The sequence below is a fragment of the Trichosurus vulpecula genome, chromosome 3 (genome assembly GCF_011100635.1).
Source record: "Trichosurus vulpecula isolate mTriVul1 chromosome 3, mTriVul1.pri, whole genome shotgun sequence".
Taxonomy (NCBI): domain Eukaryota; kingdom Metazoa; phylum Chordata; class Mammalia; order Diprotodontia; family Phalangeridae; genus Trichosurus; species Trichosurus vulpecula.
This window is the reverse complement of record NC_050575.1, coordinates 436,017,961-436,089,504: the sequence shown is the minus strand read 5'-3', so window position 1 is coordinate 436,089,504 and position 71,544 is coordinate 436,017,961. Positions and strand designations below refer to the sequence as shown.

The 71,544-nt window shown below is 47.3% G+C and overlaps 1 protein-coding gene across 1 annotated transcript; it reads right to left on the bottom strand.

The window, feature by feature from the left end:
• Positions 1-30,574: 30,574 nt before the first annotated feature.
• CDC25B (cell division cycle 25B) lies at positions 30,575-47,423 on the bottom strand. Its single transcript, XM_036751765.1, has 16 exons — positions 46,702-47,423; positions 44,260-44,372; positions 42,976-43,027; positions 39,800-39,838; positions 39,393-39,429; positions 38,847-38,969; positions 38,629-38,748; positions 38,359-38,502; positions 37,717-37,794; positions 36,652-36,834; positions 35,940-36,035; positions 34,813-34,875; positions 34,600-34,698; positions 33,940-34,070; positions 33,164-33,275; positions 30,575-32,744 (listed from the first exon to the last, which is right to left on the bottom strand). The coding sequence occupies exons 1-16, from the start codon at positions 46,917-46,919 to the stop codon at positions 32,604-32,606; spliced, it is 1,749 nt and encodes a 582-aa protein (XP_036607660.1). The 5' UTR covers positions 46,920-47,423; the 3' UTR covers positions 30,575-32,603.
• Positions 47,424-71,544: the final 24,121 nt, after the last annotated feature.

The following is a 71,544-nucleotide window of genomic DNA, read 5'->3' as shown; positions in this document are numbered from 1 at the left end:
AGGAAGGAAGAAAGAAAGAAAGAAAGAAGAAAGAAAAAGAAAGAAAGAAAGAAAGAAAGAAAGAAAGAAAGAAAGAAAGAAAGAAAGAAAGAAAGAAAGAAAGAGAAAGAAAAGAAGGAAGGAAGAAAGAGAAAGAAAGAAAAAGGAGGGAGAGAGGAAGAAAGGAAACATTTATTAAGTGCCTGCTGTATACCGTTAGACACTTTGCAAACGTGATCTTGTTTGATCGTCACAACAATCTTAGGGGGCAGGCGCTATTATTACCCCATTTAACTGTTGAGAAAGAAGAATTTAAGTGGCTTATCCAGGGTCACACAGCTGGTATCTGGGGCTGTATCTGACTCCAGTGCACTACCCAGGTGCTAGGGCTGCTACTTGCTACCTGGATAACTTTGGGCAAGTCGCTTCAGCTTTCTCCCTGGGATCTCCCTGGGATTCTTCACTTGTGAAATAAAGCAGTTGTACTAGATGAATGCTGGGTGGCTCAGTGGATAGAGCACTGGGCTTGGAACCAGGAAGACTCATCTTTCTGAATTCAAATGTGACCTCAGACCCTTACTAGCTGTGTGACCCTGGATAAGTCACTTCCCCCGTTTGCCTCAGTTCATCTGTCAAATGAGCCGGAGAGGGAAATGGTCAACCACTCCAACATGATGAGGTCACAAAGAGTCGGACACTAGTTAGTTGTCCCTTCTAGCTCTAAATCTGTGCTCCCATGATCCCCTTCTTTCTAAATCTACAACAAAACCCTCTTCAGCCAATCTTCCCCGATTAACCCCATGCGATTTCATTTCCCCTTGACGTCTCCACTTTGCCGATGGACGCCATCCATGCTAAAATCGTTCACAGCCGTTGTGGTAGCACACACCTGTGATCCCTGCTACGGGGAGCTTTCAGCATCCCTGATGGATCGCTCAAGCTCAGGAGTTCTGAGCTGCAGTAGTGTTAATGCCAGTTGGGTGGCCAGACTAAGTTTGGTACCAGCGAGGTAAGGCCCTGGAAGGAGGAGGGAGGGGCCACCAGGCTGCCAAGGAGGGGTGAACCAGTCCAGATCAGACTAGGTCAAAACTCCTGGGCCCCTCGGCAGTGGGGCTGGGGCTGTGAGGGGTCACTGCACTTCCAACAGGGTAGGAAGACCCAGCCTTTAAAAAATAAAATCCTTTTAAATTGATGATTTTGTTCACATTTGATCAATGTTTGTAGGTCTGCATACACATCTATCATATATATGCACGTGTATACATATATGCTGCCTTGCATATATGTGCATATTATAAATGTGTGTGTATAATACATATATGATATGTACATGTACATATGTATATTGCAAATGTTTATGTGTGTATGTATTGTGCATGCGTGTTTATACACCCAAACATAAACACATATATATATATACACATATACAATGCACCACCCCCTTAGCTATTTCCACATTTGGTACCGTTTTGGGTTAATAACTATTCAACCCGTCACTTAAGCTCCCACCTGATACTCTTTTGCCAAAAACACATAAATCCAGGATTCTATAACCGATCAAAACAGCTCCCATCCTTTGGGGAAAAAAGTGGTCCTCATTGCTGTGGCAACTCTGCAGTGTCCGCTGTATTAAATAAAACCATTCCTGTTCCGTGATCTCCAAGGTCTCTCCCAGTTCCAAACTGGTAATCCTATCGTCAGTTCTATGGTGCCATGATCCCAGCCTTCTAAAGCTTCTGAGTAAAGAACGCTCCAAAGAGATCATCTCTGCTAAAACTTGCGTTGCAGACCTTAAAATACTATGTGAGTCGCACTTTCACAAAAATCTTACATGCTGCTGTTAAAGTTTTAGATATAACTGTTGAAAAATAGTAATTCTTTTCCCTTGAAGAATAAAATAAAATAAAGAATCCTGTCTTTTACCATCTTGTTAGCCTGAAAGCTTCTAGGGGAGATGTGCACTTTTTCCTTTTTTTGTGGACTTGGTTTCACATGTTCCCAAAGAATGACCGGGTGTGGAGGCGTGAACCACAAAGATTTGTGTGACAAGACTGAACCCTGCTGTGGGAGACAAGATCTAAAGTTCCAGGCCGTAACATATACCGGGAGACTAGAAGGGAAGGGTGGACACAGGCAGATGCCCTCTTAATTCTAGTGCCTTCCATCTGTTGATTCTTTCCAATTTCCCTTGTAATAGATCTTTGTTTGTGTGTCTTCCGATGAGATGATGAACAGCTCGAGAACAGGCTTCTGCCTTTTTTGTATCCTCAGGGACTGTCACAGGACCCAGCACATAGGTACTTAGTAAATATTTATCGAGGATGAGAGAATGGGCATAAGAGAGATACAAGATGCTTTGTTAGTGTGGAGTTGGGAACAATCAGAGAACCCTTCCTAAAGAAGATGGGATTTGAGCTGGACCTTGAAGGATGGGTAGGATTTTAAAAAGAGAAGATGGGGAAAGAAAGTTGGGTAAGTAGGAGGACCTGTGTGGCCAAAGGCATGGAAGGAGGAACCCTATCTAATTCAGTCGGAGAGTCAAGTATGTGAAGACTAGTTAGAGACACAGATGGAAAAGTAGGATCATAGATAAAACGAGAATTGGAACCCCGGGAGGTCAGCTAGTCCAAGCCCCTTCTTTTACAAGGAAGAAGCCTTGGCAAAGTAGATAGGCCGCTGGACTGGGAGAGAGGGAGACCTGGGTTCAAATTCTGCCTTAGATACTTCCTACCTATGTCACCCATCGTCTCTCTCAGTTTTCTCAACTCTGAAATGAGGGGTCTCAAAAATGGTCCCCCCTCAAAATCTATGATCTGTGATTCTAAGTGATTTCTGGGAGGTAGTAGTAGGTGAACTGGGATTTGAATTCAGATCCCCTGTGTTTATATTTGATCACACTGACTGCTGATATTTGAAAAGAAAACCAAAGAGCATCTGAATGGAAGTGAAAATTGGAGTGGATGGAATTTTCCCTAGGTGGGAAGGGTACCCATGGCAGGAGCCTGAATCTCCAGGCTGTTAGCTCCTGGTGTGGAGCCCGAGGGATTGACCAGAGCCAGAGACCAGGGCTCAGGTCTTGTGTGTGCTACTGACATGAGTCACTTCAACTCCCTTGTCTGAGTTCCTTATTTGTAAATGTAGGGGCAGGGTGGGGGGGGGGGGGGGTTGGTGATCAAAATTGTAGGCACGGAGGCTCATGGATTTAGAGGCGGTCAAGTCGAACCTCCTCATTTTACAGGTGAGGCCCTGAGCACAGAGGCATGAAGCAATTTGCCCAGAGTCACACAGCTAGTAAGTGTAGGAGGCAGAATTTGGATTCAGAGTCTTGCTGAATCCAAGCCCAGCCCTATGGATCTGTAACTTTTGCTTCAGTCTTAAATATACGCTCCTAGGATTCCAAGACAACTCCCCAAATTCCTTTCTGATGAGTCCTAAATCCTGAAGGAAAAAAAAAGCACCTCTGGATGAAATGGGGCAAAAAAGCAAAATAATAACATGATTTGGTTTTGTAAGTGTGATCGTGAAAAAAGGAGGGAAACAGAAACCAAAAATAAATAAATAAAAATAAAAAGTTCTATTAGTGTAAAGCAGTTTGGTGAATTTTCAGACAGTCCCTGCCATCTCCCTGGGCTTGGTCCATGCTCTCACTGCCTTCTTCTCTGTAGCTGGGTGGCAGACAGTCCCGACTCTCTCTCTAGGTCTCGTCTGTGTCCTCACTGCTCTCCTCTCTGTGGCTGGGTGGCAAACAACATGTGTGTGTGGCCAAAGGCCACTCCGAGCGAGGCCAGCCAGTTGGCTTTCTAAACCTTCTCCTTTCTACTGCACTTCAGGGAGCTGGTCATGGGAAAATCCAGGGGCCGAGGGGCTGGGGATGGAGGTTGGGCACAACAACATTCCGTCCCCAAATAAGAGAGGGAAGACCCTCCCTTTCCCCAGCAGATGGAGGAGAGCTGGATTGAAGCATCAAAGAGGGTCGGGACTGAGATCCCGCCTTAGGCCCCTCGCAGATGTGTGACTCTAGACAAGTCATTCCCCTATGTGTGGAAGAATATGTACAGCAGCACATTTTGCTGTGGCAAAGAAAGTGGGTGTCCATCAATTAAGGAACACCTTAAAATGCTGCAGTATTTGAAGGCAAAGGAATTTTGTTGGGCCATAAGAAATGAGCGACAGGATAGATTCAGAGAAGCATGAAAAACATGTGTGAACTGAGGCAGAGTAAAGCTGGAAGAACCAGCAGAAGAATAACAGGAGGAACCATGATAAAGAGGGAAAATCAGAGTGACAAACAATAATAATTAGAAGAAATGACTAAAACCTTCCAACCAAAGCAATCGTCAGTCCTGCTTCCAAAGATCGAGGCTGAAGAGCATCTCCCATGGCTTGGGAGAGAGGTGACGGACCACTGGTGCAGAACCAGGCATACATTCTTAGACCTAGCCAGTCGCTGTATTTATCTTGTGTGACTATACATTTTTGTTATTATCAGGAGAGTTTCTATTTGGGGGGAAGGAAAAAAAGGGGGTTGGTAAGCATCAGTAGATACGGAAAAAAAGAGCATCGGTACTTTAATATTAAGGACTAAAAAAGAATGAATCTCAGTCTCCTGGAGGGTGGGGAAACCAGACACTGGAGTGGATCAAACACCGGATCTAGAGTCAGAAAGACCTGAATTCAAATCCAACCTCAGATACTCACTAACTGCGTGACCCTGGGCAAGTCACTTAACTTCTGTCTACCTCAGTTTCCTCAGTTGTAAAGCAGATATAACAAAAGCACTTACCTCCCTGGGTTATTGTGAGGATCAAATAAGAAGACATTTGTAAAGTGCTTCATAAACCTTCAAGTGCCAGGTAAATTTTAACTTTTTTTTTTAACTGTCTGAGGCTGGATTTGATTTTATTTTTTTCCACTTAATAGCATTTTATTTTTTCCAATTATATGCAAAGATAATTTTCAGCATTCACTTTTACAAGATTTTGAGTTCCAAATACTTTTCTCCTTCCCTCCCCTTTCATTTTTTCATCTGGAAACTGCCTGTTCATATCCTTTGACTATTTATCAGTTGGAGAATGACTTAATGTTGACTATTATTATGCACAGTTCCTTGTGCTAACAGTAGGGTCTTAATAAATGCATGTTGAGTTGAGTAAAGGGAAGTAGCTATCTCACTTTTCTCTGTGTATCCAGGAGTGCGCTGGTAAGTATTTAACAATCAGCTGTCAGGGAGTGTGTGTGTCAGGGGTTGGGCATGGGGAGGGGGAGGGGAATGTAAGCAAGACACACTTTAACGTTTAATATGTATTATTAACATTTTCTCCGCCATTTTCTTTTCTATGTCTAGACAATCAACAAAACAATAAATCAAACCCTGGTTTGTAGCGTTTGCAATTTCCGAGGTGTAAATGCTTATACCCAATATAACAACTGGCTCTCTCTAGCCAGCACAATACCGTGTATGTCCATGGAGCTTGTCACATACTCCAGTGCTTTGAATGGCTCTGTGATCTTAGGGATTAGGAAATCCTGTCCAGGAACATCGATGGACGACCATCCCTGCCTATCTATTCTGTGGGACTCTTGTCCTCATCTTCCCCTAAATTCCAACACAGAGTCTCTGCCCTGTAAGCCTTTGCCCATTTCTCCTGATGCCAGCCTGAGGATGCCTATAGAACCCTCTGACTGTCCGGCTGTCGGTCCCCAGGCTTGCCACAAGTGACCAGCCCATCTTTTCCTGCGATCGCACATTCTTTAACTATATCTTTCATTCTTGTTCTTTGGTGTTCTTCCTCGGGTCTTTGCTACAACCTGCCCACATCTACCATGGGGCTCTTCCTTGACCTCTGGCGAGACTTGTTTTCAGCTTTTTGTCATATGCTGCATTCCTTATCTTGTACTAGCGGTTGTAAGGATGTTGAGGGACCAATGAACAAGGTGTCTGAAGGACGGACAAATACCAAAGATGCAGACGTAGTGTTCCATTGAATATTTTTGTTATCGTTGAGTTCTTTTTTCAGTTATGTCTGACCCTTTGTGATCCCTTTTGGCATTTTCTTGGCAAAGATACTAGAGTAGTTTGCTGTTTCCTTCTCCAGCTCATTTGACAGATGAGGAAACTGAGGTATACAGGATTAAATGACTTGCCCAGGGTGACACAACTAGTACATGTCTGAGGCCAAATTTGAACTCAGAAATGTGAGTCTTCCTGACTCCAGGCCCAGCACTCTATTCACTGTGCCACCTAGCTGCCCTTTTAAATATCCTACCCCCACTTGAAAGTAATTAACCCTTGTTTAATGAGAACATTTCTTAATTCAGTTAATCCATTAGCATTGAATGTATATAGGGTCCAAACCAATCAGAATTGATTGGAGAAAGGATTGCAAAGTTAATATAGTGAGGGAGAGGAAGCATTTGAATGTAAGTCATTACCCTTTCCCCTTCCACACCCCCAACCCATACCTCTTTAAGTCAAGAAGTCATAGTGAGTCATTTTTCCAGCCTAGGGTTACATAAGGAGACAGACAGAGAGGTCTTCAGGAGGATACTGAGTATGGAGGCAGGCCAGGAGTGCAGAAGTACATGTGAGGACAGGGAGCAGTCTAGTACCCAGGGACGGAAAGAAGCAGAGACGGGGTGCCAGGGCAGAAAGAGAGCCTACAGGATCCCTGAATAAGAGCTCGATGCAATTTGCCCCCTTACAAATCTAGATAGATCTAAGTAAAAAAATAAGCAAGAAAGAAGGTAAAGACTTAAATAGAATTTTATAAAAGTTAGATATGATAGACCTCTGGAAAATATTGAATGGGAATAGAAAGGAGTATACCTATTTTTCAATCATACATGGCACCTTCACAAAAATTTACCATGTATTAAGGGAAAAACAAATGCAGGGAAGCAGAAATATTAAATGCATTTTTACCAACCACAATCCACAAAAAAAATCGCACAAAAATTACATTAAATAAAGGGCCTTTGAAGAACAGTTTAAAAATTAATTGGCAATGAAAAAACTTAATCCTAAAGAATGGGTGGGTCAAAGAAAAAATTACAAATGATATGATGGCTTACCAAGAATTCTAGAGAGTAAACTAAAAAACTAATCAAAATAATCATCAACTTGAGCAAAGTTATAATATGTGTATGTATCACATAAAATAAATATATAATACAAATACATATATTTAATATATTATAAATTAAAGTATGTAGGATATAAAATAAACCCACATAAATTATCGACATTCTATTACCAACAAACCCAGTTGAAAGCAATAGAAAGAAAAATTTCATTTAAAATAACTGTAAACAGTATAAAATATCTATCTACCAAGACAAACACAACATAAGACCATAAGAATACAATTGCAAAATATTTTTCACACAAATAATGGCATCTGAACAATTGGAGAAATATTAATTGCTCATGAGTAGGCCAAGTCAGTCTCATAAAAATGACCATACTACCTAAATTAATTTACTTATTCAGTACCATACCAACTGAATAAAGGATTACTTTAGAGAGCCAGAAAAAATGAAAACAAAATTCATCCGAAGGAACTAAAGCTCAAAGATACCAAGGGAATCAACGGGGGAAAAATAAGAAGGAAGGGAGCCTTAGCAGTGCCAGATTTCAAACTGTACTGCAAAGCTGTAATCATCAAAACAGTTTGGTACTGGGTAAGAAATAGAGAGTTTGGTCAGAGGAATAGATTAGGTACGCAGTATACAGAACCAAACAAGCATAGTAACTTAGTTTTTGTTTTGTTTTGTCTTTGTTTTTATTGACCCAAAGATTCCAGATTTTGGGGCAAAAACTTACCATTCAACCAAAACTTTTGGGAAAATCAGAAAGTAGTTTGGCAGAAACTAGGTATAGATTAACATCTCACATCAAGTAAGACAAGTTCAAAATGGGTACATGATTTAGACATAAAGGATGACATCATAAGTAAATTAATGGAGCATGGAAGAAATTACTTGCCAGATTTATGCACAGGGGAAGAGTTGATAACCAAACAAGAGACAGAGATAGGAGGTAAAATTGACAATTTTGATTAAATAAAATTAAAAAGATTTTGCACAGACAAAGCCAATGCATCTAAAATTAGAAGAAAAGCAAGAACCTGTGAAAAATCTTTGCAATAAGTTTCTCTGATAAAGGTATCATTTCAAAGATATATAGGGTACTGGGTCAAATTTATAAGATTAAGAGTAATTCTTCAATAGATAGTCAAAAGATATTAATAGGTTTTAGAGGAAGAAATCCAAGCTACTGATAGCTATAAGGAAAAAGAATTTCTAAGCCACTAGTAATTAGAGAAATACAGATTAAAGCAATTCTGAGGTACCACTTCACATCCAACAGATTGGCTAAGATGACAAAAAAAAAAAGGAAGAAGACAATCGCTGGAGGGACTGTGGGGAAACGAGTACGTACCCTGTCGGTGAAGCTGTGAACTGGTCCAGAAACTATTCCCAAAAAGCTATTATATTGTGCTAACCTTTGACCCAGCAATACTGCTACTAGAGCTATACCCCATAGATCAAATAAAGAAGAAAAGGACCCACACGTACAAAACATTAGCTCTTTTTATAGTGGCAAAGAATTGGAAGCTGAGGGGATGCCCATCCACTGGGGAATGGCTACATAAGTCATGGTACATGGATGTGATTGAATGCTACTGTGCTGTAAAAAATAATAAAGGGGTGACTTTAGACAAAACTGGGGAGACTCGTATGAAGCAATGCAAACTGGAGTAAACAGGATCAGAACAATTTATAAAATGATAGCAGTGTTGTAAAGACGATCAACTTTGAAAGACTTCGGAACTGATCATCGCCACAATGCCTGACCACGACTCTGAAGGACTCATCTTGAAGCATACTAACCACTTCCAGTTAGAGAAGCAGTGTCTCAGAGTGCACACTGAATCATACGTTCTTCCCTTTCTTACTTTTCTTTTTCCTTTTTGGACAGAGCTGATGAAGAAATTTGTTTTACACGACTATACATATTTGTAATGGGCTTTGTTTTTCTTGCCTTCTCAATGGGTAGAGGAGGCGGAGGAGAGAGAAAATTCAGAACTGGAAATAAAATAAAATTGAATTTTTTAAAAAAAATTGAGTATGAATAGGGCCTTTGTGCAATTCCTAGAAGCAATCAAAGCCATTGCTTGGGAGACTTAATCATACCCTGAGGAATTTATATAAAAAGGAGGAGCTTATCTAGGAACTAGAGATTTCTCAGGGTCTGAAAGGGCAGAAAAAGACTCTCGCAGAGCTGAGCCAAGAACCAGCAGCCCATGGGCAACCAGCAAAAGGAGAAAGAGAAAGTAGACTTGAGCCATAGTGGAGAAGGGGCATGTGAAGGAGGCCCATCATCTCTACCGGCATCTTGGAGCAGAAGACCCAGACTGACACCACCAGAGTACCCCTCTCCTCGAAGACTAAGGGAAGTTACAGGAAGAGTTCTGCTCTTCTTGCCCCAACTTCCTTTCCCTGTTCCTGTCTATCCACAGACATTACATTATAATCTGTTGTTTCATTACTCAAATGTTTCCAGTAACCTGAAATTTGCCTCAACCACAAAAGGCCAGAGATTAACTAGAGACAGATATAAATATAAATTTAGGCTGAGCGTTCAACCCCTAAATGTCAGAGATTTTCCTAAATGGGGATTCGGGGCAATTATGATTGAACTTTTCATCCAAAATAATCTCCCTGAAGTCTCAGAGGGGGAACTATGGGATAAGAGCTGGCATTTCAGTTAGGTTCTAAGGCTATTTCATTGTCCTTAGTCTTAAAAATTATAACAGGCTGTTACTCCTGGAAAAAAATCTTGGACATTGTTAATACTAAAAAAAAAGGGTGACCAAGAGAGCATTAATAACTACTTACCTCTATGTCTGCTCTCCCATCTATATACAATCTTCTCAAAAGCCATCTAAACATGAGTCCTTGGTAAAGATATTAGTAGAGAGCAAATAGGTTTTCACAATCAATAACCAACATCCTTACCATTTCCCAATTGACCAAGAATGAGGAGAATATGAGATTCCATTGTACCTGATGTTTACTGAGTATAAAAAAGCATTAGATTAGGTAGAACGAGCGAGTCATCACCTTGTGGCTAGGCGGTGCAGTGGATAGAACGCTGGACCTGGGGTCAGGAAGACCTGAGTTCAAATGCGAGCTCAGATGCTTCCTAGCAGTACAACTCCGGCAAGTTAATTATCTACAGTGTGCCTCAGCTTCCTCACCTGTTCAATGGCTTTCTGATCCTGAACGTTAGTCGAGGCATAAAACAGGGTGATGCATGTTGGCCAGTGGTGTTCACTATCATGATGGAGGAGCTCCAAGACAGAGTCTTAGCTGAAGATGTGGTGAGTGTGAATGGTAAGGTCCTCCTGTTTGGGGGTGACATACTGATGGAAGAAAGCCTCTGGAATTTGAAAGCCACCAGGAAAGGTCTTTGTTGTTCAGTCGTGTCCGACTTCATGACCCCATTTGGGGTTTTCTTGGCAAAGATACTGGAGTGGTTTGCCTTTTCCTTCCCTGGCTCATTTCACAGATGAGGAAACTGAGGCAGAGTTAACCAGCTTGCCCGGGGTCACACAGCTAGGAAGTGTCTGAGGCCAGATTTGATTTCAGGAAGACGAGTCTTCCTGACTCCAGGCTGGCCATTCTATCCTGCATCACCCAGCTCTGTCATCGCTGAAAAAAGCCAGACTATGAATCAGGAAGCCTGGATGTGAATTCCCAGCTTTGCCATGTCATGGGACCTCAGCAAGTCCTCTCTCTGGCTCTGAAGTGAGGAGATTGGGTGAGATGGTCTCTGCTGCCCTTTCTGCCCTCTGAATCACGAATAGCAACCCCTCCTCTTTGCTCAGACAAGGGTTGGTGCTAGATAGCCTCCAAGGACCCTGCCAGCTCCAAGATTCTGAGCAGGACTGAGGACTTTGGGTTGTAGGGAAATGGTAAAAGCTTCAGGGCTGGGCTCTGAGGCCAAGGAGGGAAGGATGCAGCCCTGGGCCTGTCAATGGTTGTATGCCTTAGAGGGGATGGGAAAGTGAAGAGGCTGGGAGAACTCTGCCTCTGGCCTGGGAGGCCCAGCAGCCTCGGCCTCTGCTCACTCTGCTTTGTACTGGCTTCTTGTCTTGAAAGAGCATTAAACTCTGCACTGAGCCATCTACTACCAATGGCCTGATTCTCCTGGGCCCAAGACCAGGGAACATGGCAGGGAATGTTAGATACTTGAGGGCAGGCGTTGTTTTAAATTTTGTCTTTGCATCCTTCAACACAGCCCAGTACATAGTAGGCGCTTAAACAGGTCTGAGTTCAAATGTGACTGTGCGACCCTGGGCAAGTCAGCCTCTATTTGCCTCGGTTTTCCTCACCTGTGAAAGGGGGTGAATAATAGTGTTTCCCTCCCAGGGTTACAGTGAGGATTAAATGAGATAATAACTGTGGAGGGCTTAGCACCCGGCACATAGTAGGTGCCATATGAATGCTAGCCCTGATCATCATTATTGTGAACTAATGTTTGTGGGATTGGACTAGATTGCTCGAGCAATCCATTCAATTAAATAGATTTAATCGATAGGTGACGCACCTTCCTTGTGTGGAACCCTGGCCTGGGGGAGACACAAAGTTTGGATGAGATAGATCGCCTGCCCTTACGGAGCTTACACTCGCGTAGAAGCACGAAACACTGAAACACAATAGTCTAAAATAATGCATAAGAGATATTCACTTAATGTACTTTGTGAGATTGAAGGGGGAAAGCTCTCACCCACTGGGGGTCAGGGAGGGCCTCTGAGGATGAACTTTGAAGGATGGGTGGGAATTCAATGGAAGCAGAGAGGGCGGGAGCACATTTTAGGGACAAGTAATGGAGTGAATGAAAGCAAGCTCTCTGAAAAATCCTTTAACCACCATTAAGATGGCTTTGGCTGTTGTTGGAAGTCAGCAGCCAGCCCTCTCTCAGTTCTGTTTAATTAATTAATTAATTAAAGGGAAACACTAGAGCTTTTTTTCTTATCAGCTTTGGATTTGGGGATCAGAAAACAATTCAGTGTAACAGGAAAGTAAAGTGTCTAGAGGGGGGCTACTGGGAGCTAAGAAAGAAAACACATGGAGAGCCTTGAATGCCGACCACAGGAGTTTGAACTTTATTCAGCAGGAAATAGAGAGTGAGTGAAGCTTTGGACCAAGAGGAGCGACGTGGCTGGATTTCTCTCACCCATCTTTGGATCCATCTTGCCATTTACTCATCTCCTCCATCTTTGGTTATTAGCTCATCCTTTGGAGGCCCAGATCAAACAGTACCTCCCCTAGAACACCTTCTCTCCGACTGATTTCTCTTTTGTTCTGAACGTTTGCCACCGTCTTATTGACCTCAATATTCTATTTCAAAGAGGAAATGTGGTAGGAATAGTCCTTATCCCACGAGACTTGTCTGCGCCATTCCATAAAGGATTGACCCCATGCTCTAGTCTTCTGATATCTCTTGGATACTTGAACGACACGCATACACCCAGCAGTCATCCCGCACTCTTGCTACGTGAGCAGCCCAGCAGCACCTTGACGTCTCTCCTCATGGGAGAGGCGTCGTGGAGAGCGCGTGGCAACAGGCGCACACCTGCCGATTACTCCTGCTCTCTTCCTCCAGCGAGAGGGCAGCCCTGAATGCCGAGGCCAACTCACTGCTAAGCGGAGCTTCTAGACCGCCACAAGTCTTTGTGTGTTGTCTGTATCTGTCTAGGAGAACCTGCGAGTTCCCTGTGCCTTCCTCATTTCCTGTGTCCATTAAGCATTTGTTACCTGCGTGGGAAAGAGGGACTTCATGATTCACCTCGTGAACACCCAGGCATGATCTATACATGAGCGTATGTAAGTTATATTATTATATTATGTGATATATGTATAGTTATATGTGTAATATATTATGTTATGTTATATTATGCGTGGAATACATGATTATATTATTATGCTGTGCAATGTAACACAACATATTATTGTCACGTATAACTGTACACAAGCTGCGTCTGTTTCCCGCCTCCTCTCCATCCTGGCACTTTCCCGTCGCTGATCACTCCCACTTTACGCAGGTTATCGATAGCCTCTTTGCTTGTGGTCTTCCCCACGAGGTTATGATCCCCTCAAGGGCAGAGGCCGTCTTTCGCCTTTCTTTCTATCCCCAGCACTTAGCACGGTACCTGGCGCACAGTAGGAGCTTAATAAATGTTTATTAACTGACTGAATCTATCCCTGAAGGTTTCCCAGAGTGTGTGGAGGCACCAGGGACCAAAGAGTAAGGACCCTTTGGGGGTTAAAGCCCTAGATCCAGCCCGGTCCTGGTGAGTTCAGAGAACAAGTGGTTACATTTCTATTCTATATTCTAGGGGTTTGTCCCCCACTAATCTGCTTCACAAGGCCAAGGATTTTGTCTTACTTATCTTTGAATAATATTTATCTGTATCTAAGATGAAACGTCTGTGTCTTAGTGGAAGGGCAGCCTTGAGAGAGACGTTGCACTCAGAATCAGAGCACCTGTGGGCACTGAGGTGGCCCAGTGGAGCACCCTGGAGTCAGGAGGATCTGAGTTCAAATCTAGCCTCAGACACACACTAGCGGTGTGACCCCGGACAAGTCACGTCACCCTGATTGTCTCGAAAAGGAATCAGGGCACCTGGAAGCGAATTCTGGCTCTGTCTGAGACCTTGGAGAAGCATCCCTTTACCAACTTGAGCCTCAGTTTCTCTGTCTACAAAGCGGAGCTAAAGATAATGCGGTCTGTACTGCCTATCTGATCGAATGAGATACTTGTGAAGCATTTTGTGAGCCTTCATGGGATACAGACGTATATGCATACACGTGGCTGTGTTTATATATGCCTGTGCGCTCCCTAAGGGGCTGATAGTAACCTTCCCCTCGGACCTAGAAGACAGCGGTCTTTCTGCGTACAATCCCTCTGAATGAGTGACTACCTAACGTTGGGTTCATCTGTAGGAGGCTCTGGTCACCGAATTATCAGGTGTTGTACCCTGTTGCCTTATGGGAAAGCACGTAACTTTGAGGACCTTGGGAGGGACCTCGGAGACCAAAAGGGCCCTTTTATTATGGAAAAAAATGTCTAAGAACACCAGATTCCTCTGAACTCTGGCATCCTGAGACAGATAAGTAACAAATGGGAAATAGGAATGGGGGACACACCCCGCAGGCAAAACAGGGAGAAACATGGGAAGCAGCAAGCTGATCCCTGGGTGTCTGGAAGGCAATGAGGGTTAAGGAATGGAGCCCTGCTTTGTAGACTGGGACCTACCCCGATGGGTGGTCTTGGCTGAGTCCTCTGGGTTTTTTTTAGGGATACAGGGGGAAGTGGGGAAATTCTGAGTCATTCTCCCCTGGACGGATGCTGGTTCTCTGTGTACCCCTGGTGGCAGGGGTGGGGGGCGGGAGGTGCCTGGAACAAGACAGGGGGTGGGATGGGGGGTGGCTTTCACAAAAGCTTTCTGGTTTGCCCCTTCTCTCTGACTTAACTCCGCTTTCCTAGCCCTGCCCAAATCACAGCCTTCCAGACTCTATGAGTTGGGGCTAGGAGGGCCTTAGAGGTCAACTCAGTCAGAAGTTCTTCGAATTTTTTGTCCTGGGACCCTCTGGTAGTCTGATGAATCTTAGGAATGAACTCCTTCTCAGAATTATGTTTTTAAATGCAAAAAATAAAATACGTAGGCTTGCAAAGGAAGACAATTATACTGAAAAAAGATGTAAATATTTTCTCCCCCAAATCCAAGTTTATGCCCCCTGCCCCTGAAATCTATGCCCAGACCAGTGGTTAAGAACTTCAGATACTAGCCCCCCCACCCCCCACCCCCACACACAGAGCAGGAACTCATTCCTGCATTCCTCCACCCCCTTGGTGTCCCCTTTCCCTGCTCCCCAGCCCCCACCCCACCCCCAAGCATCCTTCCCTCCGTGGGAAGCAGCTGGGGACAAGCACGTGTTGGGGAGAGGAGGCAGGGGGCGGAGAGGGAGGCAGCCGCATGCCATTCGCCCTTTTAAAAGGCAAACATTCCTCTCAGCCAAGGGGGGAAGTCCAAACGGGGAAGCGAGGCCGGGCAGGAAGCCAGGGCACAGGGACCCGACACGTGAAGGCCCTCCCCCGCCCCCCCCATCCAAGTGGAACAGCCAAGTGGGCCAGGCCCTCCCTCCACACATCTGCAGCAGCAGTTGGGGGGAAGAGGGAGGGGACGTGGATCCACGTGGGACTAACCCATGCCTGGGTCATGGTGCCCCTGGGCAGTTGGATGGGGCTGACCTCCGACCCCTCCCCCAGGATTAGAAAGCCCACCATGCGTTCTATTGCCCCATCCACTCTGCCTTCTGTTGGAGCCAAACAGCTCCTTAAAATCAGCTATTTCCAATCTTCTGGGTGAGGGAGCCGAGGCTCAGAGGCAAAGGCCTGCCTCTGATGCATGCTAGCTGTGTAGGTGACTTGCCTAAGGTCATGGGACACAGTCTGATCTCTTCATTTTACAGATAGGAAAACAGAGTCTGAGAAAGAGTAAGGGGCTTGTCTAGCTCACACAGCTAATCAATGTCTCAGGCAGGATCTAAACACACACACATGCACACACACACAGACACACACACAGACACACACAGACACACACACACACAGAGACAGACAGACAGACAGACACACAGACACACAGACAGACAGACAGACAGACAGACACACACACACACACACACACACACACACACACACACACACCCTAGATCACAGAGGGAAAGTGACTGGTCCGAGATCACACAGCCAGCAAAGCAGAGATGAGGCTCCAGGCCAGGCCCTCTGCTGCCGCCCCTCCTGCTTGGTGCCCCAGCTCCTCTGTGGAATGTGAGATGTCTATCTCCGAATCACCCCCTGTGTGCTTAGTCTTGAGTCGGCTTCAGGAGGAGAAGACAGAAAAGGCATTGAAGTGTCTGCCCTCGGGGCAGCTGCTCAACCAGAGAGCGTATAACAATTGGGGAAACACGGTGGTACAATTCTAATAAAGATTAATTGGTGGCCTTTCTCCAGGCAGCTGGGTGGCTCAGTAGGTACGATGGAATCAGGAAGACTTCCTGAGTTCAAATCCGGCCTTAGACGCTTAAATAACTGTGTGACCCTAAGCAAACCGCTTCACCCCGTTTGCCTCAGTTTCCTCACCTGTAAAATGAGCCGGAGAAGGAAACGGCAAACCACTCCAGTAACTCTTCCAAAGGGGGTCGCAGAGAGTCAGACGTGACCGAACAAAAAAGGCCTTTCTCTGGCAAAGAGCCTGTGGGTCGCCAAAGAGAGCAGAGGGAGGGGTGGGAAGCCTACGTGATGAGCCATGTCCAGAAGACCTTGTACCCAAAGTGGGTGTGCAGAGAAAACTCCTCCACGTCCCTCATGGGCCTGGGCGGCCTGGCTGTGACCCGAGCCTCTTGCCCCTCCCTCCCCTCCTCAGCACGGCCATTGGAGGCCAGCTGGCTGTTATAATAACTGTGATCTGTGATTGTTGTCCCCATACCTGGAAGCCCCTCCTCCTCCTCTTCCCCTTCTCAGTTTCTGCTCATCCCTCACAAACCGTCCCAAACGGCCCCCCCTCTGGGAGCTTTCCCTGACCCCCATCCCTGCTCAGCGACCATTCATACCCCTCGGGCCTCCTACAGGGAAGCTGTAGAGGCTACAGAGGGGACTGTAGAGTCAGCTGAGGAATGGGGGCCTGGGATAAAGATTGGGGACAGGAGAGGGCCACCCCGGAAACATGCTCGGGAATCAGAGCCAAGGATGCGGCTTTTCCGGGTTCAGTGGATCAGTGGCCGACGGCGGGAAGTCAGACAGGGAGGGAGAGGGCCAACCCCAGGACCCTTTGGGGGGCGGGGGGAGGGAGACTGCAGCATCTTGAGTTCCTGGGAGGATGGGTGTGTCTCCCCAACCCGACTTTCTGTGGTCTCTGAGGGAGAAGAAAGCCCACTATTGTCAAATAACAGAAACACAGGCCGACAACACAACCTTTCCTGTTGTTAGTTTGAAAAGCAGCAAGGACCTGAGCTAGTGACGAGAATACTGGCTCCCAAGTCAGAGGAACTGGGTTCTAGTTCCTCTTGAGTAGCTGGTGTATGAAGCTGGGCACGGCCCTTGCCTCCTGTGTGCCTCAGTTTCCTCTTCTGTAAATCAGAAGTTGGACTCTAAGGTCCCTTCTAGCTCTGAATCTATGATCCTATGGCCTGGGTTCAAATGCCAGCTCAGATACTCATTACCTATAGGGCCTTGGTTAAATGATTTGCCCAGGGTCACTCAGCTAATGAGCGTCTGAGACAGGATTTGAACCCACATCTTGCCCACTCCATACACGGTGGGCTGTCTCTCCTGGGAGGGGCTGCTTGGGCAGTCAGAAGGGCAAGCCATGCAGCCTCAGTTTCTCCATCTGTAAACTCAGGGATGTGGACTTGGAGGCCATTAAGGATCCTTCCAGCCCTAAGCCTGGGACTCTGTGAACTCTGGCCTGGTTCCCTACTCTGGAAATGTGGAGATGGAGAGCTGGGAATGAGGTCACGTGAGGACCAGGGCCTGTTTTGAAAAAAGCAGAAACTCCTGCCCACTCAGCTGGGCCTAACGTGTCTCTTTAAAGGCGTGCTTGGCGCTGAGATGCCGCACACGAGCCCTGGCCACACGTGGCCCGAGTACTGCCAGGGATCCCCACCCCACCCGCTTCCCAGACGCTGGAGCCACCACTGTGCCAGGCCCCGCCCTCTTGGCCGGGCTCTGCTCTCCCCACGAAGGGTGCCTCCCTTCCCTCCCCGCCTCACCTCCTCAACCACTTCCTCCCTGCCTTGGAAAAACATCATTTCAAACTGGGCAGGCGGGAACTTTAAACTGCGTGCAGCCCCACAGGGCCTTGACTAAGACCTTCCTGGGAAGGGTTCCAGTTTGGCATTGGGGAACATGTGGCCTTTCTGGGGGAGGCTGGGGGAGTTGGGCAGTGATGTGTGCTGGGGAGTGGGGAAACTGGAGGACATCCCTCTTCCTCGGGCTCTAAGCCTTTCTGATTCCTTATCTCCTTTACCTCTGCCCTGGCCACCCCTCCCACGGCAGGCAGAGCACTGTATATGGAGAGAGTGAGATGTGGGTTCAAATTCCCATCTCAGACACCATTGTGTGACCCTGGGCAAGTCACTTAACCTATGCCTGTCTCAAGAAAGAGACCGCCTGATGGTGTCCAGAGTCTCTTCTGCATCCCAGTCTAGGGACCAGGGTCACAGGACCATGGATCTGAGCCTAAAGGGAAGGCAGAGGCTAGTTAACTCAGTCCCCTCGTTAACATATGTAGAAACTGAGGCCCAGGAAGTTAAATGACTGTCCTGAGATCACCCAAGGAGGCTCCAGGACTCCAAAGCCAGACTGCAGGAGGAGCCTGGAGCCCCACTGGTCACTCTCCAGCCATGTAGGGCAGCCCTGGGCTTCTCTGACTCCTCATCTCTAAAAGGAGAGGGTTGAGCTCAACAGTGCTCTTAGAATTACTGAGCTTTAAGGCTAGAAGGAAGTTTAGAAATCATTTAGTCCAAACAGCTCCCTGCAAGGTCAAAGGGAAGGTCGAAGAGCGAGTTAGCAGCAGAGCCCAGCCCAGACCTTCTGGCTTTTCTACTTCCAAGATCCTTAAGAACTCTGACACTCTGTGACTCTTGGGTGCCCCCAGAACTTTCTGCTCTTTGCCCAGCAAATTCTTTTTTTTTTTTAAATTAGTTAATTAATTTCCCCAACAAATTCTGCTGCAAAGGAACCATTATCAGTCATTATCCCATTCACAGGAATGAAAGTCACCCAGGAGTATTGGAAATTCAAGCATGAGATTGGGGTGGGAGGAGGAAAATGGGAGAGAGACCTGTATCTGACTCTACCTGGATGTCTCGTCTAGCTTCCTGCCCTTCTGAGGGTACACTGGCCACTTCTGCGGCAGCTCACCGGCAGCCAAACTGTGCATACCCAGCAATGCCACTACCAGGTGTATATCCCAAAGAGATTATAAAAACAGGGAAAAGGACCCACATGTGCAAAAATATTTGTAGCAGCTTTTTTTGTGGCGGCAAAGAATTGGAAATTGAGGGGATGCCCATCAATTGAGGAATGACTGAACGAGTTGTGGTATGTAATTGTGATGGAATATTACTGTGCTGTTAGAAGTGATGAGCAGGCAGGATTCAGAAAAACCTGGAAAGACTTACATGAACTGACGCTGAGTGAAGTGAGCAGAAACAAGAGAACACTGTATACAGTAACAGCAACATTGTGTGATGACCAACTTTGATAGTCTTAGCTCTTCTCAGCAATACAATGATCCAAGACAATTCCAAGAGACTCATGATGGAAAATGCCATCCACAGCCAGAGAAAGAATTATGGAGTTGGAATGCAGATCAAAGCAGGCTATTTTTTCTTTTTTTTTTTCTTTCTCATGGTTTTACCTTTTATTCAGATTCTTCTTGCACAACATGACTAATATAGAAATCTGTTTAACATGATTATCCATGTATAACCTATATCAGATTGCTTGCTATCTTGGAGAGGGGGGAGAGGAAGAAGGGAGGGAGAAAAATTTGGAACTCGAAATTTCCTTAAAATGAATGTTGAAAACTATCTTTATATGTAATTGGAAAAAATAAAATACTATTAAGGAAAAAAAGAAAGGAGAAGCTCATTGGGTGACCCATTCATCAGTTCTTGTATTACTGTTGGTAGCTGTTATAGAGACAATACTTAGATTACAGATTTATATGTTATATATTTATATATTATATATTATTTGTATAGACATTTTAACGTATGTGCACAATCTATAGACAGAGTCTAGATTTAGTGCCTTGGGAGCTGACCTTGAAACCACAAAGGCCAGGGTCGCCCAGCCAGCATGGGTAAGAGGTACCCCTGAATGAGAGGCCACTTCTCTGTTCATGAGGCCGGGCTGCTTTTGACAACCATGTTACAGAATTATAAAATGAAGTGTTATGTGCCCCGTGAGAGGAGGGTGTGGTTTTTGCCTTTCTTTGGATCCTCAGCACTAAGACCAGCACGTAGTAGGTGCCAGTTGAAGGAACAGCTAGGTGGCACAGTGGTTAGAGCACTGGCCCGGGAGCCAGGAAGACCTGAGTTCAAATCTAGCCTCAGAAACTTACTAGCTGCGTGACCCCAGGCAAGTCACAACCCCCATTGCCTCCAGAAAAACAATACTAGTTGACTATTGCCTAGTCTGAGGGAGAAAGCCAGGGATCAGTGAATGCCCCTTCCACTGTCCAGTTGGGTGGGAGGAGGAAAAGAAGGGAAGGAGGTGGAGGAGAAAGAGAAGGAGGCTAACACAAGGGCAAGGAGTGTGGGAGTTTTGGTTAGGGTGCTGAAGGAGGGGAGAAGATGAAAGGGAGTGAGGGCCTAGGTGGCAACAGCAGCAGAGCCTTTCTCAGGGCAAAAAGCCTGGGGGAGAGCAGGGAGAATGCCCCCTCCTCTCCAGAGTGAGTGCTTCTGAGAGGAGGAGCATTCGAATTGGTTTATAAGGGCTGGGTAAGAGTCGTGGGCTTCCCTCACTTCTTCATCAGTCTTAGAGGCTCTGATCTCTCCTGAGAATTCCCAGCCACCTTCTCTGCCCTGCTCTGAGAGTGAGCCGAATTAGCACAATGCCTGTGGTTGAGATGTGGGCTTGGGGAAGTTTGGGTCTCCCTTTCCTCATTTGTAAAAGGGCCTTTTTTTACCTTACAGCATCCAAGGGAGATCAAAGTATTGGGGGAAAGTATTGAGCGCTGATTGAGATACTCTGGTAGGGAATGGTCCCAGAGCCAGGAAACCTGGGTTCCAGTCTTGCCTGTGACAGGCACCCCATGAGACATCACTTAACCTGTTGGTGGTCCGGGCAACTTCTAAAAGGGTGAATTGCAGAGAAGACACCAAGGCACTCCACTCCATATTGGAAGAAGGCATTTCCTCACCAATGGGACCTATACCAAAGCAATCCCTATTCTTGTCTCTCTCTTTACTCTCCCCTTTTCTCCTCTTTCTCTTTCTCTTCCCCCTCTCCTGCTCTTTCTCCCTCTTCTCCTCCCCTCCCTAACTCCCTTCTCCCTCTCCCGGTCTCTCTCTCCTCCCCTACCCCACCCACTCCCCTCCTTCTTTTTCTGTGTTCTCCTCTCCCTTTCCCCCCTCCCTCTCCACTCTTCAGACTTTGCAGAGTTGGAAGCTCCAGGCGGAGGTCCTCGAACCCTAGGCCAGATGGTCTTCTGGTTCTCAGACCTTCCTGGCTCACCATCCCACCCCAATCCTTATGGATGATCGTCCCCTCTCCCTGCTCCCCCCACCAAGTTATCTTTCTACTGGGCCTCCTTCCCAAGAATGCTGACAAACTTTTCCCACATCCCAGACAAGTCTCAACAGACTAACTGAGGTCAATAGCGTTCTGGATCTCCACCCATTCCATCCAAACCTGGGGCCGTGAGGGGGTGAGAGAAGAACAAATACTTAATTCAGTATACAATAGAAACTGTTGGCCACACCCAGAGAACCATGAGAGAGAGAGCAGCCATGGTGTCGTAGGAACAGGGCTGGACGGGGGACATCTGGGTCCCAGCCCTGCCTTTCTACTAGTTGTGGCAACCAGGAGCCACTTCTCTGAGCCTCAGTTTCCTCATTTGTAAAATGGGCTCCATATAGCACCTGCCTCCTAAGGTTGTCGTGAGGATCATAGCACAGGTGAAGCACATAGCAAACCTCAGAGTGCTATGTAACACTGTTGTTATTATCCAGTTATCTCGCATTTACCTGTACTTACGGCTTTACCCCCATAGCACAGATAGGTAAATGGAGGGGGCAGACTTCTTGAATTTAGAAGAACAAGTTTTTGGATCCCTGACACACCCATTGATTCCCATGGATATCATTCCTCTTCATTCCTGTTGGTTCCCCTTTTCCTTCCCAATATGAACATGATTGCCTCAGATTTTCCTCTTTACATAAATGTGAATTACTCCCTGTCCATTCATGCCTTGGTGTCATGTTTCCTATTGAGATTTGAAGGCTCGCTGAAAATGGGGGGATTGTTTCTGTTCTACTCACCCAGAAAATTAGAAAGAACTTGGGGATGGGGAGGAGCAAGATTGGTTCTAAACGCATTACCTCAAATCTACAAGAGTCCTCGATTAATTAGCCCCAGCCCTTCCCTATGGCTTCTCCCAATCACCAGATCTAACCCCCCCATCCTCACCCTTGACCTTTCTTCAGCCGATAGGTCACTGTCTTTTTCTGGATACTCTCTCTACTCTGGGTTTTCAGGGCACCCTTCCCAGCCCCTCCTGGTTTTCCTCAGACCTCTCTGATGATTCCTTCTCAATCTCCTTTGTTGAATCTTCATCCAGATCCCACTCACTGGCCACGGGTATCCCTGAAGGCTTTCCCCTGTCTCCTTCTCTCTTTCACCTCTATACTATCTTGGTTAGTGATCTGTGCACAGCTCCAAAGGGGGCCATCATCTCAATACAGATGATTCCCAGATGTATATATCCAGCCCTAATCTCTCTCCCAAGTTCCAGACTAACATCTTAACTAGCACCTTTCAGGTATCTTAAATCGAATGTCCTGTAGACATTTTGAACTCATCATGTCCAAAACAGAACTACCTTTCCCCCCAAACTCTCCCCTCTTCCTAACTTCTCTATGACTACTGATGAGGAAACTTCCGTCCTCCCAGTCACCCAGGCTCACAACCCCAGGACTGCCATTGACTCTTTTCTCAAACCCACTCCACTGTGTTCAAGTCCGGATCCTTCTACCTTCACAACATCTTTCCTACACATTGCTTTCTACAGCCTCTGTGCAGACCCTCATCTTCTCCTGTCTGGACTATCATCCAGGCTGCTGGTCTCCCTGCCCCGAGTCTCTCCCCACTCCAATCCAGGCTCCACACAGCTATCAAAGTGATCTTCCTTAATCTAAGTTCTGACCATATCACTGCCCTATTCAACCATCTCCAGCGGCTTCCCTATCCCCTCCAGGATAAGATATTAAATCATCCATTTGGCTTCAAAGTTCCTCACTAGCTGGCCACTTTCTACCTTTCTGGTCTTACCTTTCACTCCATCTGCACTCATTTTCTTGCTCTGTCTCACACACAACATTCCATCTCAAACCCTGGGCCTTTTCACTAGCTGCCCCAATGCCCAGAAGGCTTGTCCCATCACCTCTACCTCCCTTCAGGCCTCAGCTCAAGTCTTACTTTTGACTAAGGCATCTCCCCCGATTAGTGCCTTCCTTCGGCTTGACTTTTGTCCTGCCACTGGACTTCAATGACCCTGGAAGAGAGAGTGACACTGAGGACTCCACCCAGCTCTACCTCACTTAAATCCAACTCACGCACGAGTCAAGACAACAGCCTCGTGAGAAAGGACTAAGGACAGCAACAAAACCTTCCCCATGTACACACATATGGACGCTCTATGTTCTCTGTGTATTTCATTTGGCATATATTATATCCCCCATTAGAATGTGCATTTTATGAGGACAGGACTCTTGATTTTGCCTCTCTTTGAATCCCCAGATTTAGCAGTTCCTGGACATAGTAAACAATAAATACTTATTCATAGAGTGACTGAAATTCCACGAGTAACAAGAACAGGGGAATGATGTTAACAGAGTGGTATACACTGAGGCAGGGGTCTGGATCTAAGTCTCAGCTCCACCAAGGGCTTCTCATGTATTGCCAGGCAAGTCACAGATGGGCTCTGGGCCTAGATTCTTCCCCCCCATCTGTGAAATGGGGGGACATCATCACCATTCTCTCTTGTGTATCCTGGGCTTGAGAAACAGTTTGTGAAACCTTTTACCCCAGGAATCTTTAATTCGTAAAGAGAGACTTTGGGGTTTGAATTTATCCAAATGGAAATTCCAGGAAATGGTAGACGTGGGGGAAGGACTGGGAGGGACAGGTTATAGGCATAACCTGTCGGCTGCTTCTTTCCTTGAGAGAGTCAGGGATAGAATGATGGAATGGAAGTTCCTCGAGGGCATGCACTGTCTCCCTTTTGTCTTGGTAGCCACTAGTATGGATGGGGGGCTTAATAAATGCGGCTTTATGAACGAAGACACCCTGCCTAGCTTTGTAAGGAGCGTGGATCCTGACTAACCTCATTCTATTGGGCCCTAATAGAAAGGGCCCCAGATTGCTCATTAGAATAATGATATATTGATAATGTAATAATTATAACGAATAAAGGTTTTCAGAAGCCAATACATCTATTATCATACTCATTCTCCCAACAACCTGATTTGCTAGGTTCTCCAGGCATGTTATCTCTTATTTAATAAGCAGAGGGATCTGAGGCTAAGACAGGGAGCAGATAACACAGCCAGGCCAGGCTGCCCTCCCAGGCCAGGCTTCCTTGACTCTAAAGTCAGCGCTGACAGCAAAGTACAGTCAGGCTGCCTCGGTTTACAGGTGGGCCTGGGAACCAGGCTGCCTGGCTCCTCTCACCACATAGGCTTTTCCTGCTGAATGCCTAGACTCCGGAGCGCCCTGCCCAGCAGCCTGAGTTGGCTCTCACAAGAATTGTGCCAGTGGAACAGGGGCAAGATGCCAAGAGGCGGAACCTCTGTTGGCCTGCTTGGCGGGTTATTTAAAACTCCATCTATTTCTTGCCTGTTCTAATTCTGGGTTTGACTCTGCCCTTGGGGCCCCAGCCCTGACTGGAGCCCTGTTTGCTGAGGGCGGGTGAAAGAATCAAAGGACTTTCTCCACCCCAGGAGATGATTCAGGCACCCGGAACTTTGTAAAGGCCCCACTGAGATCTGGATGGAGGTGGAGTCATCCTTGGCTCCTTCAGAACCTCTGTAGCCAGTATCCACGCAGGCTTGAGGTTCTAGGGACTGGGGTTTCCGAATGTCTTCCCAATTGTCCACTCCTCTCTAGGCCCATCGCCAGCACCCTAGCTGGATCTTCATGAGCCCACTCTGGTGCCGTGGGCTGGCTTCACCAAATCCTGGAAGCTCAGATCTGGAAAGGGATCCTGGAGTCCATCCCACCCACAGCTGACCAGGAATCCCCACCATGCCCCCAACAAGGGGTGGGCAGCCTCTGCCTCAAGAGGCCTGGGGAGATGAAGAGAAGGAACCTCATGACCTCTGGAGGCAGCCCAGCATATGCAGAAAGAACTCCAAGTCTTGGGCCGCTTTCCCTTAAACTCAGTTGAATCATCTCTCTCCATAGCTGCCATCCAGTAATCTTAGTTATCACTCTGGCTTGTCTTTAAAAAAAAAAAGACAGTTTTATTGAGGCTTCAGGTGGGGGGTGGGGTGCGACGATTAGATAAATCACTGCTGCTTCCCAAAATGAGCCCTCCCTTGTAAGAAGAAACAAACAGGCAACCAACCTTGTGTGCCAAAGTGTATATGATACTCTAACCTGGGAGTCAGGAAGTTATGAGTTCAAAACCTGCCTTAAACACTGACATCCCTGTGTGAGCCAGGGCAGTCATTCACCCTTTCTCGATCTCAGCTTCCTCCTCTGTAAAAGGAGACATTAGTAGTACCTGCCCCACAGAGTGATCGTGAGGACCAAATGAGGTAACGTACAAAGCTCTCTGCAAACCTTATAATAAATGCTAGCCGTGACGATGTGATGATGTGTGACAACGTATGCAGCATCCTGCACACCTAGTCCACCACCTGTCTATAGAGAATAAGGGGAACAAGTATTATTAAGCACCTACTGTGTGCCAGGCATTGTGCAAAGTGCTTTGCAGACAGGATCTCATTTGATCCTCATAACTACCCCATATGTTTCCAGCTGCCCCCAGCAGTCCTTCTAATGGGCAATAAACCTAATCCTCCCCCACCCCAAACACCTCAGCCCTTCAGGATCTAGAAGACGCCCATCATGCAGCTCTCCCCTTAACCTTCTCTCTTCTAGACAAAGCCCCTCCCTTTCCTTTTCCCCATAGCATGCCTTGGACTTCTTCACTATCAAGGCCACCTTCTCCTGGAACCTCAGCTTTCTCATATGGAAAATGGGGTTAATACCTAAAGTCCTGGCCTGCAAGGGATGTTGTTTATCATGGATGGGTTGTGTAATGCATATAGTTCTTTGCGAACCTTACAGCAAAATATAAAAGTCCCCTAGAATTTATTATACCACTTCCTCTCCTATAATCTCCACACACTCCCAATTGCCTATAGGCTAAAGTCTAGATTCTTAATCCCAGATACTGTATTTAAGGGCCTCCAAAAGGTAAGAGCCGTCACCCACCATTACAATCTCATGTCCCAGTCCTCTTCTATAGGACCCTTCATCTCCAACCCTAATGCCCCCCTCACGCCTCCAACATTTTCATTTCCCCACCCCCCTCAGCAGGAATCTAGTTGTCCTCCTCTCCTATGCAAATTCTACCCATCCTTCAAGGCCTACTTCAAAACCACTTCCTTTACAAAGTATTCCTATTAGACGCTGAGATCGGAGGGATGCTTTCGCTAGTTCGCCTAGATTTTAGCAATGTGATTGAGCTAATCTTCTCTCATGTAGAAATGTGGGCTAGGAGAATTTAAGCTAACTGAATGACCAGACTCACAGAGTAGTCACTAAAGGTTTGATGCCAGCTGGGCTAGATCGAGGTCTCCCAGGGAGTGCCACAGAGATCAGAGCTGGGCCCTGTCCTGTTTCATGCTTTTAATGGTGCCTGGGATAAAGGTACAGATGGTATGTTCACAACCACACAGATGATATAAAGCTAGGAGGGAGACCTGACACACTGAATGGCAAAGTCAGGATCCAGAAACATCTTGCCAGTCCAGAACATTGGACTAAATTGAATAAGATAAATTAATAGGGATATAGGTTCCATCTTATATGTAGGGTTTTATTGTTTTAAATTTTTTTCCTATAGAAAATGGGATTTTATTTTTTTCCACATTAGCCATGTTGGGGAAAAAAACAGAAAAATAAAGAAAGTGGGGAAAATATGCTTTAATCTGCATTCATATATATGAGTTTTCTTTCTAGAGGTAAATAGCATTCTTCTTCACGAGTCCTTTGGAATTGCTGTGGATCACTGACTGGCTCGGTTACTAAATGTTTCACAATTGATCATTGTCACAATGTTGCTGTTACTCTGTACCATGTTTTCCTGGTTCTGCTCACTTCACTTAGCATCAGTTCATATAAGTCTTCCCAGGTTTTTCTGAAACGATCCCCCTTGTCATTTCTTATAGCACAATAGTATTCCATCACAATCGTATGCTACAACTTCTTCAGTCATGCGCTGAGAGATGGGCATCCCCTAAATTTCCAATTCTTTGCTACCACAAAAAGAGCTGCTATAAATATTTTTGTACAAATAAGCCCTTGTCCTTTTTCTTATATCTCTTGGGAGTACAGACCTAGTAGTGATATTGCTGGGTCAAAGGGTTTGCCTTTGACAGTTTTATAGCTCTTTAGGCATAGTTCCAAATTGGTTGAACCAGTTCATAGACACATTTTTTAAACTCAATTTCATAAGAACAAGATGGAAGAGGTGTGACTGGAGGGCAGTTCATCTGAAAAAGATCTGAAAAGTGCCCCCCCTCCATCACTGTGGATTTACCCAAGAACTCTATAGCGGGCCATTTTTTTCCTCTTCTATACCTCTCACAGTGACCTTATCATTTCCGTGTCGCCTCTAGTCATGACTCCCAGATCTGTATATCCAGTCCTGAATCACCAGCAACCTCTTGGACATTTCAAAATGGACATCTCTTAGGCATATCGTCTCATTACATCCAAGCCAGAATTCATCATCTTTGCTTCCAAACACTCCCGTCTCCTAAGCTTCACCATTTCTGTCAGGATACCACCGTTCTTGCAGTCATCAAAGTTTACCACCTCAAAGTTTCCTTTGCCTTCCCTCTTCCTCAGCTCCCTGCCTCCCTTATCCAGCTAATTACTGAGTCTTGTTGGGCCCCATCTCTCAGATGTGTTCTCTTTTCTCCACTCCCTCGGCTACCGCACTAGAACAGGCCCTCATTACATCTCGCCTGATTAGCAAACTACCCTTCTAAGCGGTCTCCACTCCGGGTCTCTCCCCACTCTAATCCATCCTCCACACAGCTGCCCAAGTGATTTTCCTAAAGCACAGGTCTGAACCAGGATTCTGTTCGCTTATTGCCTTTAAAAATCAAATACAGACACCTGCGTGGCATTGGAAGTCCATCACAATCTGACTCTAGCCTACCACTATCTCAGGGTGTTTGGATATTATCCCCCATCACACACTTTTGCTTTTCAGCCAAACCAACTTTATTGCTGTCACCTGGACACAGTATTCCATCTCCTATCTCTGGGCCTTTTCACCCATGGTGTCCATTCTCATACTTGAAATTCATTCCTTCTTCACACGTGCCTCTTAGATTGTCGGAGCTCACATTTAGAAAGTATTTCACAGTTTCCCAAACCCTTTACATATATTGTTTCACTAGATTCTCACAGCATGCTCGTAAAGTCATACTATTATCATCCCTTTTTTAGATGGTGGAAACTGAGGCTGATACAGGTTAAGGGACTTGCCCAGGGCCACACAGCTAGCGTCAAAGGCAGCATTTGTACTCAGGCCTTCTTGACGCCAAGCCAGTTACTCTGTCCACCATGGTGACTGCCTTCTTCATTCAAAACTCAGCTCCACTCAGTGCCACTTCCTAAAGGAGCTCTTTCCTGATCTCCCCAGGTGCTAGCGCCTCCTCCCATCCCCCAAATAACCTTGTATATATTTTGCGTTTGTTTGTGTAAGGGAAGGAGGGTGGAGATCCCTGCTCTTACCCCCACCTCAGTTGGTCTAGTCACAGGATGTTGATTTACTCACAAGGTGTTAATGAAGTGTTAAACGAAGCACAGAAAGTGTTGCAGGTGCTTCTACACCCTAAGCTCTCTTTGAGGAGAGTCAAGAAGGAAAGGGCTGAGCAAACAAATTAGCCAGCCCCTGTGGTTGGAGGCAGCTGTGGAGAAGACCCCTAGAGCGCCTACACCACAGGGCAGGGCTGTGAGGATGGGATTTTCTTTTCTTCCCCTGCCCTTCATCAGTTATATCACTTTGAATTGGAGTTACTTGGCCAGAAGGGAGGCATGGCATCTAGCGGGGAACAGAGGGCACTGATGCAGAGTCATTGGAAGAGCAAGCAGTTTCAATATGCATGAACCCTGGCAGCAGAGAAGAGAGCCAGCTATGACTCAGAGGAGCAGACTCTGGCTACGCAGAAGGAACCTGCCTAGTAGAGACACTCCATCGAAGAGGAAGCTTTGAAAGGACGACACAAGAAAAGGTTTTTAGGTCCTGCAGTATCAGAAGCCATGACTTTGCCACGTGTGTATCCTGCATTTGTCCTCACTACCCTTCTACTTCAGGTTTGTGTCAGTAAACATCTTATTAAGCGTTTACAAACATTATCCTGTTTTGCAGATACAAAGAAAGGCAAAAAACAGTCCCTGAAAATAGGGAGTGAGACAGGGAGAGAAGATACCCTGCAAGGAGGCATGATGAAGTCTTCAGGGGCATAGCCAGGTAGGAAATGTCCACTCTTCCTACAGGCAGTTTTTGGGAGAATGCACTTCAGGTTTATTGGGGAGGGGGGATATATTGCAAACAAAATAACATGCAAAGTGCTTCGCAAAAGGGCTAAATCAGTGATAACCAACATTACTGCAGCTCCTTCTTAATATATATGCTTAGTAAATACCCTTGTTAAGAGCTAATTTTGTCTATTGGCAAGACTATTTATGGGAAGAAAGACCAGGGGATCGTGGATTTTTAAGTGTTAGAGGAACAAACTTAGTGTTAATTCTAGAACCGAAGTAGTAACCTCCCTGGGTTCCCCAAATGTGTGTGCAAATGCAAGTCTGTGAAGTAGCTCCAATTAGGAGCTGTGTGTGTGTGAGCTCTACGAAGATGGGGATTGTTTTATGTTCATCACTCTATTCACAGCTCTTAGCAGGGTGCCTGTCGCATAGTAGGCACTTAACAACAAATGTTTGAAGTTGTAAAAAAAAGAAAAGGCACCATTGGACTCGATAGCAAGAAACATTTTCTAACCCAAGTGATCCAAATGAAAGTACAGAGCTGGCTCACAAAGGACTAGGGGGTTCTCCCATTCCCATCAAAGGAGATTCTTATTCAGATACAGGTTGCCTGCTCCTTCTCCGCCTCTGAATTCCAACAGTCTAAATACCTTTTAATGTTAGATGGTAACCTCCCTGACATACCCCTGTACTCTACAGATTCTAGAACATATCAGGTGCTTTTATTTCTCAGCTTTTCATCTCCCACCTCCATGACATTGTACGGGCAGGCCCATGCCTGGAATGTACTCTCATATCATCTTCAGCCCGGTTTCCTTCAACATCCAGTTCAAATCTTGTATTTCCTTGTTTTCACCCAACAAATGTTGTTCCCTGGCTCAATCTTGTCTCCCCAATTACCTGAGGCCAAGGGCCCGTTTCCACCTCCCCCTAGGGCTTTTTATGCACCACCACCCCCATTTTCTGGTATGGAAGGTGAACACACCAGACACCAGTGACTAAATTCCAGGGCTTTATTGAACAAGAGGAGGTTAACAAATCGGAAGGTGGAAGGCCATGCAGGTCACAGGCCCTCACCCCCTTTAACTTCTCTGACACTGAGCTGGAGAAGCCTTCTGCAAAGGTATTGTAACTGTCTTCAGGTGAGGGAATGGATCTCTCCCAGCCCTACTCACTTTTAAATAAAATGGAAATCCACTTCACACTCATGGATGGGGTCACACAAACACAGATACACACACAAACTCACACTGGGCAGGGGTCCTGTGACAGGTACAGATTAAGTGCTTTTCATGAGAGAGCCTTCAACGTGGATGTGGATATACACACAGAGGTCACACCTGAGGAGGAGGGCAGCTCAGAACAAGACATGGGACAGGGGGAAGGCTATTGGTCACGGCTCCTCCAGCACACACAGATAACCCGGGAACCATAGATGGGGAGTTCACAGTAGTGCACACTGGGCAGCCTGGTGCCCAGAAGCATTGCCCTATCCTCAGGCCCTCCCAGGGCACATTGTCTGGTTTTTGAGAAGTTTTCCACAATGCCTGACTCTTGTCTGCCCCCTCCCACAGTGCCTAGTTCTCCTATCTCTACCCAATCATCCTTGGGGTCTGATTCGAGGGAAAAAAACCCCTATGAGTCTCAGGCCTGAGGGCTACCTCCACCTTGCCTACGATACCACACTGCACCCCGGTTGGGTTTAGAGACCCTGAACCTTAATCTTCACCCTGGCCCTAAGCCCTCCCCAGTGGCAGGCCCAGCAGGCTACTCACCAAATGGGCGGAAAAAGAAAACAACCTGATACTGTGCAAGCTCCTCAAGTGCTTTTTAAACAAACAAACAAAAAAAGACATTTCCCATCCCCCTTATACCTTTAAATGTTTTTTTTTTTTTTTTTTTTAAAGACAGGAGTGCACAGAGTGCCCTTTCTGGACACGGTGGAAGAAGGTATCCTGGGCTTGTGGATGGCCCACTCGGTCCTTTTCTCTGGGATGGACAATTTCATAGTCAAACAGCAGCGACGGCTCAAAGGTGGCTGGGGTGGGGGTGAGGGGGATGGGGTAGTGAAACTCCCTTCGAGAGGCTTTGTTTTTAGAAAATAAATGAAAAGTGGGCAGTCAAGAATGGTTGCCGGAGAGGGAGGACTCCTCAATTCTCTCCCTCATTCACATGGGGATGGCCTCCCCACCCACCTAAGCACAATCTTATACAATTTGCATAACCAACCTGTTTGGATTCAGGATAGCACAAACACCAAATCCAAGAAAATAAATGCATAGAGGAGGAAAAGAGATCCAAACTCCATTCCCAAATGTTCCTTTGAGCGAATGAGACCCTTCTTCTCCCCAGGAGACCCCACCTGGGCCTGAGCTGATGACAGACCAGGCTCCTCTTGCCTTTCAAACCCAAAACAACAAAAAACAGGCCAAGGCCAAAGATGAAAAAAAAAATACAAAAAACACACAAAACCCTGTCATGGGTAGGAGGAGCAAGGGGTCAGCTGGGCAGGATGGGAGTGAAATCCTAAGGGATCCCATGTCATAAAACCTTTCACAGGGGAGGAGCAGCCAACTGAGCACCTTCTAAGATCTGGGATGGTCCCAGCATCCATGATCCAGACACAAAGAGTAGGCCGCCGGACATCAGAGTGGGTGTGAAGCCCCTGGGACAGGCACGTGGGCAGCTGCCACCTACCACCAAGGTGGCACAGCCTTGGTTGGACCCCTCGGTTCAAGTCCAACAAATAATTAAATAACTGGGTAAGAAGGAAGCAAAGGGGAGTTTTCCCCAGGAAAAGCTGGAATTCCAGAAAAGGAAAAAGCCACATCCAGGAACTTCCAGGTGGAAGCCTCTTCAGGAACTAGGTCACCCATTCGGGTTGGAAGCCTCTTCAGGATGGTCCCTAGGAGGGTCATGTGTGGCTGATCTCCCAGCAGCTGGGGGAAGACAGGGAGCGGAAGGAGGAGGTGAGGAGACACGAGGGGAAGGGGTGAGCAAAGTGGTCAAGTCTGGTTTCCTGAGCCCCTCAGAACTCCTTCAGGCGGCTGTACATCTCTCGCTTACTCCGTTCTCCCGACCAGGTGCGGCTCTTCAGGCGAAACCTCTTAAAGTCTTCCTTGAAGTCTTCGTGATTCATGGGCCGGTAATCCTGGGGCTCACAGAACGTCTGATAGGCGGGAGGAAGGAGGCAGTCAGCACCCAGACACTCATGTCTCCCCCTCTCCTCTGAGTTTGCCTTCCTGTGTCTCCCCTTCCCCACTTTTAGAAGGGAAGCTCTTTGGGCACGGACCATTTTCACATTTTCTTTGCGACTGGCATACAGTAAGTGCTTAACAAATGCTTGTTAATTGACTGATTCTTTCCTCTCTTCCTCCTCAGAGTTAAGATCAGATTTGCCCTAGGATAGATCTACGTTAACTGATTATGTTCTGGGTTTGTTTTTTGAAGGAGAAGCTTGGGAGACTAACAACCTGACACTCATTCTTCCCTCTGGCATGCTTGTTCCCCACTGGCTACCAGCCCAACTGATCCCTATGGTTACCTGGACCAAACGTATGAGGACAAGTCCCCACGAGCCACCCTTACCGGGTACTGTGGGAAGAAGTCCTTGTAACCCCCCTTGAGGATGTACATTTCGGGGTAGTACAGATTTGGGTAGTCATTGGCGGCTCTGTCTCTCTCTCGGATGAAGCGGCACCTGGGAACACAAGTCAGAATGGAAGGGTCAGGCATCAGACCAAAGAGAACGCCAGAATCAAACGTTGAACCTGGTCGACGCGTGTAGCACCACAATCTTACGGAGGTTATCACAGCAACTTCAGGTTGAATCCAGTCTATGGCACTCTAGAAAGCAGTGGCATGGCATAGAGAGTGCCTCGGGGGTGCAGCACGGAACACAGCGCACTGAAAGCTGGCCTTGGGGGTCAGGAAGATGTGGGTTTGAATCTTTTATCAGATACTTTGGAGCTGTAAGATGCTGGCCAAGTCACTTCACTGTTCTGAGCCTTATGTCCTCATCTGAAAAATCAAGGGGGCTGCCCTCCATGGCCTCTCAGGCCCCTTTCAAACTCGCAGTCTTTGAGGTGTGACCTGATTATTCCAAGTGAGCCTCTGCTCGGTTTACAGAAGGAGAGGCTGAGGCTCAGAGAAGCAAAGCCTGCAGGGATCATCTGTCAGCACTTAGCACAGTGCCTGGCACATAGGAGGTGTTTGCGGATCGATCTGTATCATCGTGTGGGTCGGAGTCCAAAAGCAGGCGAGATGAACCCAAGGGACAGACTACATCCTCCATCCCCCTTCTTTTCTTTCCTCCCCATCCACGCCCCACAGTCAGGCGAGAACGCCACTTGGTTGACACTTACATTCTAGGCCCTCGCTCAGAGGAGAATTCACAGTGGAAAATGAGGATGATTCTCTTGTCCTCACTGGGGAGAATGGGATCCAGCAGCAGAAAATTCTCTGCGTCTTGTTCCAAGGGGAGGTTGACCGCACCCTGGATAAAGGACAATTCCAATGCTTAGATGGGGGGTGGGCTTGGGCAAGGCCTCTGGGCTAGATAACCCTCCCCTTATGCTGGTGACTTGTCCCTTCTTCAGTCCCTTGTTTCTGTGCTGGGGTTGTCATCACAGGATCACAGGTTCAGAGCTGAAAGGGGCCTTAGAGGCCATTCGCAGATGAGGGCACTGAGGCCCAGCAAAGTTAAGGCCTCAGGAGTGTCTGAGGCAAGATTCAAACCCACATGTTCCCAACTCTGCCTGGGCGAGGGACAGGAAGGACGACCTGCCTGCCCCGTGCCGAGCAGGCTTCCAGCAAGCCTTGGCTTCCCCGCTTCCCCCAGGCACCACTCTGGCTGGCTGTGACGACACCCTCCCCTTCCCCTCCACACAAGTCCTGCCTCCTCCCAGTCTGGCCATCTGGTCACCTAGCTCCGGTTTACCTCATTCACCTTATCTCACAGCGGGAACCCGCTGCCCCTTGTCTCAGAGGCCACAACATCATGTCGGGCCAGCAAGCCGACTCACCTTGATGTGGCCACCCTCAAATTCGTAGGGATATCTGCAGTCCAGGATGACACATTTCTCGACAATATTGCTAAACTTGCCTGTTAACACGGCCACCATCTGTAGAGAAGGAAGGCCGGGTTTGAGACGGGAGGCACTTGGAGGCTGAGGACTGTTTCTCCTGGTCCCCACCCCCAACCCTGCAAATCCCAGGCCCTGCCTTCCACTCCTCACCGTCTCGGGTGATATGTACTTAAGGTCTTGGTGGCGCCCATCTATCGTCTGCAGGAGAAACGCCTGAAAAGACAGAGAGAGAAAGGAGGAGACGTGAGGCCCGATTGCTGCCGCTAAACCATTATCTGTATCCACCAAGATGGGCCGGGGAAGGCCAGTCCTCATTCCCAAAGAGATCGTCTCTTTTGAGCCTTCTCCGTGCGAACGCCGCCGACGCTCACCCCTCTTGTCTCCACAGCCACCATCCCCACCTCTTATCAGTGGGCTAGCTATGTTTGGGGCTAATCCGGAAGGGAAGGGGGGGGAAGATCCCTAGCCAGCCAACACAAGGCCAGCCTCCTGATCCAGAGGCTAACTTCTAAAAGGATCGACCTTGTGGAAAGAAGGCTGATCTGTGCTCCTTGGTGCCAAGGCTGGGCAAGGCGGGGGGGAAAGGAGGCAGAGTGGACTGAGGAAGAAGAAAGAGGGACCTGTAGGAGAAGGGGAGAAAGACCACTTCCCAGTGGACTCCAAATACCTTTGTAGTACAACAAGGGGCAGCTGGGTGGTCACGATAGGGCAGTGGATAGGGTGCCAGGCCCGGCACTAAAACACTTCCTAGCTGTGTGACCCTGAGCAAGTCTTTTTACCCTGTTTACCTCAGTTTCCTTATCTGTGAAATGAGATGTAGAAGGAAATGGCAAACCCCTCCAGGAAAACCCCAAAAGGTGTCACAAAGTCAGACGTGACTGAACAACAAGGAAAGAGCTTTGGACTCGGGAGTCAGGACTGCAACTTAGCCTCCAGCCCCCCACTTTGTGACCTAGAGTCACTTCATCTTTCCAGGCCTGCTTCCTCATCTGTAAAACCAGGGGGTTGGATTAGATCGCCTCCGAGGTCCTTTCCAGCCCCACGCCTCAGACCACTTCATCCTTTGTAGTTCTAGCACAGCAAGGCCTGGTCCGTAGCAGGGTGCACAGCGAACGTTTGCCGACTGATCCTATCACCAACCAGGGCTTATGGGTTTCCATCCCAACTCAAAGTTTTAAGCTCAGTTTCCCAAGGCGTGCCGATGATTAGTGATGTCCCAGCCAGAAGGAGGCCCTCCACTCTACACCCTTGGAAGCCACCCTTTCTCCCGCCAGTACCTTAGAGTAGTCCCCAATCAGCTCTCTGGGATCATTGTCCAAGATGGTCTCAATTTCGTCGTGACATAAAGACTTGGAACGGAGGAGTCGGGGTTTCTGTGGAGCAAAGGGAAGACAGCGGTTGAGGCCAGGCGCGTGGGTGGTGGGAGGATGGGGGGAGACGATGGCCAGTTTCTCCGCCTGCCGCAAACATCCGCTTCCTTCCCGCCGGGCACCCCAGGAGGAAGGCTGGCACTGGTTGCTCCGGGATGCCGCTGGGCTTTGCTGATGTGCGTGGACCTCGCTTCCAGCAGCAAGGAGATCCCCTGGAAGTGGGGGTGCTGGTCGTGGTGGGAGAAAAAAATACCAAATCCTAGGGGAGAAGAACCAGCTGCTTAAAAAAAAACCCAAAAGATCTTGTAGAAGACAAGATGAGCAAAACCAAATGAATCCTATCATTCTATGGTTTAGCTCCAAGCCTGCCTCAGTTCTGCGATCTGTAAAAAGGGAACGCTCTGTTAAACCCTCAAGCTGTCTTCCCTATTTTATGCTTCCCAGTGCCAGCAGGGAGCGACGAACCTCATGCCGTCACCGGCCCACGCCAGCTCCTAATTGGACTGTCTTTTGCCTTTCTTTGTATCCCCATCACTTTTCCCAGTGCCTGGCACACAGTAGGTGCTTAATTCATGTTGCCTGACTGACTGATCCCCTCCCAGCCTTGGCAGCCACTCACTGGCTCTTCTTCCTTCTCCTCCAGGGCAGTGGTGGGGATGGTCACGCTCTTCCTGCGCTTGTTCTTGACCGGCGTGTCCTTGTCCCGGGGCCTCTCCAGCCGCTTCAGGACTGGCCGGATAGAGCTGCTGGGCATGGAGGGAGAGCGGAAGAGTCTGCGACACTTGGTGTGCATAACTAAAGACTTGAGGGGGGTGGGGGTGGGGAGGAGAGATACAAGACAAAGCCACAGTGACCTTTAGAGAGTGAAGTACACAGACACAGACGCAGGCCTGCACAGGGATGGAGGGACTCCAGGTCTTATCCCCATTTTACAGAGTGGGAAACTGAGGCAGAAAGACACTAAATCGTTTAATAACAGCTAAACATGGCCAGCACCTATAGAGACACTTATAGGTTTGTAAAGCACTTTACATGTTTATCTTATTTCATCTCAACAACCCCGTGAAATAGGTGTCATTATTATCCGCATTTTTCACAAAGAGGAAACCAAAAAGGGTGCATGACTTGACCAGTCAAATAACTAATAATTCTCTGAAGCAGGATTCAAACTCAGCTCTCTGATTCCATACCTAATGTATTCTCTGAGCCAACTAGTCATGTCTTTTCCCTATAGTTACATAGTTTGAGACAGGACTCCTGACCCCAAATCCAGGACGCTATGCATTATACCACACATTATTTCAAGGACAAGACAGTTAGTTTCAAGTGTGTGTTAACTAAAAGGTTAGGACAGAGTCTCTAGAGGTTGGCCAATTCATACTGAAGTAAGTGTTTTGGGGCCACACATCAACCCCTTTCTCCCACCCCGAAAGTGTACGTGTTGTTGGTCACAAGGAGCGAGAAAGCTAAGTGTAGCCTATGATGGCTCTTAGGGGAGATGTGTGGCAGACTAGATTTGGACTCAGGAAGCCCGAGTTCAAATCTGCTTCAGACGCTTACTAGCTGTGTGACCCTGGTAAGTCACTTAACCCTGCCTGCCTCACTGTCCTCATCCATAAGATGAGATTTGGACTCGTGGCCCCTAAGGCGATGACCCCTCCCTCCTCCCTGATGAAAACCACACCTGTTCACTTTCCTCTTCTTTCTTGACCAAGGGAGCACTGATGAGGCTTTCCATCCCTGGGGGGACCTCCTCCTCATTCTGCAAGAAATTTAAAAAGAAAAGAAAAGGTTTGGACAGGTCGAAGACAGAATGAAATAAATGAAACGAGGAAAAAAAACCCAAACCTTGATCAGCCAATAATCCTGGGACAAAGTGTCCCTCACCCAGACCTTCAAAAACTTTTGACTTTCACATCTTGCACTTTACAGAATCTCACACACAGGGCATTTACTGGGATGAAATGCACCAAGTGCAGCCATGAAGTGGTTGGTTTGGCCTGGATTTGAACCGCTTCTCCAGGAAGGCTCGCGAGTGCGTGTGTGTGTGTGTGTGTGTGTATCTGTGTGTGTGTTTGGGGGAGGAAGAAGATAGCACTGGGACAGGACGAAAGGTCAAGTCCATGAAGTTCATGGTCATCCTCGTCGGCTTTTCCTGTTCATCTGTCTTTACTCAGCCTTCCATCCTGGGCCTCATGGAAGCGGCATTCTAGCTCCTTTGCCTCTAACTCTGCGGCCATCAGCACGAGCTCACAGCCTTCTTCCCCAGACTTCCTCCCCCGGGGTTCCCTAGCAGGAGGGCCTAGGAGTCTTGCAGGGCCTTTACCTTCAGGTCATCTTCTAGGATGTCCATAAATCCATCATCCCCATCATCACCGACGTCCTCTCCGCTGGCAGAGGCAGAGGTCACGGAGAAGCGGTGTAGGGGCAGGAGACGCAGGTCCTCTGCCTTGCCTCCTGGAGAGAAACACTGGATAGAAGTGAAGAAAGGTCAGTGGTGATCCACGTAAACAGGGTGAGCCCAGCTCAATACCAGCTACCCCCACTGGAATATCTATGCCTCTATTTTTAGGACACCCCTAAACCTCTTACATACCATCAGATCAGGGGCCGAGTTTGGCCTCTGGGCAAAGGCCTCCCTCCGGCTGGCCCACTCAGCAGCAGCGGACCGGCTGTGCCCCGCTGGTCTGGAGGGCATTTTGAAGACAAATCCCTCCTGCAGGAGATGTATCAGGTCAAACCTCCATCCGATGGCACCGCATGCCTGCTCCCCCTGCCCCGCCCCCAACCAAGTCTTCCAAGCCCCCAGCTCACATTTTCCTTGTCTTCTCCGCCGCCGATGTCCGTCTGGATGTCACCCATGCTCTTTCGGGGCATGTTCAGGGTCTTGGAGTTGGTGATATTTCTCAAGGCTGGGCTGGATCCCAGGAGTCTCATCTGACAATAGAGAAAAGCAGGAAGAAGGTTTAGGGTCATTTCTTAAGCCACCTTTGCACTGATTCTGATGCCCAGGGGTCACCCACCCTCAGCATTCTTGAGGTCCTATGACCCCTGGCCCTTCTGAAGCCCTACCTGAGGGCCCACCCTACCCTCCAGCTCATGCACTGTTTCTGGATTATCTATGTGGCTACTCCCTTTTGTTAGCCTGGCTGGGACTGGCTCGGGAGGTCAGGGCTGGAGCTAAGCCTGAATGGAGAGGGCAGCCCTCTCCCATTCTTCAGGACTCTGAGGCCGCCTGACCGCCTCCAAGAAAAGGGTTGCACAGGGCTGGAGTGAAATCCTTCCACTTCCTGCCCCCGCACCCTTGGGAGGCCCAGACAGCCATGTTCTCGTTCAGCAACCACAAAAGGGGAAACTTACTGGCAAAGACTGGAAGCGTCTGATGGGAAGTCTCTCTCTGCAGGAGAAAGGGAAAGATGAGGGAGGTGAGCAGAGATAGTTAAAATGGAAATCAAGACCCCACCCTTCCTGTGACTCAATCTGTCAAAAAGGTGCCTTCTCAGCTCCCTGGTCCCCAGTAGGCACCAACGCCAGTAGCGGGGGAAGCCCTTCTACTCTACTGTAGAGAGCTGGCCTCAGAGTCAGAAGACCACAGGTTGTGTCACCCTGGGCCAATCATTAGTACGAGTTACAGAGCAGGTGCTAAGATCTGCATTGGTGGGAGCTTCCTCAGACTGATGAAAACCCACTCCCGCCCCCATCAACCCCTAAAAAGAGACTCCAGTAAGGTGCTCCCACTAAACAGACAGATGGCCACCAACACTCACTCTTGAACTTGGCCAGCCTCTCGGATCGCCTCCTGAAATCTGCAGGAATCCAAAAGAATTTCGAATTGTGAGGGATGAAGAAAAAAATAGGATGAGTCCCTGTCAGCAAGACAGAAGTGGAGCCCAAGGGGCTCTGGGCTAGCGGCCTAGGGTGGGTAGGAAAGATGGACTCTGCCAAAGATTCTGCACTCACCCACCCACCGTGGACAAAGAGACTCAGGAGGACCCCAGGTCAAGATCTGCCTGGGACACCTGCTATCAGTGAGCTCAGGCAGGCTGTGTAACCTCTCAGCTCTAAATGAGGACGCTATGGCACCCACCTCTCCAGGTTGTGGGGAGGCTCAAAGGAGATAACGTGAAGGCCTTGGCAAACTGCCCAGTACCAGAGGAGCGTCACACCCTCCAGGAGCCGTGCTCAGACAACCTCTGGGATGACACTCTCTCGTGACTGCCCCAGGAAGGCGCTGGGCAGGGCAAGCCTGGGAGAGGGGGCAGCCATGGAGCAGCGAGGAGGGGGCCGGCCTGCGGTCCGGCCCCACGGGGCAGCACTGGGCCACTAGACAGGAAATGCTGACAGTTGGGCTCAATCCTTTAGAAGTCTAATGGGCTGCTCTGGCCTGTAGGGAGTGGGTCCCCCTTCACTTTAAGAAAAAGGCTACAGGACCAGCAGCCAGATACGGTATGGGGGTGGGGGAGTCAGGAATGGTGGGGCAGTTTCCTGATCTGTACAACGGGTGGGTGAGTCTGGGGCTAAAGGGTCCCTTCCAAGCAAGATCACAGATTTAGAGCTGATGACGGAGAGGCAGCTTCAGCAGAGGACAGAATGCTAGACCTGAATTCAAATCCTGCCTCAGACACAGTAGCTTCTGACCCCAGGCAAGTTCTGTGACCTCTCTGGCCTCAACTTTCTCATCTGTAAAATCAAGAGTCACAGCTAGGTGGCCCAGTGGATAGAGCGCAAGCCCAAGAGTCGGGAAGACCTGAGTTCAAGTTGTGTGACCCCTGTTTGCCTCAGTTTTCTCATGAGTAATATCAGATAGAGAAGGAAATGGCAAACCACTCCGGTGTCTCCGCCAAGGAAACCCCCATGGGGTCACAAAGAGTCAGACACGACTGAAATGACGGACCACTGTAAAGGTCAAATGATGGGAGACGTAAAAAGCGCCTTGAAACTCTCTGTTATACGGCTGGTTCTCTGGGAGCGTGGCAGGAGAAACATAAGAGGAAATCTGGGCAAAGATGACCACACACATCCATAACTTTTTTAATTAAAAGTGTCATGTGACACAAATGTTACGTTAACTATATTTTGGGCAGAAATGGGCTCTTTAAAGAGGGTTAATTATCTCTCTTAGCCTTTGGCCCTGTCTCTTGGCCCATCTCTTCCGCCACCCCCCAACAAAGTAGCCCCACACCTGGTGGTGACCGGGCTGGGAGGGGTAGAATCCTGGGGGAGGGGAGGGGTGGCTCTCAAGGACCCTGGGGGTGGGGGGTGGAAACAAGGTGAGACATGTGCTATCCTCAAGGCCCAGGGGGGACTAGATCCCTTGGCCTGCGCTGCACTGGGGGGGGGCAATATTAAGGCCTGGGAGGGAGAATGTAGGGATGGGCAGAAGAGAATAAAAGAATGGTGACTGTCAGAGAAAAAGCCCTAGGTGGGGAGAAGTTTCTAAAGGTCACCCCTGAATGGAGGCTGGAGAGAAAGGAGGCATTGCTGGGGCTTGGGGGCAGGGTCTCAAAGGCTGCGTCTCCAGGGCAACTGGACCTGCTTCCCCAGCCTTCCACCTGTATGCAAATCAGGCCAGCTGGGCCCCTGGCACGCTAGGCCATATGGGCTTCCATAAAAAGGCATCTGGGGAGGGCCGGGCCCTGGCAGCTGCCCTGCTGAATGCCCCCATCCCCCAGGGGGCAAGGCGGGGAGTGTGCCGGGACAGAGATGAGGGCAGGGGGTAGGTCTTCCCAGATTCCTGGGCATGGACAGCTTCCTCCCCACAATCTGAGCGCTCAGAGCACCCTGGCTTCCCCCCTTAAAAAAAAGATCCAAGGACCTCGAGTAACCGTTTGCCTGATCACTGCCCAGACCGTCTCCTCCCTGAAGGAGACTGTCCTTTCTTCTCTCCAGTGGAATTCCCTCCATCCTCTCTGCCTGAGTCCCACCCCTGCAGCCTTTAGAGAAGGCAGAATTCTGACAGATGTGCCTTTAGAAGCTCCCTGGGGGGAGGGTTCTCTAGAAGGACCACCCCCTTAGCATGGCCTCTGAAGACCACCTGCCCCTGCTGGGCTATTGTGTCTGCCTCCCCAACCCCCCAGCGCACACTCGAGCACTCGTGCGCGCGCGCACACGCGCACACACACACCCTGCCAGCTCATCTGAGAAAAAGCAACTGTCAAGGCAGGTGCTGGGATGTGGGAGACTCAGGCATCAGGCTGGGGGGGAGTCACCAGCTGGGGGCAGATGGACTTTCTCCTTTCCCCAACTATCTCCTCGGAGCAGGGAGCAGATCTCCTGCCTGAACTCATCTTCTTGGCACCCCACCAAAGTTCTTTTTAAACAAAATATTTATTCAATTATTTAAATATTATTTAAATAAATAATTTTCCTTAGAAACCTTTTAGTTGTTAGCCCCCCCCATTGTCTTCATTCTCCTCCCCCATGTTTCTACTCTTTTCTGATAACTAACCTGAGACTTTTTTGGGGGGAGGGGGAAGGGGGGGAGAAGACCAAACACTTCCTGTTGCCTGTAAAAAGGCCTCCCTCTTCTCCCCACCCTGTTTCCTGTTTTTAAATAGAGTCTAAGGTCAGGCTTGGCATATTCGCCCAAAGGAAGAGTCAATGAGGGCATCAGCCAACTTGAAGCACCAACCAGGGTCCAAGACCATGGGGGAAGGGGAAGTAGGTCAAAGCGGCATAGATCTGGAGCTTTGCCCTTCCGGGAGGGGTGGTGGCCTCCCTCCATCTCCCTCCCAAACCACCAGGGTAACAGCTGAGCTGGGCCAGCTGCCTATTTAGAGGGCAGCCCTCATATCCTTCCCCTTTGCCTCCTCCAGGCTACAGACAGACAGACAGACATCTTTGGTTCATCCCTTTCCTTTCTCTTACAAAGCCTCTCTTAAAACGCGGTGCCCCCCAAAATCCAATGCAATTCTTGAGCTGGAGAAGGAAGCATCCAACTTACACGTGGTCCATTGCCTGGGGGTCCATGGGGCTGGGGGAATCCATGGAGAGACCTGTGTGAGGGGAGACAGAATATAAGGCTGGATGAAGGGGTGTGTGTGTGTGTGTGTGTGTGTGTGTGTGTGTGTGTGGCTTCACAAGTCTCTGGGATTTCCTTTTCCTGTTTCTAAAAGAAGGGAGTTGGCTCAAGTGGCTTTGAGATCTCTTCCACTTCCACAGGACTGTTGGGTTCCCACGGGGTGGTCTGGGAGAAGGGGAGCTTGCTCCAGGAGCCGAGACAACCGCGCTAGGTCACCTGGCCATTCTACTGTGACATCCCATCCTCTATAGGCCCATTCTTCTTTCTGGGCAATTTGAGCCAGGGCAAAGAACTTTAAGTGGAGAAGACCCTTCCAACCAGGCCTCGATTATTAATCTCTCCTTCTCCTGCTCTGTGAAATGGGGAAAATGACCTCGAATCATAGCACTGTTGGAAGAACGCACTCCAGAAAGCTTCATGCGCTACAGAAAAGTGAGTGTTTTAGTCTAAAAGGGAGAATTCCGTAGTTCAATTTTTGGCTTAAAAAACCCAAACAAACAAGGGGTGGGCTGGGAATCTGCCCTGAAGACACAGTCATTCTTAAGCTACTGGTTCAAAAAAAAATGAGGATTGAGCCATAAAGGAATATTCCAGTCTCCCTAAGGGGGAAAAATAGAAGCTGCCCCCATACACCACTCTTGGGCTGGTGAGATCAAGGAAGGAGCTGGGCCCTCCAACACCCTGAGAACAGTAGGTGGTTACTTCTCTCTTCAGGCGGGGCTGGGCCCTGCTGCCCCTCACTTGAGAAAATTCAACCTTCTTAGAGCAGTTAGCTTGTGCTAAGGACCAGGGAGTGGCACATAGCTAAGACCCCTATAATTCCTACCTTACTGGGGGGTTTCCAGCTATGTCCTCTCCTCTTATAGGAAGGAAGCTTATACTGCAGAACACAAGGACCTCAGAGGCCATGTCCAGGGGCCTACACACAGCAAGCATCAGAGTCGGGATTTGAACCTAGGTCCAAAATCTGGCACTTTCCATCCGCTCCCACAGACTCTGGGCCCAGATTCCCATTCTCTATGACTGTGTGGCTTCAGGGAAGTGGCTTTCTTTTCTTCTCTATAAAAGGGTGGCCCAGGAAATCCAGTGATGCGCCTATGGCCCCCAATCTTAGCCAAGGTCTCCCGGCTGATTGGGTGTCCATGAGACTCCCCCTACCCCACCTGAACACATAATTTCTCCTTCCTCCAGGGTCAGTACACTCACCGGCATCTGAGAATTCTGATGAATCTGAGGCCTCGGAAGACAAGGATTCCCGGGAGAGTGAAATAAGCCTGCTCCGGAAGGCCAGGCTTTGCTTTTTTCTCTTTGGGGTCTCGCTGTCAAATAACAGGAGTATATGGTCAGAGGAGGAATGGTCACTCTCCCTCAGTCTCTCAGGAGCTGTTATCCCGGTCCTATACACCATGGGTTGCCTCCCCCTAGTTTTGAGCTCTTGGTCCTTAAACCAGTGAAAGTGCCTTGGGTTCAAATCTTATCTCCACCTTTGTGACCTTAGGTTAACTTAATTTCCTTCCCTCAGCTAGGAAACAGAAATTAGACTAGACCTGGAACCCTGTGACAGTCTGTTGAAGCCTAAGAGACCCCTTCTCAGAAGGTTTTGGTAATGAATAAAATAAAATGCAAAGAAGAGGAGGAATGATACCAAAGTCCTCTGAGGGCCCCCAATTCTAGAGTTGAGGTCCTCTGGCTCCTTCCATTAGGCATTTCCTCTTCCCTCCAAGACTCCTCCTCACACGGTCAAGGCAATTCTAGGACCTTCCTCAGTCAGAGGCAGGGGCAGTAACCTTAAAATGACTCCTGGCAGCACCAATTTAAAGTCTAGAGCCAAGTGTGAAGGCCAGAGCTATGCCCCAGCCTGGTGAGATAAGATTAAAGTGCACCCCGGGACTCAGGAGATCTGTGTTCCAGTTCCAGCTCAGTCAATAATTCATTATGCCAGCTCGGGGAGGCCCATCAGGTTTCCCCATCTGTACAATGCAGTATTTTGACTAGATGACCCCTAAAATGCCTTCCAGGTGTCACCTCCAACAGTGACCTTCAGTGGATTAAAAATGAACCTTATCCAAACTGGAATGTAACTAGGCATTCAACAAGCATGCCTTCCTTCCTTCCTTCACACCAGGTACTGGGCTCACCATTCTGTTAGGGGATTCAGAAAGTCAATGGTGGACCCCCAACTCCCTCTCCTGCCCCTCCCACCAAGCCTAGACTAGGCCCAATCCAGGAATGAAGATCAGGGATGAGAGAAGGCAGTCTCCACTTCAGGGCTGCTCCCATGTCTCTAGGCTAGCGTGGGGGGTGGGGTAAGGATGCTTAAGCCCCAAAATTCAAACTCAAACTTCCAAGGCCAAGGCACCCACTTCAGGCAATGCTATCTATTCGTTACCTCTATTCGAGACCCTTAGAGCACCGTTCTGCCAAGAATTAATTCGAATTTTAGAGGACCTACGATGGGTCAGTTATCTAACAACCCCCTGACCCCCAAAAGCTCCAGTTCCTCAAGGAATTTCCATTCTAGAAAAGCTATGGCACTGCAGATTTCTATGCCTGGTATGAAATTACTAGAAATATACAAGTCTAGCAGAATGCCTGCTGACTGAGAGTCTTAAGTCCTGGGTTCTAGTTCTGCCTGCCATTAATAAAGTAAGTGCCTTTGTGCAAGTCAGATCTATAAACTTGCTCCCAGTAGGCATTTCATAAAGCTTTAGCCTAACTGACTAGAAGGTCAAGGTCTCTTTCAGTTTTAGGGCTGGGGAGATAAAAAAGAAACCCTTCAGTCTCAAGTTCAAATGCTCTCTCCCTGGGTGACCTCTCTGGGCCCGTTTCCTCATCTGTATCATGAGAGGAGGGTCTCTTCCAGTTCTAACTCCGGCCTAGGACCCCAAATCCCAAGCACGGGTCAAGTCCGCAGCCTTCCTGCCCAAACCTCACCCCAGGATCTCCAGCCAAAATGGCTGCATTTAGGAGGCTCACAGCTGAATCTAAGACCCTGCTCGGGATTATCGCCGACAACTCCCCTCCCGGGTCTTCCAACGCTAGTCTGGAGTCGGGAAGATAAAAGCCGGCTTCCAGGAGCGAGGCGATTACATCTAAGCAATGGGGAGAGGAGGAAGCCCGGGAAGGGCTGCCGGAATTCCAAAGGAGGCAGCGTGGTCTCCAGACGGAGGGTCTAGAACCAACAGCACCGCGCCTGGGCGATCCTTTCGCCCAGCCTCGTGCCTTAATTTACAGACGAGGGAAAACGAGGCTCGGGGAGGTGACGGGAACTGCCTCTGCGCCAAACTCCAGAGGCTGGAGACGGGCCATGCGCCGGGTAGCAAGGTTCTCACCCACGCGGATGCCCGCTGAGCCCTGGATGGCCTCTGCTACAGTCTCCTTTCCTTCTCTACGACCCGAGGCCGGGGTCCCAAAGTGTCCCGGAGCTGGCAGCGGAGCCAGCCCCACACCTGTGCACGATGCCTCCGACTCCACAGGTCTCCCCAAGGGGCGCGCACACACGCAGTTCTAGGAAGGCTGTATTAACCCTGCTCTAAGCCTCTCCAAACCCAGGCGGGGGTCCCGGGACACCCCACCCCCGCAGTTGCTACTGGGGACACCGTCCTCTCCACTCCCACTCATCTCCAGAGCGCCCCAAGGCGTCCTTACCTCCCCAGGCCGGTGAGGTCGTTCATGGTTCGCGTGAGGGTGGTGACCGGGGAGGAGGAGGCCATGGGGTCCGGGGAGGCGAAGAGCCCCCGGACCGCGGGCTGCAGCAGTCCGGCCACCAGCCGAATTGGCCGCGGGGCCCCGGGCCGCTCCCGGCGTCCGGGACTGCGGTCTGACTCGGAGGGGGCATCCCGGACAGGCGGCTGCTGTTCCATCATGGTGGCCGGGGGTGGGGTGGAGGAGAAGGGGGAGAAAGCAGAAGAAAAAAGGGAGACGCAAGAAACCCGGAGCGGGCAGGCTCAGAGCAGCTCCGCGCCGCTCACAAGGCGAATCCAGATGCGCCAGAGGTTGAGACGCCGGCGAGGCGCCTCCTCCCCCCCGGAGCAAGGAGGCTCAATTGACACAATGTAACACCAGACAAGGATCCCGGGAGAGGAGGGAGGGAGGCTGGCGCGGCTTGAGGGCGCACCGGCACAGGGGCGCGAGGGCGCACGGATGCCCGAACCCCGCGGGGCACCGGGAGACCACGGGGACTGGAGGGAAGGGGCGGAGGGACAGCAGGAGGAGGAGGAGAAAAGGGAGGAAGAGGGGGAGGAGGTGGAGAAAGAGAAGGAAGAGGAGAAGGAGGAAAAAGAGGAGAAAAAGGAGGAGGAGGGACAGGGGGTAGAGGGAGCAGAAGACGTCAGAACGCCGGCTCCGACGAGCGGCGCAGCGCTGTGCTCGCCCCCAACCCGGCCTCCTACTATTTATATTCGAAAAATAACAGCGGGCCCCGCTGCGAACCCGCAGCCAATGGGCGCCGGGGGCGGGGGCTGGCCTTCGGGGGAAGGCGGGGGTGTGGGGAGCAGGGTGGGAGGGCTCACCCAAAGTGGGAGGGCTGCCCCGCAGTGCAAACCCTGACTGTGCATCCCGGGAGGTGTGAGATCTAAAGGTTCACACCCGGAGGGTGGGGCCCAGACTCAGATTTCTTGGATGTTATGGGCTGGAGGCGGGATGGGATGCTGCGCCCTCACCCCCGCCACGTGTGCGGGTCCCTGCGGCTGCCACCCGAAACTGCCAGTGCTCTCCCGGGACCTTGGCTGGCCTCCCGTTGCAAGGATCAGCTGGCCTCTACAGGGCGTGGGGCTCCCAGGAGAGGGCGGGAGAAGGAATGGTTTTTAAAACTCAGACCCCTCCTCCTCTTCTCTTTCCTCTTCCTCCTCCTCTTCCTCCTCTTGTCGTATCCTCAGAAATGGAAAGGAGGTGGGGCTGAGCATAGAGGTGCAGGGGAGAGGGGCACCTAGAGTGTGGAACCCCTGGGTCCAGATCACCCCGGGCCAGCCTTCGATTGCTGTTGTGACATCATCAGTTCACGGTGCCCACAACTGTTGGATGCAACCCAAAATGGAAGTCGTCTTCTTTCCCTCCTCCCCCTCCCCCCAACCACTTGGCAACCCTTTCTACCGAATTAATAGTGACAATATTAACATTTACAAACAATACCACGGTAGTCGAGCTCCGGTCTGAACCAGACCACAGCCTAGCATCTTTCTCCTTTATTAATTTTTTTAAAAAGGAAAGAAAACAGAAACGACCTCCAGAATGCGACATCCGTCGTGTAGCTAAAATGACCTGGATAGGAAATGAATGGGGATTTAAAACGATCTTGTCTAAATCGTCTTGGCTTTGAGCTAGACAGCCAATAAAGGGAGCCTTCTGATAATTAGCGCCCTGCTTGTGCTACGGGTCTTTGGTTACTTCAATAAAGTGGGTTTTTCGAGGGGGGAGGGTTGCTCTGATCTTTGCATAAATTATTCAGTTAATAGAGCTCCCGACGAGGCCCTCTTCATGGAAGGATGAGTGACGATGAGAGTCATGGGGACCGCAGATCTGGGGCTTAGGGAGCTTGCAGTCCAACTCCCTCATTTTACTGATGGGTAAACAAAGGTCCAGAGAGATTTTGTTATTGTTGTTTAATAATAACATTCCAAGGACACACTGAAGTGCGTTGCAAATACCTCATTTGAGCCTCAAAACAACCCTGCAAGGGAGGAGCTGTTACTTCTCTGGTTTTGCAGAAGAGGGGAGGCTGCTGCTCCATGATGGGGGGGGGGGGCAGGGGTCAAGGTCACACAGCTAGTGAATAGCAGAGACAGGCTCAGTCAATGAGCATCTATTAAGCACCTGCTGCGTGTTGAGCCCTGGTTCTCTATACCCTTCAGTCCAGCTTAGCTTTTCGGAGAGATGAACCGCCATGTCTTCAGTGAGAGTCCCAGACATGTGAGGCCTGGATCTGCACTTCCCAGTCTTGTCCTGGGATCCTGCTCTCTGGTGTCAGGGCACATGAGGCCCTGCTTCAGGCTTAGCCTGGAAATGGAAGAGGCCTCCCACCCAATGGGAAGAGCTTTGCCGCTCCAAACCGCTCAGCTCTCAGCTGCCAGGGCTCCAGGCCTTGGCTCCTCCATGGCGGGCCAGGCTGAGCCCCAGTGAAAAGCCACGAGTCAAGCGTGATCCTATTGACGAGATCTCTCAGTTGCTAGCACTGGGAGGTTTACAGCCTATGTGAGGAAGGGGTTAACATCACCGCACTGGTCTTCTGACAGTGTCTGCCCACATCCTGTACGCCCTACCTGGAGTGCGCGGCCTCCTCACCCCCTGCTTGTAGAACCTCTTGTTTTGGCCAAGCGGAAGGAGCCCTGGGCCCTGGAGTTCAAACCTTGTATCAGATACTTAGCTGCTGTGTGGCCTTGGGCAAGTCATTTAATGTCTTTTTTTTTTTGCCTCTATGAAACAAAGATAATTAACAATAATAGGGTGTTTGTGAGGATCAAATGGGAAAATAATTATAAAGCTCTTGGTGTAGTGCCTGGAACATCCTAAATACCACATAACTGTTAGTTGTTCTCATCAATTCTGATTTTGGTTCTTGTTTTCCTTTAAAACTACTCAAAGTGCCTTTCCTCACCTCCCCTAGCTGTCACTGCCTTCCTTCCCAACCCCCCAAAAATTCACCTTGTGTTTATTTTGCTTAAGAAGCAATGGGGATAAGTGACTCGCCCAGGGTCACACAGCTAGTACGTGTTTGAGGCCAGATTTGAACTCAGGTCCTCCTGACTGGAGGGTCACTGCTCTATCCACTGTACCACCTACCTGCCCCCACTTAGTATTTATTTTGTATATACTTACACGGATGTGTTGTTTCTTGAAGGTGAATGGTAGCACACTGTACCTAGAGTGAGGAAGACCTTGGATCCAGGCTCAGATACTTGCTAGCCAAATCGCTGGACTTCTCTCTGCCTCGATTTCCACACCTGTAAAGTGGGCGTACTAAGAGCAGCCACCTCCCGGGGCTGTGGTGAGGGTCCAGTGAGACGACATTGGGGAAGCGCTTTAGAAATGCCGTGAGTATGACTTGACTTTTTGTCTCTGTGTCCCTGTCAGCTAGGATAAGACCCGGCTTGTTTATTGACTGATCGTACTAATGGATCACACTGGGAACTGATCGTGCCCAGCGTACAGACTATAAATTGAATCTCTCCCTACTCCATTCCATCCTCAACCCAGACGCCAAAGTGGTTTTCCTAAATAGCAGCCATGACTGTGCTGCCCTCCCCTTACTACTACTGTGGCTCCCTTTTCCCTCTGGGATCAAATGTGAAGTCTTCTCTTGGCATTCAAAGCTCTTCCCAGCCTGGTTCCTTTCTATCTTTTCCATCTCCTTATGCTCTTTCTTTTCCCCCTCCACCAGCTCTGTAATTCAGCCACATTGGCCTCCATGCCTCTGAACTGGTTGTCCCCTCCCCCATGCCCCTTCACCTCCATTTCCTGATTTACTCCAGATGAAGCTTAATTCCCACCTTGTTCAGGAGGCCTGTTGTGCCCCGCAGCCTCCAGTGTGTTCCTTCTGAGAGTATCTTCCGTTACTGGGTGTCTATCTTTATTTATAATAAATGAATTTATTTATATAATACTTATATCTATATGACATTATTTTCTATTTATAATTTTTATTATTTGTGATAATTTATATTACTTCTTTATATTATTGTAACATTTATATTACATATATAATATAATATATAATATTTGTACTATTTATATTTAGTTTCCTCCGTTAAAAAGCTGAACTCTTTGAGGGGAGGGACTGTTCTTACCTTTCTCTGTATCTTCAGTGCCTAGCAGTGTGCTGTCACTTAACAAATGCTTGTTGATTCACTAATGGACTTTACGGCCCACCGAGACATTGATCACAGATCTGGAGTTGGGTCATCTAGTCCAAACCCTTCGTTCTTACAGATTCGGAAACTGAGGCCCAGTGAGGGCTGTCAGACAACAGGCTCTTATTAAACGTTTCTGTGTTAAGCTAGGCACTGTGCTAAGCTGAAAGAGTCCCCGCTGTCCCAAAGCTCACATTCTAATTGGGAAGACATGGAGATAACTAGATAAATACAAGGTGTGTTGTTGTGTTTGTCCTTCGTTCTCCAAGAGGACCCTGACGTCCGGGGAACGGCGACATGACTTGCAGTTGACTTTGATTTCACTGAGGGAGGGCTGACAAGGTATATGCTGGGTAAATGGAAAAAAAGGGCGGGGCGGGGAGGGGACACTCACAGAATGGCCTCCTGCAGAACGTGGATTCAGGTAGTAAGGAGGCCAATAGATTCAAGAGCTGGAAGGAAACAGAGGCTAACTCCCTCCTTCCCACAGATGAGAATCCTGGGTTCTAGAGACGCTGAGGGATTTGCCCAGGGACACAAGTGTATTAAGTGGGAGAGGAGGATGAATTTGAAATGAGGTTTTGTTAACCAAGTTAAGGGTTCTTACTGCACTCAATTACACCATGCTGCTCCCCCAAAGAAAGGAAGGCTCAGGTCATCCTTAGAGGGAACTTCTGGGTCTGGATCCATTTGTAAAGAAATGCTTGTTGGCTTTCCATGACTCCTGAGATGACTGGCTCTGAGGGCCTAGAGGCTCCCAGAGCTGTAAAGAGGCTGGTTCTATCTTTCTTTCTTCCCTTCTTCCTTCCTTCCTTCCTTCCTTCCTTCCTTCCTTTCCTTCCTTCCTTCCTTTCTTTCTTTCTTTCTTTCTTTCTTTCTTTCCTTCCTTCTTTCCTTCCTTCTTCCTTCCTTCCTTCTTTTCTTTCTTTCTTTCTTTCCTTCCTTCCTTCCTTCTTCCTTTCTATCTGCCTCTCTGTCTCTGTCTATCTCTAGTTTTATATTTATATATATGTAAAATGTAGATATTTAAGTTATTATGTGTGTATATATTATGTTCTTGTTCAGTTGGTTTTTAGTCATATCTGACTCTTTGTGACCCCGTTTGGAGCTTTCTTGGCAAAGATATTGAAGTGGTTTGCCATTTCCTTCTCCAGCTCATTTTGCAGATGAGGAAACTGAGGCAAACAGGGTTGAGTGATTTATCTAGGGTCACACAGCTAGTGAGTATCTGAGGGCAAATTTAAACTCAAGAAGATAAGTCCTCCTGACTCCAGGCCCAGCGCTCTATCCATTGTACCACCTAGCTGCTATACACAGACACACAGACACAGGTACGCACACACAGATGTGTATGTCTGTGTGTGTGTATTTTTAGAATCCACCTTGAAGATTCTTTCCTTCCCCCTACACACCTCACCTCCTAGAGAGTCTTTGGCTTGGCTGTGACCCTCGCTGGGACCCTTTAACGTTCTGTCATGCCTTCAAGAGGCAGCACCCGGCCTTGGAGTCAGGACACATATAGATTCAAACTCAGCTTTGCAGCTTCATCTGTCTGAGCCTCAGCTCACAGAGGGAGAGAACCCTGGATCTGCATTCAGGGGGCTTAGAGTGAAAAACTGGTTCTGCTACTTACTAATTGTGTAACCTTGAGCGAAACATTTTACTTCTGCTCGTTTGTAAGATGACAAGTGCAGACTACATGGCCTCTGGAGTCCCTTTCAGCTACTCTTGACTCTAGGATCTTGGCTGTGAGTGACAGATGTAAAGGTTTCTGAACTTGAGAGTAGGTTCATGGCTTGGGCAGGACACAGAATTAGCCGATGGGGCAGGGCTGGGGAACCCGCTGCCTCAAGGCCACATGTGGCCCTCTGGGTCCTCAAGTGCAGCCCTTTGACTGAATACAAACTTCACAGAACAAACCCCCTTAATAAAAGCATTTGTTAAAAAAAAGTTTTTGCATGCAACTAGAAAATAAGATACACAGGCAATGGGGTGTAGAAATTTATCTTGCCCTACAAGAAAGGAAGGGTAAAGGGGATGGGAGGGGAGTGGGGTGACAGAGGGGAGGGCTGACTGGGGAACAGGGCAACCAGAATATACGCCATCTTGGAGTGGGGGGAGGGTAGAAATGGGGAGAAAATTTGTAATTCAAACTCTTGTGAAAATCAATGCTGAAAACTAAATATGTTAAATAAATAAATGAAAAAAAAAATAAAAGCATTTGTTCTGTAAAACTGGGACTCAGTCAAAAGGCTGCACCCAAGGACCTAGAAAGCCACATGTGGCCTCGAGGCCAAAGGTTTCCCACTCCCGGCAGTAGGGTCTCTTTTGGGGGTTGTTTTAACCTCTTTTCCAATGCCGCCTTAAAATACCAATGCTAAATTTTGGGAAGGGTACGTGTGGCAGTAGATAGAGATATGAACTAGGGCCTCTGGAATATACTGGCTTTGTGGCCCTGGGCACACCTCTGCCTTCTTTTCCTCATTTGTAAAATGAGGGAGTTGGGCTAAGGCTTCTTTTAGCTGTGAAATGACTCTAAGGATGGGAGGGTCGCAGGGGCAGTGGGGAGGCCTGACCCTTTAAGGAAGGAGGACTGTGAGCTCAGCTCACTAGGAGGTGAAGAAAATGCTAGGGAGAGACCCCAGCCGGGCTAAGTCAAAGCTTGAAGCAAAAATCAGCTGTGTTCCTGCACATAGAGTTCTTCTCTCTCCTTCCCTCGCTGTGCTACACACTCTGACCAAGTTAGAGGCTAATTGGTCAAAAAATTTAAACTAAGATCATTACAAAGAAGGGGCCATAAAGTTCCAAGCTAGAAGGGACCTTAGAAGCTACAACCCCCTCATTTACAGAGGAAGAAACTGAGGCCCAGTGAAGAGACATCCCAAAGTCACACAGCTAGTTAAAATGAGCAGAGCCAGAGTTTCATGTCAGGTCTTCATTCTTGGGCTCTTTCTCATGATATCGGCTCACACGCTTATGTGAGTGCTAAGATTTATAGAGAAGTAGTTTTCTATATGCATGCATATACATATATGTATATATACACATACATATACAAACACACACACATATATACATACACACATACACATATACATATATACATATGTATATATCTATATATCTATAAAATCTTCCTATTTCAAAGATTAGCAAACTGAGGCCCAGAGAGTTACATGACTTGCCCAGGACGTCATGGTTGGTAAATTCCTGAGATAGTATTAGGGCCCAGTTTTCTCTCTGCTCATAGTTCTGATTCTGACTCCTATAATAATATTCTGACTTCTATAATAGTAACTCTCAAGCCAAACTTGTAATAATAAGTTTAGTTCCCAGAAGAGCCTATTGAGGCAACACTTAACTGCATTTAATTAAGATCTTGCCTGTTTCCCCTCTCAAACCTTGGTTTGCTTACTTTTAATATAAGTGGGCAGAACCAAATGACCTTTAAGCTTCCTTTGCTCCTCCAAGGCACAGAGGAAACAGGTTAGAGTTAACTTGCTGGCCTTAGAGGCAGAAAGATCTGAGTTCAGATGCTACCTCTGAAGCTAATTAGCTGTGTGACTCTGAGAAAGTCATTTAATTTCTTTAAGCATCAATTTCCTCCCCTGGAGAAAAGGGACAAGCCTGAGCTATCTCAGGAACGAGGTGAGGTGATTTGGCCAAGCTCACCCACACAAGGTTAGCAGAGCCAGAGGCCTGTGTGGCGCTCGCTTGGGATAATGCTTGCGAACTGCTTGGCAAACCCTGAGGCCTTCTATAGCAGTCAGCTGTTATGGTTACGATTGCTCTTTCCCACCTGAAGAGATGGAGTCTAGGCTTTGAACCTGGTAGATTTATTTGACCTGGATTCCATTCCAGCTAAAGAGTAACTACGTCATTTATTTGTAAAGGAAATTTTTAACAAAGAACTAGAGATAAAATGGGCTGCTGAGCTGCCCACAGGGGCTTCGAGGCTTTATTATTTAAAATCTTTTCCATCTCATAAGGCAGCCTGGCTTTGTGGGCAGAGAGCCGGCCTTAGAACCAGGATAACCTGAATTCAAATCTCCCTTCTGGTACATCCCTGTGGTATGATCTTGGACAAGTCACTTACAACCTCTCAAGTTGCTGGGAAACTCTCTAAGGCTATAAGTTGCAGAGAAAGTATCCACCTGCATTGGTAGAAGGAGTTACCCCATCTGAGAGTTCTTTATAATGATGAAAACACAGATCTAGGCCCTATCCCTAAGTAGGACGATCAGTTTGGAGTTGGAAGGGGTCTTTATAGATTATCAAGTCTAATCCCCTCCTGGAATCAATCAATAGCCATCCTGTACCTTCTAGGCAATGTGGATCCAGACACCTAAACTCATCCCTTCCTTTCAGGATAAAGTTATGGAGAAAAACAGCAAGGACACATTGACGTCTGGGATGTCCTGAGGGTTGCTAGTGTGGTGTGATGTTATCCAAAGCTTAAGACTGTACTAAGACTTTGGACATTTTGTATCTATACAAGGTAATGATGTGACGGGAGGCATAGTACGAGGGGAATCAGGAAAGAGCCTCATCAGATTTCAGAAAAACCTGGAAAGATTTACATGAACTGATGCTGAAGGAAGTGAGCAGAACCAGGAAAACACTGTACACAGTAACAGCTACATTGTGCGACGACCAGCTTTCATAGACTTCGCTCTTCTCAGCAGTGCAAGGATCTAGACAATTCCAAAAGACTCATCATGGAAAAATGTCGTCCACATTCAGAGGAAGAACTGTGGGATCTGGATGCAGATCAAAGCAGGCTGTTTTCTCTCTCTCGTCTTTCTTTCTCGTGGTTTCCCCTTTTGTTCTGATTTTTCTTTCACAACGTGACGAATGTGCAAATATGTTTAATTCTATTGTACGTGTATAGCCCGTATCAGATTGCATGCTGTCTGGGGAGGGGGAGGGGAGGGAGGGAGAAAGAAACTGGAACTCAAAATCTTGTAAAAGTGAATGTCGGAAACCATCTTTGCATGTAATTGGAAACAATAAAATATTACTAAGTGGAAAAAAAAAGAAAGAGCCTCAAGTGGGAGGCATGTCTTGGGCTGAGCCTTGAGGGAAGGTGGGATTCTGTGAGGAAAGGTGAGGAGGGAGGACGTTCCAGGCATAGGGGACAGCCTGTGCAAAGGCATGGAGAGGGGAGATTGACTGTCTAAGGGAATAATAACAGTGATAATAGTAGTAGCAGGAGTGGTAATAACTAGCACGTATAAAGTCACTTAAACTTTGCAAAGCGCTTCACAATATTATCTCAGACGATCCTCACAACAACCCTGGAGGGCAGGTGCTCTTATCATCCCCTTTTTACAAATGAGGAGACTGAGGCACAGAGAGGTTAAATGACTCGTCCAGAGTCACACAGCTAGTAAGTATCGGAGATCACATTTGAAATCAGGGGCTCGGATTCCCTGGTCTATCCATTGTGCCTCCTAGCCACATTATGAATGCCAAACAAGGGGATGCTATGTGACCTGGCTGGTCCCTGTTGTGACCTCCAGGATTTGAAATCAGGTCCTTTGGCTTTAGACATAGGTCATTTTCCACTGCTTCAAGTGCATATTGGATAGCTACAGTGTGCCCAGCACTGTGCATAACTCTAAGGTTCTTCAGAGGCTTTTCAAACTCAGCATGTCCAGAGTTGAACTGATCATCTTTTCCCAAAAACCAGTCTGCTTTCGAACATTACTGTTTGTTGAAAAAAAAGTTTTGTTTAATCAGTCAAGATTTGCCTTCTCACCCTTATAATATAAGAAAATATAAGAAAAATAAAACCCATTACAAACACTATAGCCAATCAAAACACCTTTCCACATTGGCCATGTGAAAAAAAATTGTCTCATTCTGCACTCTGAGTCCTTCACTTCTTCATCAGGAGATGAAATGCAGGTTTCCTCTTTAGTCCTGTGGAATATTGGTTGCTCATTAAACTGATAAGAGTCTAGCACACTAATATTCCATCAGAATAGGGACATTATGGCGTTGTTGATGGAGTTGTGAACTGATCCAACTATTCTGGGGAATAATTTGGAATATGCTAAAGGTCTGTAAAACAATGCATATTCTGATCCAGAAAAGACATTATTAGGTCTGTATCCCAAAGAAAGCAAAGAAAAAGTAAAAAAAGACCTATTTGTACAAAAATATTCGTAGCGGCTCTTTTTATAGTGGCAAAAAATTGGAAATTGAGGAGATGTGCACCAACTGAGGAATGACTGAACAAGTTTGTGTTATATGATTGTGATGCAGTATTATTGTGCTATAAGAAATGATGAGTGGGATGGTTTTAGAAAAGCCCAAGAAGACTTATATGACCTGATGCAGTTCATAAATTGAAGTGAGCAGAAGCCCAAGAACATCGTACACAGTAACAGTACTGTTAGAATGATTATCAACTGTGAAAGACATAGCTACCCTGATCAAGACGATGTTCCGCGACAATTCCAAAAATCACGATTCAAAATGCTCTTCACCTCCAGAGAGAGAACTGATGGTTCTGAGTGCAGACTGAATCATGCTTTTCCCCCCTTCTTTACTTTTCTTGTGTGTGTGTGTGTGTGTGTGTGTGTGTGTGTGTGTGTTTCTTTTGCAACATGGCTAATATGGAAATATGTTTTGCATGACTTCACATGTATAATTGAAATCATATTGCTTGCCTCCTCAATGGGTGGGCGAGGAACAGGAAGGAGGGAGAGAATTTGGAACTTAAAATTTTTTAAAATGAACATTAACATTTTAAAAAAATAGAGTTGGGAAATATCTAACAAAATAAATAAAAATGTATGTTACAGGAAAAAACCCAATAATATTCCATCACATTTATATACCCTAACTTGTTCATCCATTCCCCAATTTATGATACTCCCCTCATATTCCCATCCTTCAACACATCAAAAAAAATTTTTTATACATCCTTAGAGTTTGTTTTATTTAGGACTAATCCATGCCTTGATCTAATCTCCCTCAAGCCCTCTAATTTCCCTTCTCCCCTTTCCTTCCTGTTTCTCTGCTGAGTGAAATGTATTTCTGTACCCAACTCTTTGCGTACATGTGTGTGTGTATGTATGTATTTATATGTGTGTGTATATATATTCTTCCTTCTCTCGATCAGTTCAGATGAGTGAGTTTTAAATGTCAGCTGCTCCCTCACCCTTCCTTCTTGTTTGTATATATGTCTACTTGTGCATCCTGATTATTTGAGATATTTTCCCCTAGACATCCTTTCCCTTCCCCATGAGTGTATTCCTCTTCCCCTCTCTTTCCATTCTTTTCTTAAGATCAAGACATAACAGAACCACTCCCAAGCCTTGTTTGACTGGACTTCTTCTATAAATACTGATGATGCCAGAGTCACATATCATCTCCCTATATTAGAATGTAAGCAGTTTATCCTTCTTTTGTCCTTTATCATTGTTCATCCATGTTCACCTTTTCGTGTTTCTCCTCACTCCTGTGTTTGAACTTAAAAATTTCTACACAGCTCTGGTCTTTTCTTTAGGGATGCTTGGAAGTCCTCTTTTCATTAAAGGTCTATTTTTCCCCTGTAGTATTATGCTCACTTTTGCTGGATAAGTTATTCTTGACTGTAAGCCCATATCATTTACCTCTTCCATATTCCAAGTTTTCCATTCCTTTATAGTGGTGGCTGCCAAATTGTGTGTGATTCTGACTGAGCTCTTTACAAATGGTATCATCTCTTTCTTTTACTTCAACAAAATATGAGGCAAAAATCTCAGTTGAGAGGGTAGGGAGAGTGGTAGCTATGGGAGATTGGAAGGGAGATGAAAAGGTCCGGAAGAGCTGCTGTGTCGAATGGGATGAGGAGCTAATTAGGGAGATGTCATAGGATTGCCTTGTCATAGAGAGGGCCCAGCGCAGGTTATGTAACATAAATTTGTAGAGGACCCTGTTAGCACAGTTTCATGATTTTCTCCGGCTTCATTCAGCAGCATACATGTAGGAGAGATGGCAGTTGCTAGGGGGACTGTTCCAAGGCTGAAGCTTGGCAAGGCAAAATCAGTGCTATGATAAGGGGGCAAGGGACTGGAGAGGAGAGATTAAACTGGTGTAGGGTTAACTGGTTTACCAAGAGATCAAAATGGGGAAAAGAAGAGAGTGTAGCAGGAGGGTTGGCCTAGGAGAGAAGGGAGGGATTCAAGGTCACAGTGTGAGTGAAGAATGAGGTTTTGGGGTGACAAGGCAGAGAAATCAGTGAAGTGATAATAAAGTGTGATCAGATTAGAGAATTTCAGAGCTCATGAACGTGGAAGTGGTACATTTGTAGGTGTGTGACTGAGGTGGGATGGAGGAGAAAGTCACGGGAAATGAGTAACTTGGGGAACTGGGAGATTAGATCATTTGAGGGAGTATATGGATAGGTAGAGAGACAGACAGTAAATATGGTATATGTGTATATATATGAATATACATATGTATTGTCCATATATAATATGGGGGGATGAGGCCAGGGAGGCTGTGTCATCAGGAGGGAGGCAGGTCTCAGTGAGAGCCAGAAGATGGAGAGAGTGGGAGAGGAAAAGACTTAAGATAAAAGTGAATTTGTCACTTATGGAGCAAAAATTCCAGGGAGCACAGTGGAAGGAGAGGGTAGTTTTTGGTCAGTGGAGATGGGGGTGTTGAGTGGATTGGTAAGAATGGATCAGGCAGTGGGAGATAGGGAATACGATCTGAATGATAATTGACAGGAGTTCGGAATTACTGTCATGGATAGAGTATGACTAGGTGAGAGTTTGTTAATCATTAAGGGGAAATTTTAGATACATTTTCAATCATGGAGGCTCCAGCCTCACAGTGGTGTCCTTTCAGGGCCTTAGGCAGTTCAGGTGAGGGAGCAGGTAGTTGGATCTGAAGGAATGGTGTTCATCTCCTTTCTCCAAGCAGGAGACCAGGCTTGGTGGAATGGCATAGCTCCTCTTCCCTAGAAGGCAAGAGTCTGCTGCTTGATGGAATGGTTTCTCCTCTTCCATCTGGAGCCTGGAGACCAGAAAGGTCTTCTCACTACTGTTGGTGTTGGTGACAGGAAAAGAAGACTTGGTACAGTGGACAGGTAGCATAAAAGGACTCAGACTATAGAATCTTTTTTGGTGACAAAGAAGATTTAAACATACAGCCAGAAGAAGTCAACAAAGTCAAAGATCAGCACATCAAAAGCCTCCAAGAAAAATATGAATTGGTCTCAGGCCTTGGTAGAGCTCAAAAAGGATTTTGAAAAGCAAGTAAAAGAAGTAGAGGAAAAACTGGGAAGAGAAATGAGAGTGATGCGAGAAAACCATGAAAAGCAAGTCAATGACTTGCTAAAGGAGACCCAAAAAAATACTGAAGAAAATAACACCTTAAAAAATAGACAAACCCAAATGGCAAAAGAGCTCCAAAAAGCCAAAGAGGAAAAGAATGCCTTGAAAGGCAGAATTAGCCAAATGGAAAAGGAGGTCCAAAAAACCACTGAAGAAAATATTGCTTTAAAAATCAGAATGGAGCAAGTAGAAGCTAGTGACTTTATGAGAAATCAAGAAATTATAAAACAGAAACAAAAGAATGAAAAAATGGAAAAACCACTGACCTGGAGAATAGATCCAGGAGAGGTAATTTAAAAATTATTGGACTACCTGAAAGCCATGATCAAAAAAAGAGCCTAGACATCATCTTTCAAGAAATTGTCAAGGAAAACTGCCCTGATAGTCTAGAACCAGAGAGTAAAATAGAAATCGAAAGAATCCACTGATTGCCTCTTGAAAAAGGTCCCAAAAAGAAAACTCCTAGGAATATTGTCACCAAATTCCAGAGTTTCCAGGTCAAGGAGAAAATACTGCAAGCAGCCAGAAAGAAACAATTTGAGTACTGTGGAAACACAATTAGGATAACACAAGACCTAGCAACTTCTACACTAAAGAATCAAAGGGTTTATGATATTCTGGAGGTCAAAGGAGCTAGGATTAAGACCAAGAATCACCTACCCAGCAAAACTGAGTATAATACTTCAGGGCGAAATATGGATTTTCAATGAAATAGAGGACTTTCAAGCATTCTTGATGAAAAGACCAGAGCTGAATAGAAAATTTGACTTTCAAATACAAGAATAAAGAGAAGCATGAAAAAGTAAACAGGAAAGAGAAATCATAATAGACTTACTAAAGTTGAACTGTTATGTTTACATTCCTCCATGGAAAGATGATATATGTAACTCATGAGACCTTTCTCAGTATTAGGGTAGTTGAAAGGAATATACATACATACATGCACACACACACACACACACACACACACACATATATATATATTTATACATATATGTATATATATGTATATATGTGTGTGTGTGTGTGTATAGACAGAGGGCACAGGGTCAATTGAATATGAAAGGATGGTATCTAAAAATATAAAATTAAAGGTTGAGAGAGGAATATATTGGGAGAAAGGGAGAAAGGGAGAGGTAGAATTGGGGTAATTTATCTCACATAAAAGTGGCAAGGAAAAGCAGTTCTGTTGGCAGGCAAGAGGGGGCAGGTGAAAGGGAATGAGTGAATCTTGCTCTCATCAGATTTGACTTAAGGAGGGAATAACATACACATTCAATTGGGTATCTTACCCTACAGGAAAGTAGGGGGAGAGGGGATAAGGGGGTGATGATAGAAGGGAGGACAGATAGGGGGAGGAGGTAATCAAAAGCAAACACTTTTGAAAAGGGACAGGGTCAAGGGAGAAACTTGAATAAAGGGGGACAGGATAGGATGGAAGGACATATAGTTAGTCTTTCACAACATGACTATTATGGAAGTGTTTTGCATAGTGATACATGTATAACCCATATTGAATTGCTTGCCTTCTCAAGGAGGGTGGGTGGAGAGGGAAGAAGGGAGAGAATTTGGAACTCAAAGTTCTAAAAACAAATGTTAAAAAAAAAGTTGTTTTTACATGCAACTGGGAAATGAGATATACAGGCAATGGGGTATAGAAATCTATCTAGCCCTACAAGAAAGTAAAGGGAAAGGGGATGGGGCGGGGAGTGGGGTGATGGAAGGGAGGGCAGACTGGGGAAAGGGGCAATCAGAATACATGCCATCTTGGGGTGGGGGGGATAGAAATGGGGAGAAAATTTGTAATTCAGAATCTTGCAGAAATCAATGACAATTGACAATTTTAAAAGTTTAATTAAAAAGAAGATGTGATTGAGTCCCTACTTGATCATCTACTAGTTATGAGATGTTAGGCAAATGGCTTTCCCTTTCTGGGCCTCAGTTTGCCCATCTGTAAAATGAGGGGGTCAGACTCATCTATAGTGAGGCGTATTTTAGTTCTCAATCTGCAAACCTAAGATCCTACATCTTCTTGCTTCCGTGGATGTCAGTTTCTGTCTAATCAGTAAAATGGGATAACAAGCTGTGTTGGTAACCAAAAGTGGGCTCCTTAGCCCTTAGTCCAACAAGTGCCCTTGAATAGTTTGGCTTTTGTTCCCTTTGAGTAATTCATTGAGCCTTACTAGGTGCTAAGGCCCAGGCCCAAACCCCTATTAGGTGTAAAACCTTAGTGGGTGTGGATTGGCAACTAAGGTGGGGCCCAAGGTGGGGCTAACTCCAGGGAGGGCCTAGTTTACATGTCTGGGAGAGCAGAGGCTTTTAGAACACCTGGGTTTAAGTCGCCTCTTTGTGACGATTCTAGGTCACGTGGGTGAGTCGCGTGTGTGACGCTGACCCTGACGCTGAAAAAGATATAAAAACCAGGGATTGGCTGTCTGTTCTTTGGAGCTCTCTTACCCATAGCAGTGGTGGAGCGTGACTGGGCAAGCCCTTGTTCCGAGCTCCCGGGCTGAACCTAGATGTTGGTAACTATGAATTGTATTGGGTCTGTCTGTTGATGTTTGTAATTTATTTGTAATTTGCTCTGAAGTTCAGGGTGCTGGTCTCTTCCCCTGAACTAAGTGAATGATATTTGTATGCTGAATTAAAGTAAGCTTCTCAACCCCTTCACCTTGCTTTCCTTAGTTAAGCAGATCAAAAGAACCTGTGCTGTTGGCAGCTTTCTGGGTGCTGGCTGTGGGTGGACCTTACACCCCCACAGAAGCTGCTAGCCGGATTGTGGAAACATAAGGGCAATGTGATAAATAGCCAGCAGATATTATCTCATTGAATTTTGCAACAACCCTGAGAAGTAGGTGCAATTCTTAAGCCCGTTTTACAGATGACAAAGCTCGGGCAGACTGAGGTTAATTGTCTCATCCAGGTTCACACAGCTAAGGCAGAAAGGGAAGCAGAATTCCATCTCAGGTCTTTCTGACTCCAGATTCAACACTTTATCCACTGTATCTCCCCCAAGTGCCTCAAGCGTCCTGCCCTGGCTGCTCCAGAGGATGCCATAAGGATCTGATGAGATATGAGGGAAGTACAAATGTAAAGGTGAGTTATTCATAGAATATTAGCTAACCCTTGTGTAGCACCTTAAGCCTTTCAACGCCATATAGATGTGTATATGTGTTTGTATATATGTGTGTGTGCATGTGTGTATGTGAGTATATGTGTAAATATTTGTGTCTATATTTGTGTGCATGTGTGTAGGTGTGTAGGTGGCTATATTTCATCTAATCCTCACAACTATCCCGAGAGGCAGGTGCCGTTATTATCCCCATCTTGGGGATGAATCCAGGCTAGGAGAGGTTAGCTTACTATACCATTGTGAGACAGCTAATCAAGGTCTGAAGCAAGGTTCAAATTAAGGTCTTCCTCAGTCAGTCACTTGGTCAATCAATGAACATTTATTAAGTTCCTACTATGGGCCAAACACTGTGCTGATTGTTGTGGGTGCAAAAAGAGGTGAAAGCCAGTCCCCGCCCTCAAGGAGCTTGCAGTCTGATACAGGATTGATAATCAATGAATGACGGATGGTGATGGCATTAAGAGGAAAAGGGAAAGACTTTTTGTAGCTGGGACTTAAAGGCAGCCCGGGAGGTTAGCGGTCCGAGAGGAGGAGGGAGAGCGTTCCAGCCGGAGAGAACGATGCACGGAGCCAAGAGATGGAGGGTCTTGTTGGTGGAACAGCCAGGAGGCTGGCATCATTGGCTGGAGGAGGGGGCTAGGTGGTAGTGGGACATCTGTCTGCACCTTTTCTTCTTTCTCCTCCTCTTCCCGCCATCTCACAACAATATTAAAGCACTTTACTCATATTATCCCAATTGAGCTCACAACAACCCTGTGAAGTGGGGGCCACGAGGGAATTGGGGGCACTGGGTGGGGAGACGATAACGACTCGTGTCATTAATAAGAACAACAGTGGGAAGAATGGAATAAGAATGAATCAGGCACCAATGAAACACCTACTATGTGCCAGGCCCTGTGCTACGCTCTGGGGACACAGATAACTACCGAACATAAAAGAGTCCCAGCAAGAGCACGGCTTGTGCCAGGCATGGACTGCATAAAAAGGACGAGACTAAAGAGAACCACAAATTTAATAACAGCAACACCGGTAACAGTGGCGACTGACGGAGCGCCCTAAGCTTTCCAAATCTCTGCCCGGAACATCCCACCGAGAAGTTAGTGACACACTTACTAAGCACCTACTATGTGCCAGGCGCTCTGCTGAGCCCTGGGGATGCCAGGGAAGGCAAAACCCATCCCCGCCTCAAGGAGCCTCCGTCTTAATAGGAGAGAGAACTCCTAAGGAATTAGGTGCCCACGGGATACATTGTGAGCAGGGGGGAGGTAACCTGAGGGGGGAAGGCGCTTTGGGGGGCTTGGAGAAGTCGGGATAGACAATTGTCCAGGGTCACGCCGCCAGTATGTGTCTGAGGGAGGACTTGAACCTGGCTCCGAGTCTGGCCCTCTCTCCACTATCCCATAAGCCTGCTTCTGTTATTGCTCCTATCCTAATCTGGTTGTTTGCCACCTGGGGGTTTCATCTCTTCCCCCAGACGGTGAGCTCCCTCCGGGAGCCGGCCACCTGTTCTTCTTAGCTTTGTATGGGCCCAGAGCACCCCGTAGACAGTGGGGGACAGCCTGCGTGAGTCTGGGGAGGGGTGAGGGCCTATAGGAGGGAAGCAGGATCGGGAGAGCTCGGGAGCTAGGGAGAGCATGGCTTGGTATTGTTTCTGAAGGGCAGTGGGGAAACTGACTCTCCCAGGCTTCCATGGTCCAGCCAATGAGTGTTAGAGCCTTCCCCCCCACACTGCAGCCTGACCCAGGCCGGGCTGGGCTCGCTTCATTCTTCCAGAAAGAATGGAATGTGGAAGGAGGGGCCAGAGCCCTCTTCTCCTTGGTCCCGTGGCCTTTTCCCAGGCCAGGGCAAACTGAAAGCGGGCAGAGCCCCTCCTCCAGACCCCCAATCTCACACACACACACACACACACACACACACACACAGTGGGCAGAGCCCCTCCTCCAGACCCCCAATCACACACACACACACACACACACACACACACACACACAGTGGGCAGAGCCCCTCCTCCAGACCCCCAATCACACACACACACACACACACACACACACACACACAGAGGACCATAGCAGATAGCCAAGGAGGGAGAGGTCTTTGCCCATCTCTTTTCAGTTACTTGCTAGGATACACGGGTGCGGAACTTCTGATAAAAACAGGTGTTTCCTTGTAAGAGATAGGGAGGCCCCACACTGATCAGTCACCCCGCCCTTTCCTGCCCTCCCTTCAAAACAAGAGGTGGTGGGGTCGAGGTTGGGGGTGACTCTCAGAAACGAGTATGAATTATGTTTCGGTGTGGAGCACAGCTTGGGGTGGAGGTTTATGGACCTAAGGGATGGGGTGAGGGGTCAGTCTGTGAACAGCCCCCTCCCCCCACCCGGGACAGGGGCTATTTCATTTTTGGCTTTGACACTCTGCCACCCCAGCATGAAAGGCATTATGGCACAGTGGCTAAAGAGTGGGCCTTGAAGAAGGAAGGCCTGGGTTCAAGTCCCACCTAGGACACCTACTAGGTATCTAGGGGTTCTAGGCTACCTTCTAAGACTGTTAGTTGCAAAGAAGGTGGGGATCTGCATTGGTGGAGGAAGTTCCCTCATCTGAGAATTCCCTATGTCAATGGAATCACAAGTGTAGTCCTTAGCCTTTAAAACTTAACACAACTCTCTTTTTGTTTGTTTTCAACATTCACTTTTATAAGATTTTGAGTTCCAAATTTTTCTCCCTCCCTCCTCCCCCCTCCCTAAGAAGCAAGCAATCTGATATAGATTATACATGTCCAATCATGTTAAACATATCTCCACATTAGTCGTGTTTTGAAAGAAGAATCAGAACAAAAGGGAAAATCATGGGAAAAAGCAACCAGAAAAGTGAAAACAGTCTGCTTGGCTCTGTGTTCAGATTCATAGCTCTTTCTCTGGAGGTCGATGGCATTTTCCATCACGAGTCTTTTGGAACTGCCTTAGATCCTTGCATCGCTGAGAAGAGCTAAGTTTGTAATAGCCGGTCATCACCCAGCGATGCTTTTACTGTGTACAACATTCTTCTGGTTCTGCTCACTTCACTCAGCATCAGTTCATGCAAATCTTTGCAGGTTTTTCTAAGACCATCCTGCTCGTCAGTTCTTGGAGCATAATAGTATTCTGTTACATTCATATATCGCAACTTGTTCAGCCATTCCTCAGTTGATGGGCATCCCCTCACTTTTCAATTCTTTGTGACCACATAAAGAACTGCTATAAATATTCGTGGTTTTTGATCTCTACAGACCTAGCAGTGGTATTGCTGGATCAGAGGACATGCACAGTTTTGTAGCCCGTTGGACATAGTTCCAAATTGCTCTCCAGAATACTTAGATCAGTTCACAGCTCCACCAACAATGCATTAGTGTTCTAATTTCCCCATATTTCTCTAACTAATCATTTTTCTATCATATTGGCCAATCAAAATAAAATTTTGACCTCATCTTGGTATACATTGTGAGCCATTGTTCTACGCCTAGTTTCTGCATACTATTTTCCACTAAAACTTTCACAGTTCTTCACAGCCACCTGGGAAGGTAGGTGGTGCAAATATCTTTATTTCTCTTTTACACATGAAGACAGAGCCTTTGGGAGGTATTCAGCTGGCCGATAGTTCCACAGAAAGTAGCAGATCCTACACCAATGAAATTCCCCATACAATGAAATCACAGGTCCAATCTCTCCAGAATCTAGTGAAGGGCCGGCACATAGTAGGTATTTAATAAATTCTTGTTGATAGGTTGCGGGCTCAGGCTATGCTTGGGGTTAGAGAATCAGCTGTATTCAGGCTTAGGGGTGAGTCAGTGAAAAAACATTTATTAAACCCCTACTGCATACCAGGCATCTTGCTAGGGATGCAAAGAAAGGCAAAAGACAGTCCCAGTTCTCCTAATGGGGGAGACAACAGGAAAACAACTACAAATAAGCATCAATTGGAGATAACCAATAAAGGAAAGACACTAGCTTTAAGGGGGATCTGTAGAAGGTGGAATTTCAGCTGGAATTTGAAGGAAGGTGGGGAAGCCAGGAGATGAGGTGGAGAGTATTCCAGGCATGGAAGATAGCCAGTGAAAATACCCAGAGTCAGGAGACAGAGAGATCTTTGACCAGGCAACATAGAATAGAAGGCTGAAAAGAGGCTGAGGGTAGGAGAGAAGATGCCCACCCAGGTGCTGAAGTCCAGACAGTCTGAAGAGGATCCAAGAGGGTGTGACAAAGCTGCCCCTCCAACCCAGGGCTTCTGACTCCAAGCTGTGCTCTTGGCATGGTGCCTAGCATATAGTGGGTGCTTAATAAATGTTTATTGCCTGGATGACTTTCTATACTACCCCTAGTAGGTTTCCTTTGTCCATTGCTATGCCCAAAAAGCCGTCTCCTGGTGGACAGCTCCCCAGTAGCCAGCCTCTCCCACTGTGACCAGATCACTCTTGGAGGGCAGACAGAGTGCATCGCTTGTCCTCTACTTCCAAATTGATGGGTCCTTCTGCTTATCCTGGAAAAAATTAAACCATCTTTGACACTTCTTTGTATTTTGGGAATATGAAGACAAAGATGAAATAGTTCTCGCCCTCAGAGAACTTACATTTCACAAAGGGTAAACAACCTATTCATGGAAGAGTAAGACAAAATAAATGAGAAGTCGTTAGAAACAGAGTCATGTAAAAACAAGAGGAGAATCAGAAAGGCTTCCTGTAAGAGTTAAAACCTGATCCGAGTGCTGTAGGGACCTAGGGATCCAGAGAGATGGAAATCAGGGACAGCCTGGGCAAAGGCAGAGAATGGAACGTCATTTGTCAGGAACAGTAAGTACTCAGTTCAGCTCAAGCATGGAGCGTGAGGAGAAGTGAACGTGTGGATGGGAGGCGAAGACAAGCTTGAAGTACCTGACATGGAGCTTTGATTTTGGCTGCTCAGGTCATCTCCTTTATACATTCAGGGATACACGGGTATCACATAATTTGAAATCCAGTTAAAGGGTTTGGAGTAACTCACTACAACATCTGATCCAGCCACTAGCTATGGGTCAGCTTGAGGTGTTCCTTCCTTGTGGGAAATATGAGGGGACTGACAGTCGTTCAACAGGTTGTAAATGTCAAATAAGAAAAGAGTCATTCCCGCCAGCTGTAGAGGGAGAACCCAGCTCTCTCCTTTTCCCCTCAGGCCTCTTTTAGGGGGCAGGGGAGGGTGAGGGGGACAGGATTTCTCTTTCTTCCTTCCCAACCTCATTGGCAATGGTATCCTGAGACCGAGCAACTTGGCTTGTAGGAGACTCCAAGTCCAGAAGGTAAGCTGTGGTAGGAGCAGTCAGGGAACCCAGAAGAATATACATATGCATACACACAAATACACACACACATACACACATATACATGCATATACATATATACCTGTACACATACACACACATACATTTACATATACACACATGTGCAATAATATACATATTCACACGTGTATGTGTTTGAGTATATGTGTAAATGTATGTATATATGCATGCGTATGCATATAGAAGTATGTATAACGTGTAATATATACTGTAGATTACTGCAGGAGAAAGAACATCACAAGAAGGGAGAAGACAAATGATATCTATAGAGCTGTAGGTTCGATTCAATAAGCATTTATTGTGCTAGGCACTGTGCTAAGTGCTGGGGATAGAAAAAGAGGTCGATGACAGTCCCTGCCCTCAAGGAGCTCACAGTCTGATGGGGGAGACAACAGGCAAACAAAGAAACACAAAGCAAGCTATATACAGACTAAAAAGGAAATAATTAACAGAGGGAAGGCACTAGAATTAAGAGGGGATGGGGAAGGCTTCTTGTAGAAAGTGGGATTTTAGTCGAGAATCAAAGGAAGCCAGGGAGGTCAGTGGTCAGAGCAGAGGAGAGAGAGCATCCCAGGCATGGGGGACAGTCAGAGAGAAAGCCCAGAGCTGAGAGATGTAGGATCTTGTTCATAGGATGGCCAAGAGGCTGGGGTCACTGGATGGAAGAGTAAATGATGGGAGTGAGGTGAGAGAAGACTGGAAAGGTGGGAGAGGCCTGGGTTCTGAATGCTAAACAGAGCATTTTGTATTTGCTTCTGGAGCAACAGGGAGCCACTGGAATTTTTGTTGAGTAGGGAGGTGATATGATCAGACCTGAGTTTTAGGAAACTCATTTTAGTGGCTGGATGAAGAATGGACTGGAGTGGGGAAAGACTTGAGGCAGGCAGACCCCCCCCCCTCCCCCAGTAATTACTGCAATAGTCCAGGCAGGAGGTGATGAGGGCACAAACCAAGGTGGGGGCAGTGTTGGAGAGAAGGGGTGTGTTCAAGAGATACTGCAGAGGTGAAATCAACAGGCGCTGGTAAACGGCTTAGATGTGGGGGGGACGAGAGAGAGGGAGGAGTCCAGGGTCACTCCTAAGTGGGGAGCCCGAGGGACTGAGAGGGTGGTATTGCCTTTTATGGTAAAAGGGAAGGTGTGAGGGGCCAAAAGTTTAGGGGGAAAGATAATGAGTTCTGTTTTGGACTGTTGAGTTGAAGATATCTAGGGGACATCCAGTTTGAGATGCCAGTTGGAAATGTGAGATTGGAAGTCAGCAGAGAGATTGGAACAGGATATGCAGATTTAAGAATCATCTGCATTGAGATGGTAATTAAATTCATGAGAGCTGATAAAATCACCAAGTGAAGTAGTCTAGAGGGAGAAGAGAAGAGGGCCCAGATCAGAATCCTGAGGGACAGCTCCGATTAGAGGGCATGATCTGGATAAAGACCCAACAAAGGAGACAGCGAAGGAGTGGTCCTCTGAGGAGAACCAGGAGAAAAGGGTGTCCGTAAAACATAGAGAGAAGAGAGTATCAAGGAGGAGAGAGTGATCAACAGTATCAAAAGCTGCAGAGAGGTTAAGGGGAATGATGGAGGCAAGGCCATTGGATTTGTTGGCCATGTGTGTTCTTTAAGTATGTGTTCTCAAGCTAGTATATTTTATATATAGGTCCACTCTTTCTACTAACACTGTGTATATTTGTAGGAGAATAGACTGAAATGGTGGGGGATGGGATGTGTGTGGGGGGAGAAATGCTTTGTAACTACTGTTTTAGTAAATGCCTTTGTTTTGAGTGATTTTTGTCAACTGACTGACTGTTAAAGTTGAATGTACCAGTGGGGGCTCATGAAATACAGAGTGTGGACCCACAGAGTACTTTGGACAGGGTTGACTTAACCCACAAGTGCAAATTGGGGTGAGGATGCTGCATACAACATAATATCTGGCACACAGTAGGTGCTCAATAAATATTTATTGACTATTAATGTTGTTCCAGTTTCTAAAACAGCCAAACCTTCTACTCCACCTCCAGTCTCCTCAGGAAACTCCCTGATTCTTTTATTCAGTCTCCCCCTTTTTATTGGCTCCTTTCCTGCTACCTAGTAACACTCCCATTTCTCCACTATCCTGAAAAATCCTCCCCTAGACCCTACAGACCCTTGAAGCTCTTCTCTTTCCTTTCATAGCCAAATTCGTAGAAAGAATAGTCTATTCAAACTGCCTCCAATTCTTCACCACCCACTCAGTTCTCTAGTCCTCCGAAATCTGCCTTTTGACCCCATCGCTGTACTGAGAATGCCTTCTTCCTGCTTTCCCTCCTCCTTAACCTCTCTGCAGCATTTGGCCCTGCTGACTATCCCCTCATCCTGGGTGCTCTCTCCTCCTCTGGCTTCCAAACCACTTTGTGGTCCCGGTTCTTCTACCTCTCAGATTACTCCTTCTCCGTCATCTCCTTTGCTGAATCATCCTCTATATCCTGCTCCCTGACTGTGAGGATAGCTCGGTATTCTTTCCTGGCCTCACTTCTCTCTCTGTACCTTCTTGGTAACTCCACCAGCTCTTATCCTTCCTACCTAAATGACTCCCAAACTTACATATGAACCCCCAAAAGCTCTCGGATTCCCATCAATCAACAAATAAGAATTTTCTAAGTTCCTACTGTGTCAGGCACTATGGATACAAAGACCAAAAGATGAAAAAAAGTCCTACTCTTAAGGGTCTTACATTTTATCAAGGAAGACAGTTCGTGTGTCTATAAGCACATACAGAAATATATATAAGTATGTCCACGATCAATACAAGGTCAAGAGCTAACACATTAATAATTGGGAAGATCAGGAAAAGGCTCCT

Excerpts from the sequence above, each read along its gene's own strand:
- CDC25B (XM_036751765.1), bottom strand. The coding sequence starts at position 46,919 with ATGATGGAACAGCAGCCGCCTGTCCGGGATGCCCCCTCCGAGTCAGAC. Across the intron at positions 34,876-35,939 it reads TGATTGGGGACTACTCTAAG|GCGTTTCTCCTGCAGACGAT; the intron begins GTACTGGCGGGA and ends CTGTCTTTTCAG. Across the intron at positions 32,745-33,163 it reads ACTTCTTCCCACAGTACCCG|ACGTTCTGTGAGCCCCAGGA; the intron begins GTAAGGGTGGCT and ends CCCGCCTATCAG.